The following is a 63,120-nucleotide window of genomic DNA, read 5'->3' on the forward strand; positions in this document are numbered from 1 at the left end:
GCCCCCACAGCCACCATGTGCCTTTCCACCTCCGGAGGCTTCAGTCTCCGATTGAAAGGCTTCCTCTTGGGATGGTGTGTCTGTGTTACCTTGAAGAAGTTGGCAGCAGCTCATGAGTAGAGAGGCCAATCCCTCGCTTCAAAGTCGCCAGAAACGGGAGGGGGGGAGGAACGTCTGCTGAGCACTTCATTATTCCCTATGTGGAGATCAATTCTCATAGGGTATAATGGGGAATTGATCTGGAGGTTTCGGAGGCTCTGGGGGAGCTGTTTTTTTTATGTAGAGGCACCAAATTTTCTGTATAGTATCTAGTGCCTCTCCCCAAAGTTGGGCCAGGGGGTCCAATTCTATGAGCCCCAAAAGAAGGTGCCCCTATCCTTCATAATTTCCTATGGAAGGAAGACATTTAAAAAGGTGTGCTGTCTCCTTAAATGTGATGGCCAGAACTCCCTTGGAGTTCAATTATGCTTGTCACACCCTTGCTCTGCCCCCAATGTCTCCTGGCTCCACCCCCAAAGTCCCCAGATATTTCTTGAATTGGACTTGGCAACCCTAGCTGCCTCTGGTGCACAGAACTCATCTGATTGCTCTTGCAACCATTCCGGAGTCACAGCTAACCCAGCTGTCTGTTGGTCACCTGACATTCTTTTTGAGTGCGGTGTACAATTCTGGTCACCGCACCTCAAAAAGGATATTATAGCATTGGAAAAAGTGCAGAAAAGGGCAACTAGAATGATTACAGGCTTGGAACACTTTCCCTATGAAGAAAGGTCAAAACGCTTGGGGCTCTTTAGCTTGGAGAAACGTCGGCTGCGGGGTGACATGATAGAGGTTTACAAGATTATGCATGGGATGGAGAAGGCAGAGAAAGAAGTACTTTTCTCGCGGGCATTCAATGAAATTGCTGAGCAGTTGGATTAGAACTGATAAAAGGAAATACTTCTTCATGCAAAGGATGATTAACAAGTGGAATTCACTGCCACAGGAGGTGGTGATGGCTGCCAGCATAGCCAGCTTCAAGAGGGGATTGGATAAGCATCTGGAGCAGAGGCCCATCAGTGGTTATTAGCCACAGCCTATTGTTGGAACTCTCTGCCTGGGGCAGTGATGCTCTGTATTCTTGGTGCTTGGGGCGGGCACAGTGGGAGGACTTCTAGCCCCACTGGTGGACCTCTTGATGGCACTTGGGTTTTTTGGCCAGTGTGTGACACAGAGTGTTGGACTGGATGGGCCATTGGCCTGATCCACCATGGCTTCTCTTATGTTCTTATGTGACACAGAGTGTTGGACTGGATGGGCCACTGGCCTGATCCAACAGGGCTTCTCTTATGTTCTTATGTGGCACAGAGTGTTGGACTGGAGGGGCCACTGGCCTGATCCACCATGGCTTCTCTTATGGTCTTATGTGACACAGAGTGTTGGACTGGAGGGGCCACTGGCCTGATCCAACATGGCTTCTCTTATGTTCTTATGTGACACAGAGAGTTGGACTGGATGGGCCATTGGCCTGATCCAACATGGTTCTCTTATGTTCTTACGTCTTTTATTCCCTCTAGTTCCATAAGTGTTAGTCAGCGTTCTCCTGCTGGTTTCAAGGAACTGTCCCTCTGAGCAGGCTGTTTTCAGATGGAGGTGGTGGGTGGGGGTGGTGGGGATTGGAAATGAACAAAAGTTGGGGGCCACAGTGGTCCCCTCCCCACGAAGGAGGCCAGTGGCTGCTCCTAGGCCCCTCCCATGGGTTTTAAACAGCCCTCCCTCCTCCTCCTCTTCCCCCTCCTCCTGAGGGGTTGCAAAAGCTAAGAGGCCGCCCATCCCTCCCAGGCAATTTCAATCATGGGTGGGAGGGCACTCAGGAGCAGCCGCTGCCCTTCCTGCGCCAGGGAAAGGTCTCACCGATCAGCTGATGGGCGGGTCCTTTAAATCAGTGGCCTGTTAGCATTCGGGCCATGAGGCTGAGGCGCTACACTGCCACTTTTGCCCACCCGGGACCCAGGCAGATGAAAGAGGCAGCGCAGCCTCAGAGCAACCCTGCCGCCTCCTTCCACCTGCCCAGGGCCTCAGCAGACGAAAGAGGCAGTGTGAGCTCACTCTCCCTTTGCAGGGGAGTCAGCTTTGGAGTGATGCCCCCCCTTCCCGCCTGGGTCCCACCTACTCCTCATTTATAGACCTCATGGGGGTCTTTAAATGGGGGGGGGGGAGAAACTGGAGCTGCTTCTGTCACCTCCCCGCTAGATAGGGTTGCCAATCCGCAGGTGGGGGCAGGGGATCCCCCAGTTTGGAGGCCCTCCCCCTGCTTCAGGGTCATCAGAAAGCGGGGGGAGGGGAGGGAAATGACTGCTGGGAACTCTGTTATTCCCTATGGAGATTTATTCCCATAGAAAATCATGGAGAATTGATCCGTGGGTATCTGGGGCTCTGGGGGGGCTGTTTTTTTGGGTAGAGGCACCAAACTTTCAGTATAGCATCTAGTGCCTCTCCCCAAAATACCCCCCAAGTTTCAAAAAGATTGGACCAGGGGGCCCAATTCTATGAGCCCCAAAAGAAGGTGCTCCTATCCTTCATTATTTCCTATGGAAGGAAGGCATTGAAAAGGTGTGCCGTCCCTTTCAATGTGATAGCCGGAACTCCCTTTGGAGTTCAATTATGCTTGTCACAGCCTTGATCTTGGCTCCACCCCTAACGTCTCTTGGCTCCACCCCCAAAGTCTCCTGGCTCCACCCCCAAAGTCCCCAGACATTTCTTGAATTGGACTTGGCAACCCTACCGCTAGACAACCAGGTGGCAGAAGCAGCCATGCCTGCCCCTCCTATTTCAAGATCTTGCTTCTGCCACCTGGTCGCCTAGTGTAGTGGGGAAGTGGCAGAAGCAGCCCCAGTCTCCCCCCCTTTAAAGACCCCCCCATGGGGGGCGGGGACAGGGCATGGGTGGAGGGGCAGCCCCCCAGCACACACAGCCCCCCACACGCGCACCCACATCAGTCCATGGAAAAATAGTCTTCCACAAAACTGGGCCCTGGTGCCAAAAAGGTTGGGAGACACTGCTTTAAATGGCCTGGGAGGCCGGGCCTGCTCCTGCCCATATGGGAGGGCTGGCAGTAGCAGCCACCGGCCTTCCCCTCCATGCAAAGAGCCTGCCAACCAGCTGGGCAGCAGCGAGGGCTTTCACTTGTGTGGGGAGAAGGCATGCCTTTGCTCCTGCTGCTCTTCCCATGCAAAGGGGCGGGGGGGGGCGGCCTTCAGGTTGCAATGGTGGTGGAGAGCGACGGCTGGAGCCTTGCCACCTTTGCCAGGGCTTGAAGGCTGCCTTGCCACCACACCGGCGAGTAGAGTTACCTGTCCTCAGGTGGGGGCAGAGGATAGGGTTGCCAAGTCCAATTCAAGAAATATCTGGGGACTTTCGGGGTGGAGCCAGGAGACATTAGGGGTGGAGCCAAGATCAAGGCTGTGACAAGCATAATTGAACTCCAAAGGGAGTTCTGGCCATCACATTTAAAGGGACGGCACACCTTTTCAATTCCTTCCTTCCATAGGAAATAATGAAGGATAGGGGCACCTTCCTTTGGGGCTCATAGAATTGGACCCCCTGGTCCAATCGTTTTGAAACTTGGGGGAATATTTTGGGGAGAGGCACTAGATGCTGTACTGAAAATGTGGTACCTCTACCTCAAAAAACAGCCCCCCCCCAGAGCCCCAAATATCCGTGGATCAATTCTCCATTATTTTCTATGGCAATAAATCTCCAAAGGGATAACAGAGTTCCCAGCAGACATTTCCCTCCCCTCCCCCCACTTTCTGACGACCCTGAAGTGGGGGGAGGGCCTCCAAACCGGGGGATCCCCTGCCCCCACCTGGGGATCGGCAACCCTAGCATGGGATCCCCCCCCCGGTTTGGAGGCCCTCCCCCTGCTTCAGTGTCATCGGAAAGTGTGTGGGGGGGATATGTCTGCCGAGCACTCCATGATTCCCTATGGAGACTGATCTCCATAGGGTACAATAGAGAACTGATCTGTGGGTATCTGGTGCTCTGGGGGGCCCTGTTTTTTTGAGGTAGAGGCACTAAATTTTCAGTATAGCATCCAGTGCCTCTTCCCAAAACTCCCTCCAAGTTTCAAAAAGATTGGACTGGGGGGGGTCCAATTCTATTAGCCCCCAAAGAAGGTGCCCCTATCCCTTATTTCCAGTGGAGGGAAGGCATTGAAAAAGTGTGCAGTACCTTTAAATGTGATGGCCGCAACTCCCTTTGGAGTTCAATGATGCTTGTCACACTATTGCTCCTGGCTCCACCCCCAATGTCTCCTGGCTCCACCCCCAAAGTCCCCAGATATCTCTTGAATTGGACCTGGCAGCTCTAGGTGGGAAGCAAAGGCTGCTAGTTGGGGGCCTAGAGTCAGCCCTTCTCCTGAAGTTGGGGCCAGAAACCCTACAGGCCCTCTCATAGCTACAGGACTGAGTGAGCTCTGCTGGTCAGGACAGGCCTTTCCTGTGAGGAAACACACATAGGGCATTGAGTTACTTTGGAGCAAGCGTAGCTGCCGTGGGGCTCTTCCCAACACACTGACCACTGCAGCTGGGAAGGGTTAATTTGGGAAGAGCTCCTTCCAGATGGACAAGCACTTTCCAGGCCCCGCCTTAAGGAGGGGGGGGTGGGTCAGTATAAAAGGTGGCTGGGTGGGGCTGTGCCTGTGAGCTTATTAAGAAACAGGTGTTCTGGGTGGGCTTCTTATTGTAGTTCAAGGGGCAGTCTTTGGTTTTTCCTTTTGCTCAGGGCAGTTATATGCTATGGGGAAGATAGGTTTGTGTATTCTCTTAATACTGGCACCAGTGGGAGGTGCTTTTGAGGGGGTGGAAGGGGGGGTCTCTGTTGCCCAGCCCACAGAGATCTGCCCAGACACAGCTCGCATACCTGACCATCCGGTGACAGTGGCAGCCTCCGACTGGGCAGCCACACCAGAGAGCAAGGTGACTGCGCCCACCTATGGAGGCTCAACCGTGCCTGCTGGGACCACAGCAGCTCCTGGTAAGCCAAGTAAGAGGCCCTGTCAGTTTCTGGTCAGCTCTGAGTGGGTGACAGTGAGGGAAACTAGTCTGTACCAGAAACGGACCTCTCCTCTATTCTTGTGCCTTTGCCACCCACCCCGCCCCCTTTTTTTTCTTCTTCCGTACTTTTCTCTCCCAAATCTTCCTGTCTCCTAGACAAGCGCCTGGGCTGATTTTACCAAGGTGTTTGGATTACCAGTTCCTGGTTAGGAAATTTTGGGTTGGAGCCTGAGAAGGGTGGTGAGAGAGGAGGGGAGGGATCTCCGCAGGGTATAATCTCAGGGAGGAGGCCATTTTCCAAATCAGTCATTTCTTCCAGGGAAAGCGATCTCCGTTAACTGGAGATAGTTGTAATAGCAGATTTCCTGGCACCACCTGGAATTTAGGACAACCACAGACGCAAAAGGCACTGCGACCCAAAGTAACTATGAATACTGTACCAATATAACATTTTAAAGAGAAACAGGTATATTTTGAAGTCCAATGTACAAAATCCTTTCATTAACTTTCACATTTCAGCAATTGCCTGATAGAAAACAATTACGGAGACATTTCTGTCTCTTAGGAATTTGGTAAATTTACGTCTATCTCTCTGTCCATCTTCCCTCCCTCCGACCTTTGATGTTCATGACATGCAGCTCTCAACATTTAACGTTTATTCTATGTTGCTGTTACATTAAGCAAGTTTGGTTGCCCCGTGCTAGACCTGTCCGTGTGATGCTGAGAAGAATCCAGAACTGGCAGTCCCAATTCTCGGGCTGTGTGTGTGTGTGTCTCCATTCTGTCTTTAAATTGGAGTTGCCAACTTTCAGATGGGGACTGGAAAACTTTCAAAACTATAATTGCTCCCCAGATGACAGAGATCAGCTCCCCTGGAGAAAATGATTGAGATGGAAGGTGGACCTTGGAGTATTATTAAATCTCCAGGAATCTCCCAACCTGGAGTTGGCAGCTCAGCTCTGGGCCCTCTGCAGCATTTGTGGATGCAGGGGAATACCCCCCCATCACAGCACTGTCCACCATTTGGCTGCTAGAAGCTGCACTTGAGGGTCTTTGCCATCCAAATCTCCCACTCTGCTTTCTGCCCTCCTTCAAAAGACCTGACCTGGCCAGAGAACTGAGCAGAGTTCTCTCTTCAGAAGCTCCCAGGGACTTCTGCCCTAATGGGGCTCATCTGAGGGCAAGATCCAGAGACCTTGCTGAAGCCGAGCACATCAGGAGCTGGTCAGGGCCTGCATGGGAGATGCTGCCCTCTGGTGCTTTGAGAGGAAAAGGCCTCTCCTTGCTTCACCTCGTCCTACCATGGTGGGATTTCATTCTCAGTGAGAAGGTGCCATTTTTTTCTGCACAGGAAGAATTATGTCCTTGGAGGGGAGGAACTGGGTTGTGGGGGAGACTAAGGGGTTCAACAGGTGACAGTGGGGTGGTGAGAACACAAGGAGAGGTCTTGGGACAGCTCGTGATGCTGACTCTTTCTGTTCCAGGTGGCTATCGTTCTATTAAACCTTTCGTTACTTTCTTGGTATTTTTTGGGCTTAGCACTATCTTCTGGTTCTGCTACAACCTGCTTGGCCCAATGATGAGACACCATCCAGTGAGGTTAGTTCAGGCTCCCCTGCCTGCTGACGTCTCCGCAGGATCCCCTGAAGATGATGAGGGCGAGGACATTGAGGGCGTTCCTTCCCTCAGTAGTGCCCAAGCAGAGGCTCCAGAAGATGTTTCTTCCCTCATTGGTGACCAAGAAGATGCCCTGAGTGTTGAGGGCTTATCCTCAACCAATTGGAGCGAACCTGTGGTGATGTTCCATCGTGTGAGATCCGGAAAGCTAAACGATTCAGAGGACTCATCTCCTCCAGGAGGAGATGTTCTGGAGTTGTAATGCCAAGCTCTACCTTGAACAACCAATAACAACTTTGAGCAATTTTGAACAACTACCTGGAGACCCACCTGTAGTACCTAGGTATGCCTCTGTGGTACACAGCTGTACCTAGATTTCTAGGTTAAGGGAATAAAGGAATAGTCCTGATGGGATTATTCTAAGGAAGCTGACCCTGTGGTTATGCTTTTTAAGATGATGTATTAACTAGATTTTTATTCATGTGTGAATTTTAGGGTTTTCCTTGCCCAGAGTTGCCTGCAGCTGCCATGGGGTGATGTGCTCCTTGGAATATTGACATCTTCAGCTTGGGCATTTTGTGAACTTTTCTGTGTATTAATCCTGACAAGGCAACATAGGTTGCCATCAGCCTTTGTCCCTTGAACGAAATGTTTCTGACATGATGTTCCATGACGTGTTTATAAACCTTCATTTTATGCTTGTAATTGTATGAATCAACGATCAATAATATTAAAAAAACCCGTGTGGTGCATTTGCTGCTTTAAAAGGCTGGTGACTTTGGGCTCTCTGCTGGAAACACTTCGCTTTGGTTCAGCATTTCATAGGATACTTAATTAGCAGTGCTTTTTGAAGGGGAGGGGAGGGACGGGGGCTCAGTGGTAGAGCATCTGCTTGGTAAACAGAAGGTCTTAGCTTCAATCCCTGGAATCTCCAGCTAAAAAGGGCCCAGGCAAAAAGGTGTGAAAAACCTCAGCTGGAGACCCTGGAGAGCCGCTGCCAGTCTGAGTAGACAAGACTGACTTTGATGGACCAAGGGTCTGATTCAGTATGAGGCAGCTTCATATGTTCATATGTTTGTTCTGGTGTTAGATTGCATTGATTCCCACCAATTCCTCCCTTATAATTTGGGAGAGCCCCCTCCCCCTTAAACCATGTGATGGTGTTGCCACAAAAAGCCCTGTCTGCCAGGAAATCGAACTCGTCCTGCGTTCAAATCTGTGTCCCGGGAGATCAAGCCCCCTCATATAGACTGTCTGCTGCTCCAGGGCACGGGGTGGGTGGGTGGGTGGGCAGTGCTGGTGGGCAAGATGGAGATGTTGAGCACATTTCCCTCCCTGGCAGGCTGCTTTACCACCCCAAGGCAGTGCTGGCACCAAATGAGAGGAGGGCAGAAATAGGGGAAGAATTATTAATTGGGGAAAAAAGAATTATTTTATTTACTTAAATTCCTTCAATATAACAAGAAGAAACGAATCTTTTTTCTTCACTAAGCCCCTGCTGGCTCTGGCTAATTTTTGCACTCATGTGCAAGGCTGCAATTCAGGGTCATAAACTTGTTACCAGGCGGGCAGGATGCACTCTTCACTTCCAACCCTTTCAAAAGACCAGATCTTGCACAGGTGGCCTGCGTCATGCATTGGAGTTGATACAATCCGGGAGAATCCCAGTGTTGCCATGGCAGCCATGAAATCTGAGGCCGTACTAAGTAAGGACATTTTCCCATTGGGTTTCAGGTGTGGTTTTGGGACATAGACAGCACTGGTTTACTACAAAAAAACCCCCTATGCAGAACAATAGTTGCTTTGGTTGACAATCTCTGTTTACATCTGGATGAAGGCATGCCACCCCTGTTGATCCTTCTGGATCAATTAGCAGCCTTCAAGACAGTTGATCATTTGGTCCTGATTGACTGCCTGGCCTCCCCGGGGGGTTAGGGACACTGCTGCCCTTAGTTGGTTCTCCTCATTCTCCAGGGTCACTCTCGGAGAGTTGCTACCGGGGCGGAGGGGTCTCCCCTATGAGGCCTGAATTGTGGGGTCCCACAGGACTCAAACCTCTCTCCAATGCATTGTGTTGAAACTTTAATGGCATAAATTAATGAAACAAAGGCATAATGAGCCAAAATGGGCAAAACCGAGTAAGAAATTACACTGGCCAGAAAGGCAGTCAAGACAACACCACAGGTATTCATTGCACTTACCCGACATTATGACAGCCCGTAGGCAATACAACCTCCCCAAACCTGGCCACCAGCCCTCCCCTCCCCTCCCCTTCATGAAACTATTATTCGTAGAGCTTTCTCCACACCCTTGTATTCAATTTTTTGTATTTAATTTTAAAGTCTCTGCAATGTTATTTAGCATATATGTGTTCCCTCTTACTGAGATCATCAGGAGTTCTGGAGCTGGGTGCCTTTTTTTTTTGTAGCAGGGACTCCTTTGCATATTAGGCCACACCCCCTGATGTAGCCAATCCTCCAAGAGCTTACAGGGCTCCTAGTACAGAGCCTACTGTAAAGTTTCGGGAGGATTGGCTACATCAAAGGTGTGGTCTAAAATGCAAAGGAGTTCCTGCTACAAAAAAAAAAGCCCTGATCATATGCTGATGACACTCCGCTCTTCCTCCTGCTAGATAAGCAGCCAGCAGCAGGAGTCTCCACACTATCCCAGGGCCTGGATGCCGTAGTCCAGTGGCTAAGGCTGAAGCTGAATCCATCCAGGATGGAAGTCCTGTGGCTGGGAAAGGCTGAAAGCTGGAGGGTCACTGTCAAGCATGCTATTTCTAAGTGCTGGTTTATCCATACCTTTCTTCTCCTCCCCTTCCCCCTCTCACTCCTCTCTTCTCCTTCCCCCCTGTGGGTGCATAATAAAACCTTCTCTTCTCAGGATGTGTAGCGTAACCTTGTATTAAACAGTGTAAAGTGCCTCTCCCCCAGATTCACACAGCCATGCCTTATCAGCTAGCAGGGAATGTGTGAGAAATGGAGATGTGACCATTCCTTAGTCTTAAAGAGATAGTACCTTCATCCCCATTTGCATCTTTATGTTATTCTTTTGGAGTTATCTGTAACCCTGCCTTTTGAACTAGCCTATAAGACACTATGCAACTTTGTATTCAGTTTTACTTCCAATGAATCTGTCCTCGGAGCAAGTCATAGAGTTTCAATAAAACAAGTCTTTGATTTAAAACAAAAGCTTGATTATTTTGAAATATTGATGCTTGACAGTCACTTCCAAGACTGTAAGAGACCTTGAGAGGTGTGGCTGGATTCTGTGCTAATACTGGATAAACAAGTGCCCATAGTAGCAGTCAGTGTTTTTTCACCTGCACCAGGCCCACCATCTGCCTCTTTATTTGTCTGGGTCAGACCTTCCCACATTGATCCATGCAACAGTCACCTCCAAATTGGACTGCTGCAATTCACTCTATTTAGGGCTACCCTGGAATATGCTTCAGAGACTGCAAGTGGTCCAGAATGCAGCTGCCAGGCTGCTGACTGAAACGTCATCGTCAGCTCATAGGACTCCAGTTCTGTGGCTGCTGCACTGGCATTAGTCTCCAAATCCAGTTCAAGGTGTTAAAGTCCTTAATGGCCTGGGGCTCTCATACCTATGGGACTGCCTCTCCCATCACACACACACACACACAGCACTCTCTTCAGTCATCGTCTAGTGGCCTCTTACAGGTGCCTGGCCCTAGAATGGCTTGGCTGGGGAAGGGTCTTTTCAGTTGTGGCCCCTACCATGTGGAATGCACTCTTGAATGACACCGGTGCCCTGCCAGACTTGTTAGTTTCTGTAGGGCATGCAATGCTGAATTGCTTAGGTTGGCCTTTGGAGGGTAACCACGTTTGGCCTCTTTTAATAGCAGTAGGGTGATAGCCAGGTATTTTAATATTTTAATGTTAATATTTTATACTTACTACTTGTTTTTTGCCGTCGTGGTACCAAAACCCTCCTTCCCCTTTAATCAGTCCTTCAGGTCTCCCTTCGCCTTCGCGCCAGTTTGGTGTAGTGGTTAAGTGTGCAGACTCTTATCTGGGAGAACCGGGTTTGATTCCCCACTCCTCCACTTGCACCTGCTGGAATGGCTTTGGGTCAGCCATAGCTCTGGCAGAGGTTGTCCTTGAAAGGGCAGCTGCTGTGAGAGCCCTCTCCAGCCCCACCCACCTCACAGGGTGTTTGTTGTGGGGGAGGAAGGTAAAGGAGATTGTGAGCTGCTCTGAGACTCTTCGGAGAGGAGGGTGGGATATAAATCCAATATCATCTTCTTCTCTGTCTCTTCGATCAGTCTATTGCCCCCCCCCATGGTTCTGGCACTCCCCGTTTCTTTCCCAACTGGGTCACTGCGCCCGCTACGGCGCTGGGGGGAATGATGGAGTCCACCACCTCTTCCCTCTGACTCTCGGGTTGGGGCAGTCTAGATAGCGCGTCGGCTAAGAAGTTTTTTGACCCGGGTATGTGCCTCAGGGTGAAGTCGAACTTTGCAAAGAATCCCGCCCACCGAATTGGCTTTTCAGTTAATTTCCTGTGCCTGGTTAGAGCCTCTAGGTTCTTATGATCAGTTCCAAAATGTCAAGCATAAGATTTCGAAATAACCAGTCCTTGGAGTTTGAAACAAAGTTTGGTTTATTGATAATCCATGTGGCTCAGTTGAGCTAGGTATTGGAACTGATACTTAGTAACAACAGAATACAAGCTTTAAAATGGCACACCAAAGGTTCTATAAACAATTCTACATTCACGTGTGAAATTCACACTCTAACTTCCTTATCTCTATTGCGGTTGGCCGCATCCTGGGTCCAGGCCTCGCTGGGCCTGGGAATGAGTCCCAGGAGGTCTTATCTTCAAAGAGGACATTCCTGCATTTGTTAGTAAAAGTGAAAGAAGCAATGGAGGGGGTTTGCTACTTTGAGGTGCCTGAATCTATTTCATGGTTAGTAGCAATTCTATAATCTGCCTATTATAACGACTAGAAAATTCACAATGCTTGACACCTGTCTGGTTTTTACCTTACTGGTTTTAATGTTGTAAGTTGCCATGACACCCTTTGGGTAAGTGATGACTTTAAAAAATTGAATAAATGAATAAATACTTTTTAAGGATAACTGCCACAGGGTGGAAGTGGGGAAGTGAAATTTGTCAGGTTGTGAAGGCCAATAACATCCTATCAAGCCCCTGTTACAGGGACAGGGCAAATTTCCTCCAGGCTGTTGGCAACCCTAATTGCAAAGCCTTAACTTACACTGGGGTGATAGGAAAGGGGTAGGGTTGCCAGCCCTGGGATGGGGACTCCATGGAGATCTGGTGGGGGGTGGGTTGGGGAGGGCGGGACCTCAGCAGAGTACAATGCCATTAAGGCCACCCTCCAAAGTAGCCATTTTCTCCAGGGGAGCTGATTTCTGTAACCTGGAGACCAAGAAATGTGCATGCACAAAAAGAGCCAGCACGGTGTAGTGGTTAAGAGTGTTGGACTCTAATCGGGAGAACTGGGTTTGATTCCCTAATGCATCCTTCATATGAAGCCTGCTGGGTGACCTTGGGCTAGTCACAGTTCTCACAGAGCTCTCTCAGCTCCACCCGCCTCACAGGGTGCCTGTTGTGGGGAGAGGAAGGGAAAGAGATTGGAAGCCACTCCGAGACTCCTTCAGCAGTGAAAAGTGGGGTATAAAACCTAACTCCTCTTCTTCTTATGCCCACAATAAAACTTTATTGGTCCTAAAGTTGCTACAGAACTCAGACTTTGGTCTGGAGGCCAGTATAATTCCAGGAGATCTTCAGCCGCCACCTGGAGACTGGCAACCTGAGAAACAGGTGTCACATTTGTGGGAGTTCAGAGATGGCCATGCTTACATGACAATGCTCATTTGATGGGTCTGTGGTTGCCAACAGACTAGAAGGAGTCCCGGCCTGCTCCTCTGCCTTTGGCTACTGAATCTGCAGAGGGTGGCAGCCACTAAATCTCGCCACTGCTTGAAGAGAAGCTGCACTGCCTGCAACAGCCTGTGAGTCTGTGGCCTTAAAGTCACAAGAACCAAGGCCAGCCGAGGAGATGGCTGTTTCCTGTCCACTCTCTCTGTTTTCTGAATGGGATCAAGATAGGGACGGTGGCTCAGTGGTAGAGCATCTGCTTGGGAAGCAGAAGGTCCCAGGTTCAATCCCCGGCATCTCCAACTAAAAGGGTCCAGGCAAATAAGTGTGAAAAACCTCAGCTGGAGACCCTGGAGAGCCATGAATGGGGCTGTGGCTCAGTGGTAGAGCATCTGCTTGGTGAGCAGAAGGTCCCAGGTTCAATCCACAGCATCTCCAACTAAAAAGGGTCCAGGCAAATAGGTGTGAAAAACCTCAGCGTGAGACCATGGAGAGCCGCTGCCAGTCTAAGTAGACAATACTGACTTTGATGGGCCGAGGGTCTGATTCAGTATAAGGCAGCTTCATATGTTCATAGGTAGATGGTTTAATCTGAGTCCAGTAGCACCTTAAAGACTAACAAAATTTGTGGGTTTTGTGATTTACAGCTCCCTTCTTCACATAGAGCCTTTTGCAAGAGCACAGTAGCAACTTATCAGATAAGATAAAACCCTTCAGATGCTTTCACTTGTTGTTACCACTAGATCGTGTCTGGGCAATGCTGGGAAGAAGTCCAGAACTGGCAGGCCCAATGATTTAAGGGTGGTGGTCTCCTGCCTAAAATTGGTGTTGCCAGCTCAGCTTTAAGATAGGGGCTGGAGAACTTTCAAAACTAAAACTGATCTCCAGATGACAGATCAGCTCCCTTGGAAAAAAAATGGTTGAGATGGAAGGTGGCCTCCAAAGCATTGTTACCCTACTGAAGGCCCCTCTCCAGGCTCCACCTACAAATCTCCAGGAATCTCCCAATCTGGAGTTGGCAGCCCAATTCTGAACCCTCTGCAGCACTTGTGGCTGCAGGAGAATTTGCCCCTCCAACACTGTTGAAAGTCCTCACCCCAGCTCCACCTAAGATCAGATCCTGTTTTGCTGCTGGAACTTGCCCTCGAGGATCTTTGCTGTCCAAAACACCTCCTCTCTCCACCCTCATGAAAGCTCTCCTTCAGAAGTTCTGACTGGGAAATCGACTGTTCAGCTGCTCCCTCTCCCAGTGACTTCAGCCCTAATGAGGACATGATCCAGATCCTCTAAAAGAGGATCCAAAAGAGGACTCCAGAGCTTCTAAAACTGATTGCTCGTTCACTGAATAGTGACCAGGCGGAGGCCTTCACCTGCCCCTGACACTTAGAGGGGGGAAGGCCCCTCTCTGCTCTGCTCTTCTCCCACCACACTGTGACCTCATTCTCAGTGTGAAGATGCCATTCTTATGAACAGGCACTTGGAGGGGAGGAAGCAGGACTGGGGTGAGTCTAACAAGGTTCAAAGGGTGGAGATGGGGTGCTGAGAAAGTACGGGGAGGTCTTGGGGTGCTTGGGACAGCTTGTGATGCTGACTCTTTCTGTTCCAGCTGACGAGGATCCTATTAGAATAATTGTTGTGGCCGTCGCAGTTTCTTTGTTCATCGCTGTACTGCTTCTATGCTGCTGCTGCCCAGCGCAGCCACATTTGGGTGCCGTGCATGTTGACAGGTATTCATCGTCCTCTGACTATGATGGTGGTGGCGCTGGTCTAGTTCCTTCCCTCTCAAGTGACCAAGCAGGGTTTTTAGAATATGCTATTGATTATTGATTCCCCACTCCTCCACTTGCAGCTGATGGAATGACCTTGGGATATCCACAGCTGTTGCAGGAGTTGTCCTTGAAAGGGCAGCTGCTGTGAGAGCCCTCTCAGCCCCACCCACCTCACAGGGAGTCTGTTGTGGGGATAGAAGATATAGGAGATTGTAAGCCGCTCTGAGTCCCTGATTCAGAGAGAACGGCGGGGTATAAATCTGCCCCCACTTCACAGGGTGTCTGTTGTGAGGGGAGAAGATATAGGATATTGTAAGCCGCTCTGAGTCCCTGATTCAGAGAGAAGGGCAGGGTATAAATCTTCAGTCTTCTTCTTATTTCCCTCAGAAGTGTCCAAGCAGAGGCTCCAGCGGTTGTTTCTTCACTCAATAGTGACCAAGTAGAGGCTCCAGAAGTTATTCCTTCTCTCAGTAGTGACCAGGCAGAGGCTCCAGCGGTTGTTTCTTCACTCAATAGTGACCAAGTAGAGGCTCCAGAAGTTATTCCTTCTCTCAGTAGTGACCAGGCAGAGGCTGTAGAAGATACTGTGAGCATCCACGGATTTCCCTCAACAAATCGGAGACATCATGTGGTGATCTTCCGTCGTGGGGGACCTAGACGGTCCAATGATCTGGCGGTCTCATCTCCATCAGCAGATGTTCTGGATTTGAGCTGAGATTTACCTTGAACAATCAGTAAGCCAGTGAACTACCTGAATATGCCTACATGCTACACAGCTGTAGCTGGGTTTCAAGGTCAAGGAAACAGAAGAATAAACTTGATGGCATTATACTTTTCAGACTAAAGTTGACCCTTTTGAGGCTTTTTATGCTTTTAAAGGCTTTTAATGCTTTTTAAGACAATGTATTAACTAAACTTTTATCCATACTTGAATTTTAGCATTTAACTTGCCCCAAATTGTCCACCTTCTTGCAAATGACTTGTGAAAAGGATGAAGACAGGCGTATATGATCACCTCCACTCCCAACAACGTTGCAGTTGAGCTCAGAGAGGAACTGATGTTTTGGACAGGAACTCCAGTCCCACTTAGGCAGCTTAAACTAAGCTCCTATAATAAACGGGAACAGAGCAGAAACTGGGGTGCTTCATGTCAGCTCCTTCCCTGTTGTCCTGGCATGGAAATAAGCTCATTTTTGTAGCCATCAGATGGTTGTTTGTCTTGTGAATCTGTGCAAATATGTAATGCACGACCCTAAAGTTTAAATGCTCAATTCATATTTCTCTTTCTTGAAAACTAAGACTGTACTGAGGTCTCTGCCTTTAAAGGAAAACCGTTTCTCTGGGATTACTTATTCCGAACATAGGTGGTGGGGAGAAAAGATGAAGCACAACGTTGGTTTTTTTACTGTTATTCACACTCATTACCTTTCTAGGCAGAGTTGCCTTCCGCACAGCTTCATGGAGTCCCTTTTGAGCTGGGAGCAGGCAAAAGTCCCTGCACTCTTAAAATTACTGCCTAAGACAAAAAGGTGTTTTGGAAAGGTGGGGTGGTGGTGGTCAAGCCTTTCCTGGATGCATCCCCTTCTAGGGTAACTTGCTTCCCCGCAGCTTCTGTGGGAAGAATTCTCCTTGTGACTGGCTGTACCTGAGGCTGAGTGAATTCCTCTCTCTGTGAGCCGGCGGCTGTTTTCCCACAGCTGCTGTGGGGCCATGTGCCACAAGACATATTATCGAGTTGGGCAGTTTGTGATTTTTCCCGTGTATTAATCTGGATGAGACGACGTGAGCTGCTGGAAGTATTTGTTGCCTGAATGAAATGTTTCTGATGCAGTGTTCCATGGGGTGTTTTTAAAACTTCATTGTATGCCTTTAATGGTATGAACCAACTATCAATAAAAAAACACGTGGTGTGATTTCCTTCTTTAAAATTGCTGGTGACTTTGGTCTCTGGGAACACCATTATTATGTCTCACTATTTCATGGCCTTAGGATACTTTACTGGCTTGTGCTTTCCTGTGTTGGTGTCGCTACTTCCATGGCCAGTGCCAAGTGGGCAGCCACCTGGTACCATCTGGCGGCACCCCCTCTCCCCATGTGCAGCAGGTGTTCTCTTGGGAAGCCTGCCTTCCCCAATGGAAAGCAAGCTCCATGAAGCGCATATGAACATATGAAGCTGCCTTATACTGAATCAGACCCTCGGTCCATCAAAGTCAGTATTGTCTACTCAGACTGGCAGCGGCTCTCCAGGGTCTCAAGCTGAGGTTTTTCACGCCTATTTGCCTGGACCCTTTTTTAGTGGAAATGCCAGGGATTGAACCTAGGACCTTCTGCTTACCAAGCAGATGCTCTACCACTGAGCCACCGTCCCTCCCCAAGATGCTGCCCGGCTGGTTTTTTGTTTCCCCGAGTCTGTTACAGACCCAGGAAACGTGAAAGTGGACAGCGCCTGCTGCGCAGTGTGCTCTTCGGAGCCCTGCAGGGATAAATGAACCAATTGTAAATGCTGAAGAAGAGCCAATTACAGTTTCTAAAAAATGGCTCCTGTTGAAGCTGTATGCTGCCGCTCGTCCTTCCTGCTCTGCTTTAACAGAGCCATGGGGAGGGAGCCATAGCTCAGTGGTAGAGAATCTTTCTCTCATGCACAAGGTCTTGTCACTGGCACCTCCAACTAAAAGCATCAATCAAGTAGAAATGGTCATGTGACGATCTTAGAATCATAGAGTTGGAAGGGACCTCCAGGGTCATCCAGTCCAACGCCCTGCACAATGTAGGAAATTCACAAATACCTCCCCCTAAATTCAGAGGATCTTCATTGCTGTCAGATGGCCATCTAGCCTCTGTTTAAAAGCCTCCAAGGAAGGAGAGCCCACCACCTCCAGAGGAAGCCTGTTCCAATGAGGAACCGCTCTAACGGTCAGGAAGTTTTTCCTACTGTTGAGCCAGAAACTCTTTTGATTTAATTTCAACCCATTGGTTCTGGTCCTACCTCCAGGGCCACAGAAAACAATTCCACACCATCCTCTATATGACAGCCCTTCAAGTCCTTGAAGATGGTGATCATATCACCTCTCAGCCGCCTCCTCTCCAAGCTAAACATGCCCAGCTCCGTCAACCTTTCCTCATAGGACTTGGTCTCCAGATCCCTCACCATCTTCATCGCCCTTCTCTGGACTCGTTCTAGCTTGTCTATATCCTTCTTAAAATGTGGTGCCCAAAACTGAACACAAGACTCCGGGTGAGGTCTTACCAGAGCAGAGCAAAGCAATACCTGGCACCTCAAGTTAAAAGGATCAAGTAGTATTCTCACAATTTTTATTGCTTAATCTCACTTTTAAGTAAGTAAATAAATAAATAAAATTTAAAATAAAAAAGTGTAAATTAAAAATGTAAATAGTTTCAAGTTTCTTCATTTCTCCTGCAATTCTCCATTTTTTAATTTTTTTTTTTTTGGGGGGGGGTTTGCTAGTGGGCACTTTGCCTTGGGCACCAAAAACCCTACTGCTGCCCTGGCTACTCCTATGTAAGTTTGCACTGATTCCCTCCAATTCACCCTCAGGATTTCAAGGACACCCCCCCTCCAGCCCATGGTTCTGCCACAGAAAGCTGAAGCTGGCTGTCTCCCAGGATTCGAATTCATGCCCCAGAAGACTGTCTGATGCTGCAAGGCAGGGTGTGTGTTGATGTGGACGGTACTGGGGGAGGGGGAGATATCTAGGGTATGGGGAGGACAGCCCACTTCCATCCGTGGCAAGCTGCTTTTGTCCCCGAGGGTGGGAGACGAGGGACTGAAGGCCCCCTCCTACCAGGGAAGCTGGCCGGGTGGCTTTGAGCCTGTCACATTCTCTCAGCCTAACCCGCCTCATAGGGTTGTTCTGAGGATACAAAGGAGGAGGAGAAGAGAACAATGGCGGCTGCTTTGTATTCCCCATGGGGAAGAAAGAAGGGGTACGACTGAGTTAAATAACTATAACTGAATAAAAGAAATCTTTATTCCTCTCTAAATCACAGGGGGTTTTGTTGTTGTTGTTCTTCTGCTCCATCTTTGGTGCAGCCTTCTCTCTTTTGCAACAAACAGGAGGCCGCCATGGGAGCAGGTGGCAATCAGTGCCCCCCTCTTCGCTGTGGAGTCTTGTGAGCAAAAATTCTACTTCGTGAGCTCTTGGCATTAAAGTTGTGAAAGAGGGATTCGGACACTGCATCAATTAGTCAGCTCTGGGGCCCTCCTTCCCGAGCGAAAGATTTGTTAAGATCTGTAATGTTATCGATTTTATTGCACATTACTGTTTTAATGTTTTACGTTTTGTCCTTTTTATTGGTTATTCGCCACCCTGAGCCCATAATGGAAGGGCAGGATATAAATCTAAAAAAATAAAATTAATGTGTGAGCCAGAGGCTAAAAAAACTGTGAGCTAGCTCACACTAACTCAGAGGGAACACTGGCGTCAAAAGAAAAAGAAAATCACATCCATAGGAATTTTCTTGGATGCATTTTATCTATCCTCTGCTTCTGCGGTATTTCAATCCATCAAACGTAGACTACTAGATCTCCAGTTGCAACGTCTGACTGAGGCAGCTCGGAAAACTTGCTCCCCAAGCTATCTGGGTTTATCCCAGACTCCTGGGCTTTTAGCTCCCTATTTCCTCTTTTTAACTGATCCTCACCAAAGAAGAGCATTCATGCTGGCTAGATTTAATACATTACCATCGGCCATCCACTTTGGAAGATACCACAGAAGCCCCCGCAATCTTAGACAATGCCCTTGTAGCCAAGGAGTTATCGAAACGGTCCCTCATGTTCTTCTGGACTGCCCTTTCTATAGCAGTCCACGAGCAAGATACCTAGGAGAGCCAGTTTGGTGTAGGAGAGCCAGTTTGGTGTAGTGGTTAAGTGTGCGGACTCTTATCTGGGAGAACCGGGTTTGATTCCCCACTCCTCCATTTGCACCTGCTGGCATGGCCTTGGGTCAGCCATAGCTCTGGCAGAAGTTGTCCTTGAAAGGGCAGCTGCTGTGAGAGCCCTCTCCAGCCCCACCCACCTCACAGGGTGTCTGTTGTGGGGGAGGAAGGTAAAGGAGATTGTGAGCCGCTCTGAGACTCTTCGGAGTGGAGGGCGGGATATAAATCCAATATCATCTTCTTCTTCTAGATGCTCTGCTCTCTGACCATCAAGGCCTTTCTGACAATGCCAAGGTTCGCTTTTTACTGCACGGGAAACACAACTTTGTCACTACTCACGTTGCTTGCTTTTTACAGGTTGCGATCCAAATCAGAGAGGCTTTCACTCATGCATAGCCCACAGCTATTTTATGTCATTCAACTTCTGCTGGTTTTTTAAGGTTTGATTATATTCTATAGTGTTACTGTTGGTTTTAAACTATACTGTATTCTTATATTAATGCCAATAAAGGTCTATGGTCTACTCACTGGTGCCAATTCATTTTGGTCAGCCCCCTGGTAGTCTTAACATTGTGCCAAATCCTGCAGAACTTAGACAGAACTGCTGAGCTTATGGACAACGGTAATTCGGCCTGCTGTAGAGGATTTGGAGCGGTCTGTGTTTGTGCTTCAAGAGGATGAAAGCAACAAAAGCAGAATCCCTGGAGTTTTCCCTCCCAACACGCCTGTTCAGTAGGTCATCTGAGTGACTGCTTTGAGGTCAGCTCCTTGACTGAGTGGGAACTAGGACCTGCTCCAAGCTGGACTCGCTGACCACGACATGCCCCCCCCCCTCTTGCTTTTGGCTTGTGTTTGCATTCTGTGTGCACAGCTGCTGTTAAGGGTCACAAACTGGCTATCAGGCTGGCAGGATGCTCATTCTCCCGCAATGTAAGCTCTGGCTATAATCCTCATGATGGGTATCCCAACCATCCCACTCTCTCAAATGAGAAAAGGCAGGAAAAACTGACTTTGGTCTCCATGATAAAAAGTTTAAGCTACCAATCAGAATGAGTTATAACATCAGAACATCCTGCATAGATGGACATTTTTCAGAAAGACATGAAAAGTTCTTCCCCCTCAGCTAATTCTGACCCCTGGTCAGCCAACTGGGCTTAGAGGTCCATCAGCTTAGGGACCTGCAGGCTTTGGGCTAGGAAATGACTGGAGATTTGGGGAGATGGAACCAGGAGGAGGGAAGGATCTCAGCAAGGTACACGCCAGAGGGCCCACCCTCCAAACAAGCCACTTGCTCCATGGGAACTGGAAATCTGGAAATCAGTTGTAATGGCAAGAGATCTCCAGGTACCACCTGGCAGTTGGCAACCAGACTGTGAAATGATGCTCAGTCAAGCATCCTACAGCACAGCCACGCTGGTGTGAGGCAGAACAACTAGATCCAAGCTCAGAAGCCCCTTCAAGACCAACAAAATGTTTGGCTTGTAAGATTTTGAGGGTCAGGGCTCCCTCCCCCAGATAGGAGTTGGAAGGGTGATCTCCCAAATCCTTACAACTAGTCTGAAGGTGGTGGTGGGTTGCTTCAAAGGAAGGAGTCAAAATGCAGAGCAATACTGCAAAATGCACTCAGTCAGCTTGACAAGAGCAAAGGAACAACACTTTGGGGCAGAAAATTTGCATCTGCCATGAGGACCTCCCATCCCACTGTACCTCTGCATCCACCCACTCCTAACTTCCAAGTGGAGCAGAAGGCCCCATGGATCCCCATTCCTCCTTATGTCTGATGAAGGCAGCTTTGCCTCTCAAAAGCTCACATCCCTCCCATCCCATTCGTCTTTACAGTGCTACTCGACTCGATCACCATGATGGTCTGAAGCAGCTGAACAAGGCTGAGTCCTGTGGCATCTTTAAGACGGGCAACATTTTCTGAAGTTTTTTCCTTGCCTATAGAACTGTCCAAGACAGAACAGACAGCCTCTTCACAAAAGACTATCACAAAACTTTGTAGGTCTTAAAGGTGCCACTGGACTCACACTTTGTTGTGAATAAATCAGTTATTTTATCCACTGAACCACTGGTCTCTTCCCATCCCCCCCATTTTTGCCCCCCTCCTGTTTGGGGCCATCACCAGCAGACTGCCTTGGGTGGCAAAACCAGACTGCGAGGGACAGAACTGGGCTTGTCCCCCCCCTCCGCCATACCCTAGATATCTCCTCTATCTGCCCCCTACCAGCAGTGTCCACATCCTTGAAGGAGCAAACACTCTACATGGGAGAGCTGATTATCTGGGGCATGAATTCGAATCCTGTGAGACAGCCAGCTGCAGCCTCCTGGTAGGCAGGGCTGTTTTGTGGCACTACATCCTTGGGGGGGGGAGGGGGCTCTAAGTCCTGAAGGGGGAATTTGTGGAAAACCAGCGCAACCTTATATAGGAATACCAGCACAAATGGAGGAAAGCACTAAGACCATGAAACACTGAGCCGATATAAAGAGTATTCTGACGAGGGACAAAAGGCACCCGCCATTTAGGGAACCAAAACATTATTTATGTTGCAGCTACAGAGGTTCCTAGATGACGCTTCCGTTCTTGACCCGTGCCAGTCTGGGTTCCGACCGGGCCATGGGACGGAGACAGTGCTGGTCGCCTTGGTAGATGACCTCCAGCGGCATCTGGATCGGGGCGGCGCTGCGGTACTGATGTTATTAGACCTGTCGGCGGCATTTGATACAGTCGACCACCAGTTGCTAAAGCGCCGCCTCGCCGACATAGGGGTTGGGGGGTTGGCCCTACAATGGCTTTCCTCCTTCCTCTCTGATCGGGGACAAAGGGTGGCCATTGGGGGTGAGCGATCCCAGAGGCGCACACTTGATTGTGGGGTGCCTCAGGGAGCAGTTCTCTCCCCAATGTTGTTCAACATCTACATGCGCCCCCTTGCCCAGATTGTCCGGAGGTTTGGGCTGGGTTGCCATCAATATGCGGATGACACCCAGCTCTCTCTGCTAATGGATGGCCGGCCTGGCTCCGCCCCGGGGAACCTGGATCGGGCCTTACAGGCTGTGGCGACGTGGCTCAGATTGAGTGGGTTGAAGTTGAATCCAGCGAAGACAGAGGTCCTTTGTGTGGGTCGTGGCGCTCGGGGAGGGGAAATAGCTCTCCCAACTTTCGATGGCGCACCATTGGAACCAGCGCGCCAGGTAAAAAGTCTGGGTGTTTTACTGGAGCCTTCATTATCAATGGAGGCCCAGATAGCAGCCACTGCCAAGTCAGCATTCTTCCATCTGAAGCGGGCAAGGCAGTTGGCCCCCTTCCTGGAGCGCCGGGACCTCGCAACAGTGATCCATGCAACGGTCACCTCAAGATTGGACTACTGTAATGCCCTCTACTTGGGGCTACCTCTGTGCCGGACTCGGAAGTTACAGCTGGTGCAGAACGCGTCGGCCAGGCTATTGTTAGGGCTCTCGAAATGGGAGCACATACGGCCGGGGCTGCGCGGACTGCACTGGCTACCAATTATCTACCGAGTCCAGTACAAAGTGTTGGTTATCACCTTTAAAGCCCTATATGGCCGAGGACCAGCCTACCTAAGGGACCGTCTCTCCCCATATGAACCCCAGAGGGCACTGAGGTCAGTGGGTAAAAACAAAATGACCATCCCTGGGCCGAGAGAGGTCAAACTCCAACATACTAGAGTACGGGCCTTTTCAGCGGCTGCACCGGCATTGTGGAACCAGCTTCTGGAGGAGGTGCGGGCCCTGCGGGACCTCGGCCAGTTCCGCAGGGCCTGCAAGACCGCCCTTTTTAGGCAAGCCTATAATGACACTGACTGCTGAGTTGCTTGGTGTAAAAACCGCCATCCATAAGACTACCTAAACTGGCAGAACCAGCGCCATAACAGCTCTATCGCTGCCAGATATACTCATATATATTTAGTCTAATGAAAATCATGTATTTTAATTTAACTGACTGGTTTTTATGTTTAATTTTAATTGTTAAATTTAAAGTTTTATTATTTATGTTAATGTGTAAGTTGTTGTTAGCCGCCCTGAGCCGCCTAGGCGGGGAGGGCGGGATAGAAATAAAAGTTATTATTATTATTATTATTATTATTATTATTATTATTATTATTATTATTATTGATAGTTCACTCACACAATTACAAGCATAAAATGCAGGTTTAAAAACACACCATGGCAATTTGTATCAGAAGCATTCCATTCAGGGGACACATGTTTCCAGAGGCCCATGTTGTCTCATCAAGATTATTGCCCCCAAAGTTCACAAAATGCCCAAGCCGGAGATGCCAATAATCTGCCGTGTCGCACCATCACCCCATTGCTGGTGGGGGCAAGAAGCCCCCAGGAAACAGAGAGAGGAATTCATTCATCCCCCAGCTACAGCCAAACACCAGAAGAATTCTTCCCAGGGAAGCTGGCGTGAAGCACATGACCCTGGGACGGAAGGCATCCGGGCAAGGCTGACCCCCAAGGATCCAAAATACGTTGCCTTCTGCAGTCGTTTCAAGAGAGCTGCTTGCAGGGACTTTTGCCTGCTCCCATGAAGCTGTGCAGAAGGCAGCTCTGCGTCTAAAGGAAATGAGTGGGAAAAACACCCTATGAGCAATGGTCCCTCTAAGCCGCAGAGTCTTGTGAGCAAAAATTCTACTTTGTGAGCTCCTGGCATTACAGCTGTGAGCTATTGCATAAATTATTGCGCTCTGGGGGTCATCCTTCCTGAGCTAAGACAAAGATGTGAGCTGGAGGCTAAAAATCTGTGAGCTAGCTCATACTAACAGCTTAGAGGGAACACTGACTATGAGCCTGATCCTTTCTTGCCATGACCCTTGTTTTGGACAGAACCCCATAGAAACGGTTCTCCTCCTTTAAAGGCAGAGGCCTCAGTACAGGCCTCACTTTCAAGAGAGAGGAGCATTAATTGGGCACATGGACTTCAGGGACAAGCACTGTATATTCTCACAGTCTCACAGGACAAAGAAGGGTCATCTGCTGGCTACTAAGGCTGGCTTGTTTCCATGCCAGGACAAGAGGGAAGAAGCGGACACCCCTGGTTTCTGCTCCATGAAAAGATCCTAGCACCCGGAACTCCCCTGGCACACAGAACTTACTCCGGAGTCACAGAAGCTCAGCTTTCGGCCACCTCATATCCTTCTTTCCCTCCAGCTCCATAGGAGTTAGTCAATGTTCTTTGGCTAGTTCCAAGGAACCGTCCCTCTGAGCTGATGGTTATCAAGCAGCCAGCTCCACTGGTCAGGACAGGCCTTTCCTGTGAGGAAACACACACAGGGCATTGAGTTACTTTGGAGTAAGGAGAGCTGCCGTGGGGCTCTTCCCAGCACTCTGGTCACTGCAGTTGGAAAGGGTTAATTTAGGAAGAATTACTTTCAGAGTAGAAACTAAAGTTTGCAGGCCTCATTAAGAATAGAGATGGGGGCGGGGTCAGTAGAAAAGGTGGCTGGGTGGGGCTGTGCCTGTGAGTTTTCCTTTGTCTTTTTCTTGGGTGTTATCGTGGGTGAGCTTCTTATTGCTCTTCAAGTTAGTAGCCTTTCACTTTTCTTCTTGTTCCAGGTAACTTACTCTATGGGAAAGATAGGTTTGTGTATTCTCTTAATACTGGCACCAGTGGGAGGTGCTTTTGAGGGGACGGAAGGGGGGGTCTCTGTTGCCCAGCCCACAGAGATCTGCCCAGACACAGCTCGTATATCTGACCATCCGGTGACAGTGGCAACCTCCGACTGGGCAGCCACACCAGAGAACAAGGTGACTGCGCCCACCTATGGAGGCTCAACCGTGCCTGCTGGGACCACAGCAGCTCCTGGTAAGCCAAGTAAGAGGCCCTGTCACTTTCTGGTCTGGTCTGCTTTGAGTGGGTGGCAGTGAAGGAAACTAGGCTTTTCCAAAAATGGGACCTTTCCTTTAGTGACTGCTCCTCTGTTCCCGTGTCTGTGCTATCCCACCCCCCTTCCAGTTTGGTGTAGTGGTGAAGTGCGCGGACTCTTATCTGGGGCAACTGGGTTTGATTCCCCACCCCTCCGCTTGCACCTGCTAGCATGGCCTTGGGTCAGCCATAGCCCTGGTAGAGGTTGTCCTTGAAAGGGCAGCTGCTGTGAGAGCCCTCTCCAGCCCCACCCACCTCACAGGGTGTCTGTTGTGGGGGAGAAAGGTAAAGGAGATTGTAGGCCGCTCTGAGACTCTGTCCTTGAAAGGGCAGCTTCTGGGAGAGTCCTCTCAGCCCCACCCACCTCACAGGGTGTCTGTTGTGGGGGAGGAAGGGAAAAGAGATTGTGAGCCGCTCTGAGACTCTTCGGAGTGGAAGGCAGGATATAAATTAAATATCTTCTTCTCCTCCTCCTCTCCCAAATCCCTCGGTCCCCTCATGGAGGGGGGCCTCCTGGGCTGCTTTTCCCGAGGTGTTCACATTGCCAGCTCCTGGTTGGGAAATTGTGGGTTGGAGCCTGGGGTGGGGAGGGACCTCAGTGGGGCATGATGTCACAGAGGCCATTCTCCAAATCGGCTATTTTCTCTAGACAGACTGAAGGTCAGCTGTAATTCCAGGAGATCCAGGCCCACCTGGGGGCTGGCAACCCTCTTTGGCCATTTTCTGGCCTGGGGCTCTGTCTCAGCGGCAGGCAGTGTTGTGCAGAGCTTGTTCCTCAGCTGTGCTTCAAGCTCTGTTGTGACCTGAACAGACATCTGTGGACTCATTCCGAGCGTGGCTGAAGCTCCACTCCTGCCCCCTTTTTGGTCCAGGGGCCAGATCCTCCCCGGATAAGACCAAAGTCATGACCACTGCAGGGGCCTCTAAGAGCTCCCCAGCTTGGCCTCCCCTTCCTCCCGTGCACTCTTAGAGCTGCCTCTGAACATAGAGGCTCCTTTGTTCCCTAGAATCATAGAGTTGGAAGGGAGGGACCTCCAGGGTCATCTAGTCCAACCCCCTGCACAATGTAGGAAACCCACAAATACTGCCCCCTCCCTAAATTCACAGGATCTGCATTGCTGTCAGATAGCCATCCAGCCTTTGTTTAAAAACCTCCAAGGAAGGAGAGCCCACCACCTCCCGAGGAAGCCTGTTCCACTGAGGAATCGCTCTAGTGGTCAAGAAGTTCTTCCTAATGTTGAGCCGAAAACTCTTCTGATGTAATTTCAACCCATTGGTTCTGGTCCTACCTTCTGGAGTCACAGAAAACATTTCCACACCATTTTCTACATGACAGCCCTTGAAGATGGTGAACATATCACCTCTCAGTTGTCTCCTCTCCAGGCTAAACATGCCCAGCTCCTTCAACCTTTCTTCATAGGACTTGGTCTCCAGACCCCTCACCATCTTAGTTGCCCTTCTCTGGACATATTCCAGCTTTTCTATATCCTTCTCAAAATGTGGTGCCGAAAACTGAACACAATACTCCAGGTGAGGTCTTACCAGAGCAGAGTAAAGCGATACCATCACTTCATGTGATCTGGACACTATACTTCTGTTAATACAGCCCAAAATTGCATTTGCCTTTTTAGCCACCGCATCACACTGTTGACTCATGTTCACTGTACAGTCCACTAAGACCCCTAGATCCTTTCTGCACATACTACTGCCCAGACAAGTCTCTCCTATCCTATAACCATGCTTAGGATTTTACCTACCTCAATGCAGAACTTTACATTTATTCCTGTTAAAATTCATTTTATTGGTTTCAGCCCAGTTTTCCAGCCTATCAAGATCATCCTGGATCCTATTCCTGTCTTCTACTGTATTTGCAACCCATTCCGATTTAGTATCATCTGCAAATTTAATAAGCATTCCCTCTATTCCTTCATCCAAATCATTTATAAAGATGTTGAACAAAACAGGTCCCAGGACAGATCCTTGAGGCACTCCACTTGTCACTCCTCTCCAAGAGAATGAGGAACCATTCGTAAACACTCTTTGGGTGTGATCTGACAACCAGTTACAGATCCGCCTAATGGTAACAGGATCCAAACAACATTTAACCAACTTGTCAACAAGGATAGTATGTGGAACCTTATCAAAAGCCTTAGTGAAATCAGATAAACGAAGTCTACAGCATTCCCCTGATCCAGCAAGGTAGTCACTTTCTCAGAAAAACAGATCAAGTTAGTCTGACATGTTCTTGAGAAAATCATGCTGGCTCTTAGTAATCACGGTCATCCTTTCTAAATGTTCCAGTACTGACTGATGATTTGTTAAGTATAGTGTCAAGCTGATGGGTTGGTAGTTACCCAGATCCTCCTTTTTCCCCTTCTTGAAGATGAGGACAACATTTGTCCGCCTCCAGTCTTCTGGCAGCTCACCTGTTCTCCAAGAATTCTCAAAAATAATGGCCAGAGGCTCAGAAACTACATCTGCAAGCTTTTTTAGTACTCTGGCCCTGAGGACTTTGTTTCATTTAAAGAAACTAGGTGCTTGTGTACTACCATTCTGTTGATCCTAGTTTGAAACTCCATACCCTGATTATATGTTCTGTTTTTGCCATGTTGAGTACTGTTTCCCTCAGAGGAAAAGTAGGAATTGAGCAATTCTGCCCTCCCGGTCTTGTGGCTGATAACGAGCTGGTTCTTCCATGCAAGGTATCTTGTTGCTGTTTCCGGTACATTCTCTCTGTTTTCTGAATGAGAACGAGATAGGTAGCTGGTTAAAACTGAGCCCAGTAGTGCCTAACAAAGTTTGTGGCAGGGCAGGAGCTTTTGTGAGTCAAGGCTCCCTTCTTCACATAGAGCCCTTTGCAAGAGCCCAGAAGCACCTTATCAGCTGAGATAAAAAACCCTCAAATGCTTTCACTTGTCACAGTCAGCTAGATCTTGTCTGGGCAATGCTGGGAAGAAGTCCAGAACTGGCAGGCCCAATGATTTAGGGGTGGTGGTCCTGCCTAAAATTGAGGTTGCCAGCTCAGCTTTAAGACAGGGGCTGGAGACCTTTCAAAACTAAAATTGATCTCCGGATGACAGATCAGCTCCCTTGGAGAAAATGGTTGAGATGGAAGGTGGCCTCCAAAGCATTGTTGCTACTGAGGGCCCCTCTCCAGACTCCACCTACAAATCTCCAGGAATCTCCCAATCTGGAGTTGGCAGCCCAATTCTGAACCCTCTGCAGCATTTGTGGGTGAAGGAGAATGCGCCCCCCCCCAACATTGTTGAAAGTTCTCACCCAAGCTCCACCAATCAGATCCTGTTTTGCTGCTAGAACTTGCACTCGAGGATCTTTTCTGTCCAAAACTCCTGCTCTTTCCGCCCTCATGAAAACTCTCCTTCAGATGGTCTGACTGGGAAATTGACTGTTCAGCTGCTCCCTCTCCCAGTGACTTCAGCCCTAATGAGGACATGATCCAGATCTTCTAAAAGAGGATCCAAAAGTTGTTCCAGAGGTTCTAAAAGTTGTTCATTCACCCAATAGTGACCAAGCAGAAGCACTAGAAATTGATCCTTCACTCACTAGTGAAGTTGAGCATGTCAGGGGCTGGCCAGTGCCTGAACGAGAGACCCTGCCCCTGACACTTAGAAGAGGGAAGGCCATTCTTATGAACAGGCACAATTGTGCCCTTGGAGGGGAGGAATCAGGACTGGGGAGAGTCTAACAGGGTTCAAAGGGTGGAGATGGGGTGCTGAGAAAGTAAGGGGAGGTCTTGGGACGTTTGGGATAGCTTGTGATGCTGACTCTTTCTGTTCCAGCTGATGATGCTACTAGAACAATTTTTGTGGTCATCGTAACTTCTTGGTTCATCATTAGTTTGTACTGTTTCTGCCCAGTGTCACCACAAATGGGTGCCATGCATGTTTACTCATCGTCCTCTAACTATGATGGTGGTGGTGCTGGGCTAGTTCCTTCCCTCACAAGTGACCAAGCAGAGGTTCTAGAAGATGTTATTTCCCTCAGCAGTGACCAAGCAGAGGCTCTAGAAGTTGTTCCTTTACTCAATAGTGGCCAAACAGAGGCTCCAGAAGTTGTTCCTTCCCTCAGTAGTGTCCAAGCAGAGGTTCCAGAAGTTGTTCCTTCCCTCAGTAGTGTCCAAGCAGAGGTTCCAGAAGTTGTTCCTTCCCTCAGTAGTGACCAAGCAAAGGCTCCAGAAGTTGTTCCCTCACTCAATAGTGTCCACGCAGAGGCTCCAGAAGTTGTTCCTTCACTCAATAGTGTTCAAGCGGAGGCTCCAGAAGTTGTTATTTCACTCAGTGACCAAGCAGAGACTCCAGAAGTTGTTCGTTCCCTCAGAAGTGTCCAAGCAGAGCCTCCAAGAGTTGTTCATTCCCTCAGTAGTGACCAAACAGAGGCTCCAGAAGTTGTTCCTTCACTCAATAGTGTCCACGCAGAGACTCCAGAAGTTGTTCCTTCCCTCAGAAATGTCAAAGCAGAACCTCCAATAATTGTTCCTTCCCTCAGTAGTGACCAAACAGAGGCTCCAGAAGTTGTTCCTTCACTCAATAGTGTCCATGCAGAGACTCCAGAAGTTGTTCCTTCCCTCAGTAGTGACCAAGCAAAGGCTCCAGAAGTTGTTCCCTCACTCAATAGTGTCCACGCAGAGGCTCCAGAAGTTGTTCCTTCACTCAATAGTGTTCAAGCGGAGGCTCCAGAAGTTGTTACTTCACTCAGTGACCAAGCAGAGACTCCAGAAGTTGTTCGTTCCCTCAGAAGCGTCCAAGCAGAGCCTCCAAGAGTTGTTCATTCCCTCAGTAGTGACCAAACAGAGGCTTTAGAAGTTGTTCCTTCACTCAATAGTGTCCACGCAGAGACTCCAGAAGTTGTTCCTTCCCTCAGAAATGTCAAAGCAGAACCTCCAATAATTGTTCATTCCCTCAGTAGGGTCCAAGCAGAGGCTCCAGAAGTTGTTCCTTCACTCAATAGTGTCCATGCAGAGGCTCCAGAAGTTGTTCCTTCACTCAATAGTGTCCAAGCAGAGGCTCCAGAAGTTGTTCCTTCCCTCAGTAGTGACCGAGCAGAGGCTCCAGTTGTTGTTCCTTCTCTCAGTAGTGACCAGGCAGAGACTGTAGAAGATACTGTGAGCATCCATGGCTTTCCATCAAGAAATCGGAGACAACCTGTGGTGATATTCCATCGTGGGCGACCTAGAAGGCCAAATGATCTGGTGGTCTCATCTCCATCAGGAGATGTTCTGGACTTGTGCTGAGATTTACCTTGAGCAATCAGTAAGCCAGTGAACTACTTGGACATGCCTACATGCTACACAGCTGTAGCTGGGTTTCAGGGTCAAGGAAACAGAGGAATAAACTTGATGGAATTATACTTTTCCAATTAAAGAAGTTGACCCTTTTAAAGCTTTTAATGCTTTTAAAGGCTTTTAATGCTTTTTAAGACAATGTATTAACTAAATTTTTATCAATACTTGAATTTTAACATTTAACTTGCTCCAGATTGTCCATTTTCTTGCAAATGACTTGTAAAAAGGGTGAAGACAGGCGTATATGATCACTCCCACCCCCAACAACATTGCAGCTGAGTTCAGAGGAACTGATATTGTGGCCAGGAACTCCAGTCCCACTTAGGCAGCTTAAACTAAGCTCCTATAATAAACGGGAACAGAGCAGAAACTGAGGTGCTTCATGTCAGCTCCTTCCCTGTTGTCCTGGCATGGAAATAAACTCATTTTTGCAGCCATCAGATGGTTGTTTGTCTTGTGAATCTGTGCAAATATGCAATGCATGACCCTAAAGTTTAAATGCTTAATTCATATTTCTCTTTCTTGAAAACTAAGACTGTACTGAGGTCTCTGCCTTTAAATAATAAATAAATAAATAAAGGAAAACAGTTTCTCTGGGATTACTTATTCTGAACATAGGTGGTGGGAAGAAAAATGAAGCACAAAGTTGGGGTTTTTTACTGTTATTCACACTCATTTCCTTTCTAGGCAGAGTTGCCTTCCGCACAGCTTCATGGAGTCCCTTTTGAGCTGGGAGCAGGCAAAAGTCCCTGCAAGCAGCTCTCTTAAAATTACTGCCTAAGACAAAAAGGTGTTTTGGCTACAGAGTGGGGGGGGGGGTCAGCCTTTCCTGAATGCATCCCCTCCCAGGGTAACTTGCTTCCCCGCAGCTTCTGTGGGAAGAATTCTCCTTGTGACTGGCTGTACCTGAGGCTGAGTGAATTCCTCTCTCTGTGAGCCGGCGGCTGTTTTCCCACAGCTGCTATGGGGCCATGTGCCACAAGACATATTATCGAGTTGCGCAGTTTGTGATTTTTCCTGTGTGTTCCTGTGTGTTAACGAGACAACGTGAGCTGCTGGAAGTATTTGTTGCCTGAATGAAATGTTTCTGATGCAGTGTTCCATCGGGTGTTCTTAAAACTTCATTTTATGCTTTTAATGGTATGAACCAACTATCAATAAAAAAAACACGTGGTGTGATTTCCTTCTTTAAAATTGCTGGTGACTTTGGTCTCTGGGAACACCGTTATTATGTCTCAGTATTTCATGGTCTTAGGATACTTTACCGCCTTCTTTTCTTTGTTGGCATTGCTACTCCTATGTAAGTTTGCTCTGATCCCCTCCAATTTGCCCTCAGGATTTCGAGGACACCCTCCCCGCCCCCCATGGTACTGCCACAAAAAGCCCTGCCTCACAGGAAGCTGAAGCTGGCTGTCTCCCAGGATTCGAATTCATGCCCCAGAAGACTGTCTGATGCTGCAAGGCAGGGCGTGTGTGGATGTGGACAATGGGGGTGGTGGTCAGGTGGGGGAGATATCTAGGGTATGGGGAGGACAGCCCAGTTCCATCCCTGGCAAGTTGCTTTTGTCCCCGAGGGTGGGAGACGAGGGACTGAATGGCCACTCCATTCAGGGAAGCTGGCTGGGTGACCTTGCCTCACCTGCCTCATAGGGTTGTTCTGAGGATAAAAAGGAGGAGGAATACAGCTGTGTTGTATTCCCGTTGGGGAGAAAGATGGGGCACAAAGGAGTTAAATAATTATAACTAAATAAAACAAACCTTTTATCCCTCTCTAAATCATAGTGGGGGGGGGGGGTTTTGTTCCCTTGCTCCATCTCTGGGGCAGCCTTCTCCTGTATTTTGCAACAAACAGGAGGCAGCCCTTGGAGAGAGCATGGGAGCAGGTGCCAATCAATGCTCCCTCTAGGCCAGGGGTGTCAGACTGGAGGCTGAATCAAGCCCTCACAGGGCTCCTATCAGGCCCTCGAGCAACTGGCTGTCATCTGCTTCCTTCTCCCTCTCCCTTGCTTCCTTCTGCATCACAGCTTGCTTTGCCAGGCTTGCTCAGTTGCACAGGACTTACAGAGCAAAGTCTCTGGAGAGCCAGTTTGGTGTAGTGGTTAAGTGTGCGGACTCTTATCCGGGAGAACCGGGTTTGATTCTCCACTCCTCCACTTGCACCTGCTAGCATGGCCTTGGGTCAGCCATAGCTCTGGCAGAGGTTGTCCTTGAAAGGGCAGCTGCTGTGAGAGCTCTCTCAGCCCCACCCACCTCATAAGGTGTCTGTTGTGGGGGAGGAAGGGAAAGGAGATTGTGAGCCGCTCTGAGACTCTTTGGACTGGAGGGCGGGATATAAATCCAATATCTTCATCTACCTCACAGGGTGTCTGTTGTGGGGGAGGAAGGGAAAGGAGATTGTGAGCCGCTCTGAGACTCTTCGGAGTGGAGGGCAGGATATAAATCCAATATCTTTATCTACCTCACAGGGTGTCTGTTGTGGGGGAGGAAGGGAAAGGAGATTGTGAGCCGCTCTGAGACTCTTCGGAGTGGAGGGCGGGATATAAATCCAATATCTTCTTCTTCTTCTCTATTTTCTCCGTTGGCTGAGGCTCCTTTCTTGGGGAGGAAGGGGGGAGGGATAGCTTGCTTTGCCAGGCTCTTTCGATTGCACAGCAGAGCTACTGAGCCAAGCCTCTCTTCCTTCTATTGGCTGAGGCTTCTCCCCCTCTTGGTCCCCTGGGGAAGGAAGGAAAGAGCCAGAGCTTCCTTTGCCCAGTCCCCTGGATTGCATGGGAGAGATACAAAGAAAGCACCTTTTATGACCAAGTCCTAATGTTTTAATCAAGTTTTATTTTTTTTTAAATCCTTTAATTGTGTTTGTGTCCTTTATAAAGTTTATGTCTCTGCTACCTCATCTTAAATGGGCACACATACAGCCTGGCCCAACATGGCATGGCCCAAGGTCTCATTTATGTCAGATCCAGCCCTTATAACAAATCAGTTTGAAACCCCTACTCTAGGCTGTGGGGTCTTGTGAGCCAAAATTCTACTTTGTGAGCTACTGGCATGAAAGTTGAGAGCTGCTGCATAAATTAGTTTGCTCTGGGGCCATCCTTCCTGAGCCAAGACAAAAATGTGTGAGCCGGAGGCTAAAAAACTGTGAGCTAGTTCACACTAACTCAGAGGGAACACTGGTGCCAATTCATTTTGGTCAGCCGCCTGGTAGTCTTAACATTGTGCCAAATCCTGCAGAACTTAGACAGAACTGCTGAGCTTATGGACAACGGTAATTCGGCCTGCTGTTGAGGATTTGGAGCGGTCTGTGTTTGTGCTTCAAGAGGATGAAAGCAACAAAAGCAGAATCCCTGGAGTTTTCCCTCCCAACACGCCTGTTCGGTAGGTCATCTGAGTGACTGCTTGGAGGTCAGCTCCTTGACTGAGTGGGAACTAGGACCCTGCTCCAAGCTGGACTCGCTGACCACGACACCACCCCCCCTCTTGCTTTTGGCTTGCGTTTGCATTCTGTGTGCACAGCTGCTGTTAAGGGTCACAAAATGATTATCAGGCTGGCAGGATGCTCATTCTCCCGCAATGTAACCTCTGGCTCTAATCCTCATGATGGGTATCCCAACCATGCAGCTTCCACCTTCCTTGTGCATGAGCACAAGTGCCATGACCCCAGCCACACCTAGGGACCTGAAATGCTAAGGGGGGGGGGGGGGGGAGATTGTTTTATTCAAGTATTTGGGAGTCATGTAACTGAATAAATCAAGGTGGGTCACCGTGATGGTCTGAAGCAGCTGAACAAGTGTGAGTCCAGTAGCATCTTTTAGACTAACAATGTCTTGTGAAGCTTTTTCCTTGCCTATAGAACAGAACAGGCAGCATCTTCACAACAGACAATCACAAAACTTTGTTGGTCTTAAAGGTGCCACTGGACTCACACTTTGTTCTGAATAAATCAGTTATTTTATCCACTGAACCACTGGTTCCCCCCCCCCCTCCTCTTTGGGGCCATCACCAGCAGACTGCCTTGGTGGCAAAACCAGGCTGCGAAGGACAGAACGGGGCTTGTTCCTCTCCCCCCCACATACCCTAGATATCTCCTCCATCTGCCCCCCTCCCAGCAGTGTCCACATCCTTGAAGCAGCGAACACTCTACATGGGAGAGTGCGCATGAATTCAAATCCTGTGAGACAGCCAGCTGTTTTGCGGCACTACTTGTTGGGCTGGATTCGAATCCTGTCGCACCTTAGAGACCAACAGGATTTTGGAGGGCCTGAACTTTTCGGAGTCAAGCCTCCCTGTGTCAGATTCAAGAAGGCATGAGAACCCATGAGTCCTTCTGCCCCAGTCTGAAGGAGGGAGGGGCGTTGTGAAGAAGCAAGGAATCAGGATGCAGAGCTACAATGCAAAGGTCACCAGCTCTTGATTAAAGCAGAGGAGAAAAGCTTAGAAAATTAGTGTTTGCAGTGAGATAAGAATCCCTCTGCAGCAGGAGTGAGGGGAGTTTTCCATTGTTCTGATTTTGTGAATGAACTCAGGTTAAGGAATTAACCCTCTGAGCATCTCTGCTTGAGGTGGCCCCTCTTCGATCAGCAGTGGGGTGTCCTCTCTACAGATCTCTACTTTCCCATGGACCTCACAGTGGCACATCCACATGGAGTTCTTCCTACTCTGGCTTGTTGGAAAGCTACAACAGTCTAGTGCATTTCAGGAGATAATCTGATAATTCAGGTGATAAAAGTGCTTTATACTGTAAATCTTATAAAAATGAGGGAAATATTGACTTCTTTGATTTATGCCTTATATCTCAAAAACAGTAAGGGACAGAGGCATCATTGGTATCCATTATTTGCAGAAGAATGGATTTGCTTTCCAACGGTGCTTTAAAATTTGAAACTGGTCACTCTCTCAAATGAGAAAAGGCAGGAAAAACTGACTTTGGTCTCCATGATAAAAAGTTTAAGCTACCGATCAGAACGAGTTATAACTTCAGAACATCCTACACAGATGGGCACTTTTCAGAAAGACATGAAGAAGTTTTGCCCCCTCAGCTGATTCTTAGGTCTTCTGATTCTTAGGTCACCTGGCCTAAGAGGCCCATCAGCTCAGGGACTTGCAGGCTTTGGGCAAGGAGATGACTGGAGATTTGGGGAGATGGAGCCGGGAGTGGGATCTCAGCAAGGTACAGTGCTGGAGGGCCCACCCTCCAAACAAGCCACTTGCTCCAGGGAAACTGATCCTGGCCATCTGGAGATCAGTTGTAATGGCAAGAGATCTCCAGGCGCCACCTGACAGTTGGCAACCGGAATGTGAAGTAATGCTCAGTCAAGCATCCTACAGCAGTCATCCTTGAATGGGCAGCTGCTGTGAAAGCCCTCTCAGCCCCACCCACCTCACAGAGTGTCTGTTGTAGAGGTAGAAGATATAGGCGATTGTGAGCTACTCTGAGTCTCTGATTCAGAGAGAAGGGCAGGGTATAAATCTGCAGTCTTCTTTGTCTCTCCTCAAGCGCTACCTCACATTTAGTGCCAAATACAGGAGAAGAGGCCCACACAAGAGATGGAGCAAAAGAACAGGAAAAACCCTATGGTGCAGAGGGGAAAAAAGATTTTTATTCAGGTATTTGGGATAACTGAATAAATCAAGGTGGGTCACCGTGACGGTCTGAAGCAGCTGAACAAGTGTGAGTCCCGTGGCACCTTTAAGACCAACAACGTTTTGTGAAGTTCTTTCCTTGCCTATAGAACAGAACAGGCAGCATCTTCACAACAGACAATCACAAAACTTTGTTGGTCATAAAGGTGCCCCTGGACTCACACTTTGTTCTGAATAAATCAGTTATTTTATCCACTGAACCACTGATTTCTCTCCCCCCGCCCCCATTTTTGCATCCCTCCTGTTAGGGCCACCGCCAGCAGACTGCCTTGAGTGGCAAAACCAGACTGCGAGGGACAGAACTGGGCTTGTCCCCACCCCCCGCCATACCCTAGATATCTCCTCTATCTGCCCCCTCCCAGCAGTGTCCACATCCTTGAAGGAGCAAACACTCTACATGAGAGCTGATTATCTGGGGCATGAATTCGAATCCTCTGAGACAGCCAGCTGCAGCCTCCTGGTAGGCAGGGCTGTTTTGTGGCACTACATCCTTTGTTGGAGGGGGGGGGGAGGCTCTAAGTCCTGAAGGGGGGATTGGTGGAAACCAGCGCAACCTTATATAGGAATACCAGCACAAATGGAGAAAAGCACTGCTGGTGGGTACTTAGGGTCTCTCTCGGCTTGGCTTCGCGAACGAAGATTTAAGAAAGGTGCAGTAGTCCACGTCTGCTGCAGGCTCGCTGGTGGCTGACAAGACCAATGCGGGTCAGGCGGGTCCGGCCACAGTGGCTGCAGGGAAAAGTCTGATTTGGGGTTGGTGCTGTAGCAGTGCGATTCTTCCTCAATCTCCTTTTGTCCTCAAGACCAGCTTAGGGTACTAAGACCATGAAACACTGAGCCAAAGTAAAGAGTATTCTGACGAGGGACAAAAGTCACCTGCCATTTAGGGAACCAAAACATAATTTATATCGTTTTTATTGATAGTTCACTCACACAATTACAAGCATAAAATGTAGGTTTAAAAACACACCATGGAAATTTGTATCAGAAGCATTCCATTCAGGGGACACATGTTTCCAGAGGCCCATGTTGTCTCATCAAGATTATTGCCCCCAAAGTTCACAAAATGCCCAAGCCGGAGATGTCAATAATCTGTCGTGTGGCACCATCACCCCATTGCTGGTGGGGGGCAAGAAGCCCCCAGGAAACAGAGAGAGGAATTCATTCAGCCCCAGCTACAGCCAAACACCAGAAGAATTCTTGCCAGGGAAGCTGGCGTGAAGCACATGACCCTGGGACGGAAGGCATCCGGGCAAGGCTGACCCCCAAGGATCCAAAATACGTTGCCTTCTGCAGTCGTTTCAAGAGAGCTGCTTGCAGGGACTTTTGCCTGCTCCCATGAAGCTGTGGGAATGAGTGAAGCTAAAGGAAATGAGTGCGGCTAAAGGATACAGTGGAATAAACACACTATGAGCCTGATCCTTTCTCCCCATGCCCTTGGTTTGGACAGAACCCCATAGAGACGGTTCTCCTCCTTTAAAGGCAGAGGCTTCAGTACAGGCTTTGTTTTCAAGAAAGAGGAGCATTCATTGGCCATTTAAACTTCAGGGACAAGCCCTGTATATTCTCCTGGTAGGGTGTTTTCGCACTTACCTTTTACTGGCGCGACCATCCTCCTGACGCCGGCGAATCTGCATGGATTTCGCACCAGAAGCGCCGGCGCACCCAGAAGCGCCGGCTACTTCCGTCGCTAAGCCAGCGCAAACGGAAATCGCAAAGATGCAGGAAAACGTTTGCGCTGGCTTAGCGACGGAAGTAGCCGGCGCAATGGGCTGCGCCGGCGCTTCTAGTGCGAAATCACTGCAGATCCGCCGGCGTGAGGAGGGTCGTGGCGCCAGTAAAACGTGAGTGCGAAAACACCCATGGTCTCACAGGACAAAGAAGGGTCATCTGCTGGCTACCAAGGCCAGGACAAGAGGGAAGAAGTGGACATGAAGCTCCCCTGGTTTCTGCTCTGTTCCCATTAAGGAAGGACAGGAGCATAATTTAAGTTGTCTAGGTAGGACTGGAATTCCTGTTTCTCTGAGATACAGCATTGATTGTGGGGCGGGGGGGATCATATACCCTTCTCTTCACCCTTATCACAACAAGTCATTTGCAAGAAGGTGCACAACTCTGGGCAAGGAAAACACTAACATTCTAATGGATAAAAACTAGTTAATACGTCCTTTGAAAGGGCATAATCACAGAGTCAGCTTCCTTAGTCTGAAAAGCATATTCCCCAAAAGTTTATTCCTCTATTTCCTTGACTCAGAAATCCAACTACAGCTGTGCAACAAGTAGGCATACCTAGCCATTACAGGTGACTCTCCAGGTAGTTCCCTGGCTTCCTGATGGTTCAAGCTTGATCTTGGGACTACAAGTCCAGAACATCTCCTGGAAGAGAGGAGACCACCGGATCATTTGGCTTTCCAGGTTTTGCCCGACGGAACTTCACCACAGGATCTGCCGAGGACAAGCCCTTGATGCTCAGAGCCTCTTCTGACCCCTCTTCTGACCCCTCTGCTTGGAAGCTACTGAGAGAAAAGTCGTCGTCGCCGTCTTGAGAGGAGGTGGAAGACCAGTCAACAGCCATATGCTTTTTGGCCAGCCGCTGTCGCAATTTAGACGACCACGAGCACATGCAAGCAGCGATGCTCATTATGAGGAACAGACCGGTGGTGCCATAAAAAAACCGTTTAACTGGAATAGAAAGAGCCAGTGTGACAAGCTGTCCCAGACAATCCAACACCTCCCCTGGTGTCCACACCAGCCCATCTCCACCCTTGGAACCCCCTGGCCTTCCCCACAAACTGATCCTTCCCCTCCAAGGACAGAATTATTCCTGTGCAGAAAAATGGCACCTCACACTGAAGGAGGTCATATGGACATATGAAGCTGCCTTCTACTGAATCAGACCCCCCTCGGTCCATCAAAGTCAGTATTGGCTACTCAGGCTGGCAGCGGCTCTCCAAGGTCTCCAACAGCTGAGGTTTTGCATGCCTACTTGCCTGGACCCTTTTTTTGGTTGGGGATTGAATCTGGGACCTTCTGCTTACCAAACAGATGCTCTACCACTGAGCCACCGTCCCTCCCCCAGTGTAATGAGAAGACAGCAGAGCAGAGAGAGGCCTTTCCCCCTGTAAGCATTGGACTGGCTTCAGTAAGGGATCTGGATCATGCCTATAGAGGTGCCCTGTTAGGGCTCAAGTCCCTGAGAGAGGGAGCAGCTGGACAGAAAACACTGGTGAATTCCCCAGTCAGACCATCCGAAGGAGAGATTTGAGGAGGGCAGAAAGCAGAGCAGGTGTTTCGGAGGGCAAAGATTCTCAAGTGCAAGTTCTAGCAGCAAAAGAGGATCTGGTCTTTGGTGGAGCTTGGGTGAGGATTTTGGACAGTGCTGGGGGGGCATTCTTCTGCAGGGTTCAGAATCAGGCTGCCAACTCCAGGTTGAGAGATTCCTGGAGATTTGCAGGTGGAGTCTGGAGAGGGACCTCAGTAGAGTAATAACGTCCTAGAGGCCACCTTCCTTCCATGACACCTGTTTTCTCCAGAGGAGCTGATTTGTCATCTAGAGACCAGGTATAGTTCTGGGAGATCTCCACCCCCACCTGGAGGGCTGGCAGCACTAATTCAGCATAGAACAGAGACCACCACACCTAAATCACTGGGACTGGCAGTTGTGTAGCTCTTTGCAGCAATGTATGGAAAAGGTGTAGGGGTAAGAACAGGCTTATTGTCTCAAATAACCAAGTGGGTTAGGAGGCATTTCCCCACACAGCTGTATAAAAATGGAAGGAAGCCCTAGCCTAGGCTATGACCATCAGGGAGGGACGGTGGCTCAGTGGTAGAGCATCTGCTTGGGAAGCAGAAGGTCCCAGGTTCAATCCCTGGCATCTCCAACTAGAAAGGGTCCAGGCAAATAGGTGTGAGAAACCTCAGCTTGTGACCCTGGAGAGCCGTTGCCAGTCTGAGAAGACAAGACTGACTTTGATGGACCAAAGGTCTGATTCAGTATAAGGCAGCTTCATATGTTCATTTAAAACCTTGGGGAGGGACGGTGGCTCAGTGGCAGAGCATCTGCTTGGGAAGCAGAAGGTCCCAGGTTCAATCCTTGGCATCTCCAAAAAAAAAAAGGGTCCAGGCAAATAGGTGTGAAAAACCTCAGCTTGAGACCCTGGAGAGCCGCTGCCAGTCTGAGAAGACAATACTGACTTTGATGGACCAAAGGTCTGATTCAGTATAAGGCAGCTTCATATATGTTCATACATTCAGGACTGCCAAGGAGAAAAAGACACGCAATATCCCATTCAGAAAACAGAGAGAGCTGGAGGCGGGTGTGTGTGGAGGAGACACAGCAACTAATCACTTGGCATGGAAGAACCAGCCCCTTATCAGCCCCAAACCAAGAGATAACAAAGGAACCTCCATGTTCAGAGGCAGCTATATGAGCGGCCAGGAAGAGGGGAAGCCCAGCTGGGGAGCTGTTTATGGGTCCCCGCAGCAGACAGGGCTTTGGTCTTACGCAGCAGGGGCTTCAAAGAGACAGGAATGGAGCTTCAGCCACACTTAAGCTGAGTGGTCTGCTCATATCACAACCCAACTGGAAGCATGACTGAGCAGCAGAGGGGCCAGCTTGCAACTAGGGCAGAACCCACAACCAGAACTAGGGCAGATGGGTCGCAAAGGGTTGCCAACCTCCAGGGAGGGCCCAGAGAGCTCCTGGAATTACAACTAATCTTCCAAACTGCCAGGTCAGTTCTCTAGAGAAAAATGGCTGATTTAGAGAACAGCAGCTGTGAGATTACGCCCACCAAGGTTCCCCCCTTTCCCCTCCCCCCAGGTTCCGCTCCCAAAGCACCAAGAATTTCCTCTCCGTCTTTAAACTGCCCCAAGTGCTGGCCTGGGAAACAACAGCAGCAAGGGAAAAGTTTAGGGAGAAAAGGACAAAGAAAGAAAAAAAGGGGGGTGGGGCTAACAAAAACATAAAAACAATGCAGTTGTCAAGGGAAGCCCCCATGCCGGGCAGAGAAAAGGTCCCCTTCACTGTTGCCCCAAAAGTGCCAAGAGCCCCCTTACGTGATCTGGTCGGAAGAGCTGTGGTCGCATCTCCAGGCAAAAATGCCGACAGGGTGGTTGTCTGGTTCAAACTAGTCACCATTGCTGGACCATCAGGAATCCTTGTTGCATCTGGGGAAGACTCTGTGGGTTGTGCCTCAGAGACCACCCCTTGGGTCCCCTCAAAAGCACCCACCGTACGTACCAACAGCATAAAAATACACAAAGTTATCTTTCCCATAGTGTATTACTGACCTGAACAATAGCAAAAAGGAAAACACAACCCCCTGACAACAATAAAAACCCCTTGCAAAAAGTCTTTAAAAAACAATCACGAGAACAGCCCAGCCAACCACCTTTTATACCACCTCCACCCCCTCCATGAGGCCTGGAAACTTGGCTACTTTCCCCACTAACCACTTCCACCTGCCTTGCATAAGTTGCTCCCCCCCCCCTCAACGAACAGCTCTCAAAGTCAATGATGAGGGGGGTGGGAACAACATGGAGCACTGCATTTACTCCAAAGTCAGTCAAACCTCTGTTTCCCCAGAAGAAAGACCTGCGATCAGGGTTGGCCCTGCCTCTAAGCAAACTAGGTGATAGCCTAGGGCGCTGGTCTTCTAGGGGCACAGAATTGGGCACCCTCATGTGACTCGGTGATGTAGGGTTGCCAATCCCCAGGTGGGGGCAGGGGATCCCCTGGTTTGGAGACACTCCCCCCCGCTTCAGGGTCGTCAGAAAGCGGGGGGAGGGGAGGGAAATGTCTGCTGGGAACTCTGTTATTCCCTATGGAGATTTATTCCCATAGAAAATCATGGAGAATTGATCCGCGAGTATCTGGGGCTCTGGGGGGGCTGTTTTTTGAGGTAGTAGCGCCAAATTTTCAGTATAGCATCTAGTGCCTCTCCCCAAAATACCCCCCAAGTTTCAAAAAGATTGTACCAGGGGGTCCAATTCTATGAGCCCCAAAAGAAGATGCCTCTATCCTTCATTAATTCCTATGGAAGGAAGGAATTGAAAAGGTGTGCCGTCCCTTTCAATGTGATGGCCAGAACTCCCTTTGGAGTTCAATTATGCTTGTCACAGCCTTAATCTTGGTTCCACCCCAATGTCTCTTGGCTTCACCCCCAAAGTCTCCTGGCTCCACCCTCAAAGTCCCCAGATATTTCTTGAATTGGACTTGGCAACCCTATGGTGATGTTATCAGTGAAGGGGGGGGGGGGGGGTGCCAGATGGTCTAAGGACAACCCTGCCTGTAATTTGCTGCTCATGGGTAGCCTCACTTGGAAGGAACACTTCCCAAAACGAACCCTTCCCAAATCCAGTGATCTGTGTGTTGGGAAGAGCCCACCAGCTTTATTTGCTCCAAAGTAACTCAGTCTTGTGTGTGTGCTGACTCAGAAGATGGTGGCTAGGGAGCTTGCGATGGATAGCCATGGGCTCAGGGGTAGCGTTGCTAGAGAGCAAGCCTTCTGGAGTTTCATGGGCCTTGCCTCCAAGGAGGTCTACCCATGCGACTGAGCGGCACCCCCTCCCTTTCCTTAGGAGCCAGCAGCCATTGGGGAAGCTCTTTCCAAGAAGACCTGCCTTGGAGCCAAGGCAGGGCTCCTCACAAGTCAGCCGATGCCAGACACTGGACTGGGAGAAGCGGAAGGTGTCTCCTTCTCCAGCATCCTGCAGGAGATATGCCAGCCACCCAGCCGATCCCCCCACTCCTTAAGCTGGGAATGGAGCCAACTGCTTGCTGGGTCTCTCTGGCTGGGGAGGGTGGCCAAGTGGGTGGGGACCATGGGTCTCCTCGGGAGGAAAGGGAGCTGGAAGACCTGGCCACCTCTTCGGCTAGGCAGGGCGGCAGCACCCCCCCGCCCACAGCGCTCCCCCAAAGTCTCATCTGCACGTCTGGAGCTGGGGAAGTATCTAAGTCAAGGTCCTTTGAATTCCACTGGGCCTCCTTGGGTGTAAGGCTCACTGACTTCTCTAACAGCACAATTCTGTGCTCTCGGGAGACCTGGAAATGATAGGAGTTGCTTCTGAAGGAACTGGCCCCTGCGCCGGCTACTCAGAAGCCCAGTCTGGAACTGGGTTGTTGTTCCGTTTCCCCTCCTCCTCCGGGCCCCAGCAGAAAGAGTGGCTTTCCCCTAGTGGGGGAAGGGGGCAGCTCAGTCAGGATCCCAGCTGGGGCACTGCTGGAAGTCAAGTGGGATGTCCCCCTCCCGTCTTCACTTAACCCAGCTTTAATTCCAGCTGAATGCAGAGCCCCTCCTGTTTTGCACGGCCTGCCCATCATCTGTGTCTGTCTTATTGCTTCATCTCTGTCTATTTTTCTATGTTGGTCTATCTTGGCTATCAATGCTGGACTAGCTCTCCTGGTTTCTAACACTGAACTTTTCCATTTTTATGTTATTTTATTGCATTTCTATCAGTAGGATTCACTCTACGCCAAACCAGCCCAGACGTGGCAGTCTCTCTCGTGTTTGAGAGATCTCGTTTGCCTTCCATTCTGTCTCTGGGAAGGTGGGGCCCTCAGCTTCTGCCACACAGCCGTCCTGCGAGGTAGTCTAGGCTGAGTGAAAGTAACTTTATTCTTATCACTCCTTTATTAATTTATTTTATTAATTTTTTGTGTGGCATCGGAAGCAATGTCTTGCCCCACCGGTGCCCCCCCCCCCATTTCCTGACTGCCGCCCACTCTGGCCCACTTATGGAGGGACGAGCATTTCAACCGGCCTCCAAGTGCTGACATTTTAAGCATGAAACTTCTAGGATAGGTCGACTGCCTTCTCAGCAAAAATTCAACAGGCAGAGTTTTCTCCTGAGACTGACTCCTCATGCACCTGTTGAACATGGGGTCCACCTGTGCAGGTTGCCACCCTGGCCAACTTCCCACTGAGCAGGGGCCATTTGAACACAGAGGGGCTTGCCTCTGAGTAGGTACACTCAGCATGATGCTCCAGGACAGAGGTCTGTACGTGAACCAGCTGCCAGCGTACAAGAGCTAAGTGTAAAGACGTCACCGCCTGTACCTGCAGAGGTGAACAAGCTCTTGGCCTCTCTGCATTCTGCAGAGTCCCTAGGCTGTTGTCCGCCACTTTTCCTGCCAGGCTTCTGACGCAACAGGGCTCCCACTTGTCTGCTTCTCCCCCCCTAACTCCACAGGGGTTGTGCTCTGGCTAGTCTTAGCTTCATAGTGACTTTGTTGAGGCTTCCCCTGCCCTATAGAGATAGTCTGGCTAAGACTGGTGTGACAGGCAATCATTCAATGGGCACATTTGGCGGACAGGCTTGGGGTAAAACTCTTCCTGTTGGATTTCTGTCTTTCTCAGAAAGCTGTTTGGAAAGTCAGTATATTGACTCAAAGGCAAGCCCTTTTGGGCTTTATGGGTGGGACTCATACACAAGAAGGCTTGGGTCTCAGTTTTTTGAGCCAGATCCCATACACGTTTGCCTGGAAGCAGCTCCCACTGCTGCCGATGGGACTTAGCCCGAAGTAAACGTAAGATGTGTGGCTTGTTCACATATGCTAAATATTGGAAACAGAGATGAGTTCCCAAATAACTCTCCCGATGAGCACGTGGTTAACAAGCAGGGAGCTCCATTGACCATCCCAGGGCTTTCTTCCGAGAAAACTCACACGCTGCTTTGAGTTACTTTAGTGCACACGTAGCTGGTGTGGAGCTCTCCCTAGTGAATGGATGACTGAAGCTGGAAAGGGCTAGTTGTCCTGGCGGGCCCATCACAGGTGGAGCAGATGAGGGTGGTTGGTGGAGATCTTGGGGATGGTCCAGAGGCCAATTAGGAACATCTGTTGGGGCTGCATAAAACCTGGCTGGCTGGAGCCACCGCTTGGATGTTTTGTTGAACTTTTCTTTTAGGGGGAGGGGGGGTGTCTTTGTGAGTTATGGGGGGTGGGGGTCTGTATGTTCTTGTCCTCTTGGGTCTCTTTGTGGTTGCAACTGAAAGGAACAAGGCTGTTGGGGCTGGCTGCTGGGTAAAGAGCAACAATAGAACCATCCACCCTCAACAATGCCCAGCAGAGTTTCCGGATGCAGACCCCAGGTTTTGCTGCCGCCTTTGCTATGGTGCCAACTGCTGCATGCCCAGAAGGCCCCGGGTGAACCAAGACAAGTGTCCCCCTATGGCCCGGCTGTATTGGCCTATCCGAGATCGCAGAGCAGCCCCTAATCCGGAGATTACACCTATCCAGCGCTGGGACTGGGACAGTAAGATGGCTTCCGTGTTCTTGTAATTGTTGAAGTTGTTTAAGCTAGGAAACTCTGGTTTTATTTGGGTGCTTCATTTATCTTCTGTTCCCACCACTGCAAAAAAAAAAAAAAGAAGCAGACTATAAATGGGCTTATATTGTCCTCCTCTGTTTTCTCCTCACAATGACCCTGGGAGGTGGGTTGGGCAGAGAGTTTGTGAGTGGCTCAAGGTCACCCAGCAAGCTTCTGTGGCAGAGGGGGGAGGTGAGCCCAGATCTCCCAGACTCCAGTCGGACCTTCTAATCACAGCACTGCTCTTGTTTTCTTCCCAAAGGGTCAAGAGTCCTTCCCGCCTCCCTTCCCTTTGTAGCCTTACCAGCCCTTCCCTTCAAAGGTTGCCAGCTCCAGGCAGGGAGATACTTGGAGACTGTGAGGGTGGAGCCTGGGGCACAGGGCCCACGAGTCCATCCGCCAAAGCGGCCTTGTCTTCCAGGGGAACTGAGCTCTGCTGCCCAGAGATCAATGGGAATAGTGTGGGGGAGATCTCCAGGCCCCACTTGGAGTTGGAGGCTGACAACGCTTCTTTGCCCTTCCTTTCCCCTTTGGTGTGGGATGTGACTGACGGGGTGCGTGTGTTGCTCTTCCTCAGTCATGGGACTCTTGGGGGTTGGGCTGGGTGCCTCTGTCTGCGCCACAGAGAGCTCCTCGGTCATATTGACAGGCTTGTCTGTGCTGCAGCTTGAATGGGCCTTGCTGGGGAAGTAGGGTTGCCAATCCCCAGGTGGGGGCAGGGGATCCTCCGGTTTGGAGGCCCTCCCCCCGCTTCAGGGTCATCAGAAAGCGGGGGAAGGAGAGGGAAATGTCTGCTGGGAACTCTATTATTCCCTAGGGAGATTTATTCCCATAGAAAATAATGGTGAATTGATCCACGGGTATCTGGGGCTCTGGGGGGGCTATTTTTTGAGGTAAAGGCACCAAATTCCCAGTATAGCATCTAGTGCCTCTCCCCAACATACCCCCCAAATTTCAAAAAGATTGGACCAGGGGGTCCAATTCTATGAGCCCCAAAAGAAGGTGCCCGTATCCTTCATTATTTCCTATGGAAGGAAGGAATTGAAAAGGTGTGCCGTCCCTTTAAATGTGATGGCCAGAACTCCCTTTGGAGTTCAATGATGCTTGTCACAGCCTTGATCTTGGCTCCACCCCTAATGTCTCCTGGCTCCACCCCCAATGTCTCCTGGCTCCCCCCCCAAAGTCCCCAGATATTTCTTAAATTGGACTTGGCAACCCTATGGGGAAGACCGAAGCCTGTTTATGGCAGGGCCTATGAGGCAGTCTCCCTAGGGGGACTGAAGGCTTCCCTTTGCGATGCCAACCTCCAGGTAGGGCCTGGGAATTCCAGCTGCTCTCCAGACCACAGAGATCACTCCCCCTGGAGATAATGGATGTTTTGGAGGGTGGGTTCTAGGGCACAGTACCCTGCTGAGATGCCTGGCTTCCCCAGGCTCCATCCCCAGATCTCCAGGTGTTCCCCCACCTGGATGTGGCACCTGTGTTCCTCCCCCATCCCCAGCCAGGAGCCAACCGGGACCTGCCCCCCTCCCTGCCCTGCCCAGCCCTGCGGTTGCTTCCCAGCCCCTGGGACGCTGGCTCTCGCTCTTGGCTGCGGCTAGTGGGGGGCTGGCTGTGGCATCCAACCTGGTGAACCCGAATGGGGAGGTCTTGCAGGAAAGGGCCTGTGGGGTCTCTCGCTTTTACGATTGTCAACAATATATCACTTTTGAGCCCTCCTCCCATTCTTAAATGCAGGGGCGAACCAGACGCCTTTGTCTCTGTTGCTGGACCCTCCCTGTAAGGACTGCCAGCTCCGTGGTGGGGAATAAGTGGAGACTGGGAGGGGAGGGGCTCAATGGGGGTCGAAGGCCATGGGGTTCCTCCCCCAAAGCATCTCTTTTCTCCCAGGGAACTGATCTCTCTGGTCTGCAGATCAGCTGTTATTCTGGGAGATCTCTAGTTGTTGCCCTGAGCCGTTCTGAGCAAATGGCAGTTTGAAGCTTGCGGTGGAGACCTTGTGTGTCTTCGCTAGATGCGTCTTAAGAATTTGTCTGAATGTTTTTGGCAGTTTTGGAGTCCTGAACAAGTGTTGAGAATAAGTTCAATGACGTTCTTAATATGGAAATATAAACGGTGGAGTGTCCTTTGCTGGAAGAATATTCGAAGGAGGAGCACAAAGTCGACTTCCTGTCCACTGGAACTCTACGACTCATGACTTTTTTATCCTGTCTACTTGGGGGAATTGTAATAGTTCTTACTGTCAGTAGCAATTACTGTCTTTACCTTTAGAATCGATTGTAAAAAAAAGGTAAAGGCAGTTCCCTGTGCAAGCACCAGTCGTTTCCAACTCTGGGGTGACGTCTCATCACGACATTTTAACGGCAGACGTTTTACGGGGTGGTTTGCCATTGCCTTCCCCAGTCATCTACACTTTCCCCGCAGCAAGCTGGGGACTCATTTTACCGACCTCGGAAGGATGGAAGGCTGAGTCGACCTCGAGCCGGCTACCTGAACCCAGCTTCCGTTGGGATTGAGCTAGAATTGTGAGCAGAGTTTAGGACTGCAGTGCTGCAGCTTTACCACTCCGCGCCACGGGGCTCTTAGAATCGATTGTAGCTTTTTGCGATGTATAGTAATGTTGGTCACTATAACTTTGTGGTTGTTTTTGTATATATGCCACCTGGAGGTTGGCAACCCTACACAGAGCCGGGAAAAGGAGCAGAACAAACAGCCCAACACCAAAGGCTTGCTGTATACAGTATATATGGTTGTTTGTCCTCCCCCCCCCCTCAGTGGCCTTTGATTTTTGGCCTCTGAAAAACAGGACTGAAATGTAGTATTTGAGGCCACTCTCCCCTTAGGGTTGCCAATGTCCTGGTGGGACCTGGAGATCTTCTGCAATTGCAACAGGTCACAAGGCTGCAGATATCAACCCCCCCCCCTGGTGAAAATGGCCCCTTGGAGTGGGGAGCTCTATGGTGGGACACTCCACTGAGGTCCCTCCCCTCCCCAGAGTCCACCCACAAAACCTCCAGGAATTGCCCACCTGGAGCAGGCAACCCCGGGGCGCAAGAGATCTCCCCATGCTAAGTTTGACGCACTAGCCATGGTTCAGTGGCAGAGCCTCTGCTTGGCATGCAAAAGCCCCCTCCCCCCGCCCCCACACAGTGCCTGGCCTCTGGAGTAGGAAGGATCAGGCCCAAGACCTCGTTTCTGTCTGCAGGGGAGACAGTGCAGGTCTTTTGCACAGGAAGGATTCTGCCCTTGGATCCGGGAGGGCTGCCAGCTCTGGGATGGTTTGGAGGCGGAGACTGGAGATGGGGGAGGGTTGGAGGGAGGGACTTCCACAGGATAGAATGCCCCTGAGCCCACCCCCCAAAGCAGCCATTTCCTCCTGCCAGGTGCGCCTGCCAGCTAAGCAGCTCCGTGGTGCAGAGTGGTAAAGCTGCAGTAGTGCAGTCTGAACTCTCTGCTCACGACCTGAGTTCGATCCCGGCGGAAGCTGGGTTCAGGTAGCCGTCTCAAGGTTGATTCAGCCTTAAATCCTTCCGAGGTCAGTCAAAGGAGTCCCCATCTTGCTGGGGGGGGGAAGGTAGATGACTGGGGAAGGCAATGCCAAACCACCCCATAAAAAAGTCTGCCGTGAAAATGTCGTAATGCAACATCACCCCAGAGTTGGAAATGACTGGTGCTTGCACAGGGGACTCCCTTTACTGTTTACCTTTAAGCCTGCCAGGTCTCCCGGCCACTGATGGGGGTAGAGCGGATGGATTCAGGTTGGAGAACTCCTGGAGATCTGTGGGTGGAGCCTGGGAGGACAGAACCTCAGTGGGGTAGAATGTTACACAGCCCCCCCCACCCCATCCCAGCAGGCATTTCCTTCCCTTGGGAACTGGTCTCTTGGTCTGGAGGTGAGCTGTATCTCCAGGAGATCCCCAGGTCTCACCTGGAGGCTGGCATCCCTGTCATCTGGAGATTGATCATACTAGGGGGACCACTCTCAGGGCCACCTGGAGGCTGGCAATGGCTGTTTGTGCTGACACAGCAAGACCGAGGGGGGGAGGCAGTTTCAAAGGGAGGTGAAAAATGCAAGGGGTTGGGTTGGGGTGTCTGCAAGGATGACTCACATGGGCTTTCTTTCTGTTTTCAGTTTTCTGTTACGTTGCCATCCTCACTGGACTTTCAGTTATAGTTGTCGTCTTGGTAACCGTCAGGTGCTACCTACATTGCAAAAGGTGTTGGAAATTCTGCCGGAAATTCTGCCACAGAGAGGAACAGATCCGAGGCAGCGGCGATGTCCGGTCTTCCAGCATCATTTTTCGGCGCGCTCAAAGGTTCAGCAATCTCCCTGACCTCCTCCTTCGACCCTACGTTCCACTTTGGGAAGCCCAACCACCATACTCTCTGGAAGACCCCCGAAGGACCCACAACTCGCCACCCCCATATCCTGGACAATCTGCAGAAGACCCTCAAGGAATCCGTAACTTGCCACTGCCATATTCTAAAGGACCTGTGGTGGCATTCCACCATTCAAGATCTCAAGCACAAGATGATACGGTGGTCCTCTTCCCTGTGCTGGTGGCCCCACCAGAGGCAGCTGCATCTGGTGGTGTCCCAAAGGAGGTGTCCGCGACTGGCGGTGCCCCAGACAAGGTGGACAAGCTGGAGGCGGCTGCAACTGGCACTGCCCGGAAGGAGGTGGACTGGCCAGAGGCGGCTGCAACTGGCACTGTCTGGGAGAAGGTGGACTGGCCAGAGGCAGCTGCAACTGGCACTGTCCGGGAGAAGGTGGACTGGCCAGGGGCGGCTGCAACTGGCACTGTCCGGGAGAAGGTGGACTGGCCAGGGGCGGCTGCAACTGGCACTGTCCGGGAGAAGGTGGACTGGCCAGAGGCGGCTGCAACTGGCACTGTCCGGGAGAAGGTGGACTGGCCAGAAGCGGCTGCAACTGGCACTGTCCGGGAGAAGGTGGACTGGCCAGAGGCGGCTGCAACTGGCACTGTCCGGGAGAAGGTGGACTGGCCAGGGGTGGCTGCAACTGGCACTGTCCGGGAGAAGGTGGACTGGCCAGGGGCAGCTGCAACTGGCACTGTCTGGGAGAAGGTGGACTGGCCAGAGGCGGCTGCAACTGGCACTGCCCGGGAGAAGGTGGACTGGCCAGAGGCGGCTGCAACTGGCACTGCCCGGGAGAAGGTGGACTGGCCAGAGGCGGCTGCAACTGGCACTGTCCGGGAGAAGGTGGACTGGCCAGAGGCGGCTGCAACTGGCACTGTCCGGGAGAAGGTGGACTGGCCAGGGGCGGCTGCTTCTGGCGGTGCCCCGGATGCAGACCTCCTGGAGGTGGCTGTTTCTGGTGGTGCCCCCAAACCTCCTGAATGATCAGGATGCCAGTAGCCAATTTGCAGACCTGCTATTAATAGAGAGGCTGGGAATCCTGCCCGCTGCATAACTGTGGCTTGCTTTTAGGGTCAAGAAAATAGAGTCATCACTGATGCTTCTTTTAGGGTTTAAGGCTTTTTTCCATGATTCTGCTTTTAGGCTTAAGGGTCTTTGTTTTTTTCCCATGATCATGCTTTTTAAAACTTTGTATTAATTAGGCTTTTATCCACACTTGTGTTTTAGTACTTTGCTTGCCCAGTGTTGTTTTTCTCCTTGCAAATCGTTTACTGTGACAAGGGTGAATGAAGAGGTGTCTTAACGTTCCCATCAATGTCACAGCTCTGAGGAGCTGATCTTGGAGACGGAAGCTCCATTCCACCTGGGCATCACTGCAGCTGCCTGTATCTTAAGGGTGCAGAATTCAAATGGTGTGTGTGTGTTGGGGTGGGGGTCCATGTCAGCTCTGCCCTCTTGCGTTTTGTGTTTCCTTTGCAAGGAAACAAGCTGGCTTGGGTGACCCTGAGCCAGCCAGGTTGCGTCTGGTGACGTCACAGAATGTTCAGGATTGCTTTGCCCAAAGGTCACATGCTCAGTGAATGCTTCTGTGTCTCCGAAAGGAAATTTGGTGCAAGGGCTCTGCCTCTAAAGGGGAACCACGTCTACATGGAACTATTTTGTGTTCAGTACACGGGGGTGGTGGTGGGAATGGAACAAATAAGAGGGTGGTTTTGTTTTCTTCAGAGTGTTGTTGGGTCCTAATCCTTCCTCTTTATGGGCAGAGCTGCTTCTGTGCACAGTTCAAGTGGCATCACTGGGGAGTCTTGTGTCATCCAAAGGCTGATGGACCTGCAATTTTAAAAAGATATCCTGGGCAAGAAAAGGTATTGTTGGACTACCCTATGGGTCAAGCCCTGATGTGCTACCTCTCAAGGGATCGGGCTTTTGGGGTGGCTTGCCTGGGAAGAATTATTTTTGTGAACACGAACATGAGCATGAACATCTCTCCCGCCCCATGAGCTGGGGATGCTTGCAGAGCTGCCGCTGGGCAGTCAGCCCCTTGGCACGCTGAGAAGGATTTCTCCAACTTGGGCATTATAGGAACCTGCCGGTGTATTAATGTTGACAAGATCAAGTGGACACTCCACAATGTCTGTCCCTTGAATGGAATGTTTTTTGAATTGTCTGTTCTCAAATTGTCTTGTTTGTTCTGTAACTGTCTGAACCAAATTATCAATAAAAATCTTGTGGTTTGTCGTCTTCTTTACGTGGCTGGTGGCCCTGATCTTCCTTGTGTCTTCACTTTGCTCCAGCTGGAAGCAGCCAGCGGCACTGCCCAGGGATACAACTTTGCACCCAGGAGGGGCACCCTGCCCCTTCTTCCCACCTTTGGGCTTTCCTGTTTGTTGCTTCAAGGTTTGGGGGCTCAAAGGCAAGAGAAGAGTGGCCGGAGGATTTAAAGGTAGCTCCAGGCTGGGGATCTCCGTTTGCCTGTTGTGCCAACTGTTCACCGGGGAAGCAGTAGTTGGGTGCACTTGGGGAAAGCAAAACTGATTTCCTTTACACCATCACATTTGTTCCTCAACAGGAACCCAGCTTAGCTTCTTCCTATCCTATGAGCCTATGGGATAGAATAGACTCCCATTCTATCCTGTGAACCCATAGGATAGAAATGAGGGATTGGTCCACTTCTGCGGCGCAGCACTACAGAAGGTATTTTAAAGAGGTGGTGTGGGGGGAGAGATTCCCTCCCTGGTTTTGCCCCCCTGGGGTGCAAAAGGAGGGAGAAAGCCCCACTGCCCATGTCTCTTGGGGTCTCCAATAAGTGAGGGGAGAATCTTTCCCTGCTTTTGCATCCCAGGGGTGCAAAAAGCCCCACTGGAGAAAGCCCCAGTGCTCATGCCCCTTGGAAGATTCCCAGACCCCCGCATGGGGAAACCCAGAGATGGCCGTGGTAGTGGTGTGTATGTGTGGGGGTGCATTTTGGCACCCCCAGAAGGCCAATGTGCCAGACAATCGCCTAGTGGCAGGGCCTCCCCTGGCCTTGTCATTGCTGGCAGTCAAGTGGGATATCTCACTCCCTCATTCAGCTGACCAAACTTTAATTCCAGCCGAAGGGAAAGGGAATCCAGTGCCCCTCCTGTTTTGCACGGCCTGCCTGTCATCTACCTATCTGTGTCTGTGTCTCTGGGTTGGTTTTAGGGTTGCCAAGTCCAATTCAAGAAATATCTGGAGCCTTTGGGGGTGGAGCCAAGAGGAAGATTGCGACAAACATAACTGAACTCCAAAGGGAGTTCTGGCCGTCACATTTAAAGGGACCACACCTTCTAAATGCCTTCCTTCCATAGGAAATATTGAAGGATAGGGGCACCTTCTTTTGGGGCTCATAGAACTGGATCCCCAAGTCTAATATCTTTGAAACTTGGAGGGTGTTTTGAGGAGAGGCACCGGCTGCTATGCTGAAAATTTGGTGCCTCTACCTCAAAAAACAGCCTGCCCAGATACCCATGGATCAATTCTCCATTATACTCTATGGGAATTGGTCTCCATAGGGAATAATGGAGTCCCCAGCAGACATTTCCCTCCCCCCCCCCTCTTTCTGATGTCCCTGAAGCGGGGGGGGGGGAGGGCCTCCAAACAGAGGGATCCCCTTCCTGCACCTGGGGATTGGCAACCCTAGTTGGTCTCTCTACCTGCCTCTCAGTGGTCTTTCTTTCTGTGTTGGTCTAGTTAGGATCTATCCTGGTTTCTAACACTGAACTTTAAAATTTTTATTTGTTATTTTTTCGATTTATACATAAAGCCAAGCCAGCCCAATCATGGCTGTGCTTCTCTCTCTCTCTCTCTTTTCCAAGAGATCTCATTTGCCTTCCATTCCGTCTCTGGGAAAGCGGGGCCCTCTGCTTGTTCCACACAACAGTCCTGCAAGGTAGTCTAGGCTGAGAGAAGGTAACTTTATTCTTATCACTCTTTTATTTTGTTGATTTTTGGTGTGGCATTGGAAGCAATGGCATGCCCCAACAGTGCCCCCCACCCCAAATTTTCTGGCTGCCGCCCACTCTGGCCCGCTTAAGAACATAAGAGAAGCCATGTTGGATCAGGCCAATGGCCCATCCAGTCCAACACTCTGTGTCACATAAGAACATAAGAGAAGCCATGTTGGATCAGGCCAATGGCCCCTCCAGTCCCACACTCTGTGTCACATAAGAACATAAGAGAAGCCTTGTTGGATCAGGCCAATGGCCCCTCCAGTCCAACACTCTGTGTCACAGAAGAACATAAGAGAAGCCATGTTGGATCAGGCCAATGGCCCATCCAGTCCAACACTCTGTGTCACATAAGAACATAAGAGAAGCCATGTTGGATCAGGCCAGTGGCCCATGTAGTCCAACACTCTGTGTCACATAAGAACATAAGAGAAGCCATGTTGGATCAGGCCAGTGGCTCCTCCAGTCCAACACTCTGTGTCACATAAGAACATAAGAGAAGCCATGTTGGATCAGGCCAATGGCCCATCCAGTCCAACACTCTGTGTCACACAGTGGCAAAAAAAAAAAAAAAATTATGTATACACACACACTGTGGCTAATAGCCACTGATGGACCTCTGCTCCATATTTTTATCTAAACCCCTCTTGAAGGCGGCTATGCTTGTGGCCGCCACCACCTCCTGTGGCAGTGAATTCCACATGTTAATCACCCTTTGCTTACGGAGGAGCAGAACTCATTTCAACACGGAGGGACTTGCCTCCAACTTCTAACGTTCTGTCTTCTCAGTTTTTATGGAAAAGGCAGAATTTCAACAGGCAGAGTTTTATCCCTGGACTGACTCTCCCTCCAAATGCACCTGTTGAACGTGGGATCCACCTGTATAGATTGCCCCCCTGGCCAACTTCCCGCTGAGCAGGGGCCGTTTGAACACAGAGGGGTTTGCCTCTGAGTAGATACGCTCAGCTTGATGCTCCAGGACAGAGGTTTCTATGTGAACCAGCTTCCAATGTACAAGAAAGAAATCACCCAGGGGTCATTTTGTAGAAAAAGAGATGCTGGAGCTCCATAGCATAACTCGTGTGCATCTGCCACACACCCCGGACATTACCAGAAGGTGTACTGGATTATATCAGCTCAGCAACTACCTTAAAATGCTTCTTGAATTATAATTGTCAAAACAAAACCTTACTCCTATCATACTTTTAAAAACTACTTTCTCCTACATGGCCACAGTGGCGTGATGAAGATTTCCATTTGTCTGTTTTATGTTTTGGTTATTTCCCCATTGTATGTGGGGGAAAATATTAGAAAGAAATCCAGTCTTAGACTTCAGCAAAGTTCTCACAGAGGGGTTGAACAGTGGAGCCCGGAAGCAATTTTTTTTTTTGGGGGGGGGGGCGGGGTTTAAGAAAGCACAATAAAATTTGGAGGTTCCAGAGCTTGGCCCCTGTGAGCTCCTGCCCACAATGAGGCTTGCCTGCTGCAGAGGTGATCCAGCTCTTGGCCTCTCTGCATTTTGAGCTGTTGTCCACCACTTTTCCTGCCAGGCTTCTGACCCAGCAGGGCTCCCAGCTGTCTGCTTCTCCCCAGGAGTTGATCTTTTGCTAATCTTAGCTCCGTAGTGAGTTTGTTGGGGCTTCCCCTGCCCTATAGAGATAGTCTGGCTAAGACTGGTGTGACAGGCAATCATTCAATGGGCACATTTGGGGGACAGGCTTGGGGTAAAACTGAATGTTGGATTTCTGCCTTTCTCAGGAAAACTATTTGAAAACGCAGTAGATCGACTCAAAAGCAAGCCCTTCTGGGCTCAATGGGTGGGACTCATACACAAGAAGGCTTGGAGCTCAGCCTTTACAGCCAGATCCCCCACGTGTTTGCCTGGAAGGAGTTTCCACTGCTGCCAATGGGACTTACTCCCAAGTAAATGCAAAATGTGTGGCTTGGTCACATATGCTACATTTTCAGCACAGAGATAAGTTTCCAAGTAACTCTCCCTATGAGCAGATGGTTATCAAGAATTGACCCCATGACCATCCTAGGGCTTTCTTCCAACTGAGTTACTTTAGTGCACACATAGCTGTGTGGGGCTTCCCCAGCCAATGGATCAGTGAAGCTGGAAAGGGCTAGTTGTCCTGGTGGGCCCATCACAGGTGGAGCAGGTGAGGGTGGTTGGTGGAGATCTTGGGGATGGTCCAGAGGCCAATTAGGAACATCTGTTGGGGCTGCATAAAACCTGGCTGGCTGGAGCCACCTCTTGGATGTTTTGTTGAACCTTTCTTTTAGGGGGAGGGGGGGTGTCTCTCTGAGTTATGGGGTGTGGGGGTCTGTATGTTCTTGTCCTCTTGGGTCTGTTGGTGGTTGCCACTGAAAGGAACAAGGCTGCTGGGGCTGGCTGCTGGGTAAAGGGCAACAATACAACGATCCACCCTCAACAATGCCCAGCAGAGTATCAGGGTGCAAATGCCAACTTTTGCTGCCGCCTTTGTTATGGTCCCAACTGCTGCGTACCCGGGAGGCCCCCTAAGGACACATGTCTACCTAAGGCCTGGATGTATCGGGCTGTCCGAGATCGTAGAAGAGCCCCTGATGTGAAGATTAAAGATACCCAGAGAGAGGAAGGTAAGATGGCGTCCGTGTTTTTGTAAATAATGAAGCTGCTTAAGTGAGGAAACTCAGGTTTTATTTGTGTCTTCATTTATTTTCTGTTCCCCGCCCCCGCAAAAAAGAAGAAGCATAGTCTAAGTGGGCTTATATTGTCCTTCTCGGCTTTGTCCTCGCACCAACCCTGGGAGGTGGGTTGGGCAGAGAGTTTGTGATGGGCTGAAGGTCACCCAGCAAGCTGTGGTAGAAGGGGGAGGTGAGCCCGGATCTCCCAGACTCCAGTCAGACCTTCTAATCACAGCGCTGCTCTTGTTTTCTTCCCAAAGGGCCGAGACTCCTTCCTGCCTGCCTTCCTTCCTTTGTAGCCTTACCGACTCTTGTTTGTCTGGTTGGCTCTTTCCTTCAAAGCCTTTCTGCAAAGGTTGCCAGCTCCAGGCAGGGAGATAGTTGGAGACTGTGAGGGTGGAGCCTGGGGCACAGGGCCTGTGAGTCCATCCGCCGAAGCGGCCTTGTCTTCCAGGGGAACTGAGCTCTGTTGCCTGGAGATCGATGGGAATAGTGTGGGGGAGATCTCCAGGCCCCACTTGGAGTTGGAGGCTGACAACCCTTCTTTGCCCTTCCTTTCCCCTTTGGTGTGGGATGTGACTGACGGGGTGTGTGTGTTGCTCTTCCTCAGTCATGGGACTCTTGGGGTGCCTCTGTCTGCTCCACATGGGCTGGGTGCCTCTGTCTGCTCCACAGAGAGCTCCTCGGTCATATTGACAGGCTTGTCTGTGCTGCAGGTTGAATAGGCCTTGCTGGGGAAGACCAAGGCCTGTTTATGGCAGGGCCGATGAGGCAGTCTCCCTAGGGGGAATGAAGGCTTCCCTTTGGGATGTCAACCTCCAGGTGGGACCTGGGGATCACCCAGGATTACAACTCCTCTCCAGATCACAGAGATCAGTTCTCCTGAAGGGAGGGATTCTGCCCTTGGATCCGGGAGGGCTGCCAGTTCTGGGATGGGAAATACCTGGAAGGTTTGGAGGGCGGAGCCTGGAGATGGGGGAGGGTTTGCGCAAGGGAAGGGGGGACATCCGCAGGATAGAATGCCCCTAAGCCCATCCTCCAAAGCAGCCATTTCCCCCAGGTGAGGCTGCCAGGTCCCCCGGCCACTGATGGGGTAGAGCAGGTGGATCCAGGTTGGGGAGATCCTGGAGATCTGTGGGTGGAGCCTGGGAGGACAGGGACCTCAGTGGGGTAGAATGTTACGCAGCCCCCACCCCCCACCCCCAGCGGGCATTTCCTTCCCTTGGGAACTGGTCTCTTGGTCTGGAGCTCCCCAGGTCCCACCTGCAGGCTGGCATTCCTGTCTCCTGGGGAGCTGATCTTGGCCATCTGGAGATCGATTTTATTAAGGGGGCATCTCTCAGGGCCACCTGGAGGCTGGCAATGGCTGTTTGAGCTGACACACAGTTTAAAGGGGAGTTGAAAAAATGTAAAGTTGGGGTGTCCGTGAATGTAACTGACATGGACTTTCTTTCTGTTTTCAGTAGATCTTTTGCTCCTTGCATTTATTATAGTGGCTGTCTTCTTGATAGCCACTGTCTGTTTCTACCCGGATTGCATAAGGTGCTTGAAATTCTGCTGGAACCCCTCTGACAGAGAGGAACAGGCCCAACCCAGAGTCAACATCCCATCTTCCAGGGTCCTTTTTCACAACCCTCCAAGGTCCAACGATCTCTCTGACTTCCTTCCTCGACCCTACACTATACCTAGGGGAGACCCACCACCATACTCTCTGGTAGACCCTCAAAGACCCCGTGACTTGCCACCCCCATATCCTGGACAATCTGCAGAAGACCCTCAAGAAATCCGTAGCTTGCCACTGCCATATTCTGAAGGACCTGTGGTGGCATTCCACCATTCAAGATCTCAAGCACAAGATGACACAGTGGTCCTCTTCCCTGTGCTGGTGGCCCCACCTGAGGCAGCTGCAACTGGCAGTATCCCAGAGGAGGCGTCTGCAACTGGCGGTGCCCGGGAGGAGGTGGACTGGCCAGGGGTGGCTGCAACTGGCAGTACTCAGGAGGAGGTGGCTGCAACTGGCACTGCCCAGGAGGAAGTGGACTGGCCAGGGGTGGCTGCAACTGGCACTGCCCAGGAGGAAGTGGACTGGCCAGGGGTGGCTGCAACTGGCACTGCCCGGAAGGAGATAGACTGGCCAGGGGTGGCTGCAACTGGCACTGCCCAGGAGGGGGTGGATTGGCCAGAGGCGGCTGCAACTGGCAGTACCCAGGAGGAGGTGGACAAGCCAGAGGCGGCTGCAACTGGCACTGTCCAGGAGGAGGTGGACTGGCCAGAGGTGGCTGCAACTGGCAGTACCCAGGAGGAGGTGGCTGCAACTGGCACTGCCCAGGAGGAAGTGGACTGGCCAGGGGTGGCTGCAACTGGCACTGCCCAGGAGGAGGTAGACTGGCCAGGGGTGGCTGCAACTGGCACTGCCCGGAAGGAGGTGGACTGGGCAGAGGCAGCTGCTTCTGACGGTGCCCCGGATGCAGACCTCCTGGAGGCAGCTGTTTCTGGTGGTGCCCCCAAACTTCCTGAATAATCAGGATGCCAGTAGCCAATTTGCAGACCCGCTATTAATAGAGAGGCTGGGAATCCTGCCCGCTGCATAACTGTGGCTTGCTTTTAGGGTCAAGAAAATAGAGTCGTCACTGATGCTTCTTTTAGGGTTTAAGGCTTTTTTCCATGATTCTGCTTTTAGGCTTAAGGGTCTTTGTTTTTTTCCCATGATCATGCTTTTTAAAACTTTGTATTAATTAGGCTTTTATCCACACTTGTGTTTTAGTACTTTGCTTGCCCAGTGTTGTTTTTCTCCTTGCAAATCGTTTACTGTGACAAGGGCGAATGAAGAGGTGTTTGAATGTTCCCATCAGTGCCACAGCTCTGAGGTGCTGATCTTGGAGACGGAAGCTCCATTCCACCCGGGCATCACTGCAGCTGCCTGTATCTTAAGGGTGCAGAGTTCAAATGGTGTGTGTGTGTTGGGGTGGGGGTCCATGTCAGCTCTGTCCCTCTTGCATTTCCATTGCAAGGAAACAAGCTGGCTTGGGTGACCCTGAGCCACCCGGGTTGCGTCTGGTGACGTCACAGAATGTTCAGCAATGCTTTGCCCAAAGGTCACATGCTCAGTGAATGCTTCTGTGTCTCCGAAAGGAAATCCGGAGCGAGGGCTCTGCCTCTAAAGGGGGGAACCACGTCTACATGGAGCTATTTTGTGTTCAGTACACGGGGGGGGGGGGGGGGAATGGAACAAATAAGAGGGTGATTTTGTTTTTTTCAGAGTGTTGTTGGGTCCTAATTCTTCCTCTTTATGGGCAGAGCTGCTTCTGTGCACAGTTCAAGGCTGATGGACCTGCACTTTTTAAAAGATATCCTGGGCAAGAAAAGGTATTGTTGGACTACCCTATGGGTCAAGCCCTGATGTGCTACCTCTCAAGGGATCGGGCATTTGGGGTGGCTTGCCTGGGAAGAATTATTTTTGTGAACACGAACATGAGCATGAACATCTCTCCCGCCCCATGAGCTGGGGATGCTTGCAGAGCTGCTGCAGGGCAGTCAGCCCCTTGGCACACTGAGAATTTCTCCAACTTGGGCATTATAGGAACCTGCCGGTGTATTAATGTTGACAAGATCAAGTGGATCCTCCACAATGTCTGTCCCTTGAATGAAATGTTTTTTGAATTGTCTGTTCTCAAATTGTCTTGTTTGTTCTGTAACTGTCTGAACCAAATTACCAATAAAAGTCTCGTGGTCTGTCTTCTTCTTTACGTGGCTGGTGGCCCTGATCTTCCTTGTGTCTGCACTTTGCTCCAGCTGGAAGCAGCCAGCAGCCATCCGGGGATTGCTGGATTGCTGGCGGGAGTCTGGCCATGGCACTGCCCAAGGATACAACTTTGCGCCGAAGAGGGTTCCCCTCTCTCCCTCCCTCCCTGGGCCCTCCTGGCACTAGGTGGGCGCACTTCAAGAAAGCAAAACTGATTTCCTTTACATCATCACATTTGTTCCTCAGCAGGAACCCAGGTTAGCTCCTTCCAACGTTCTCCCAAGGTGCTGCAGATCAGGCGCTGTCAGTGGACTGGTTGCGAATAAAATCATTCTTGCAAAGGCATTCCTATCCTGTTAGCTCACAGGATAGAATAGACTCCATTCTCCCCTCCCGCCTTGTTGGTTTACCTCTTTCAATCCCTGTTTATATTTGAATCCCATTTTTTCATTGTTATTTCTCTTCTGTTTCATGCAGTCAATGGAGTACAGTGAATCATAACCCCCCCCCCCCCCTCTATTCTATCTCATGGTCCATAGCACAGAATATAGGGAGTTGGCCACCTCTGCGGGGTGATGCTACAGAAGGTGTTTTAAAGAGGCGTGGGTGGGATTATCTCCCTGGTTTTGTCCTTCTGGTGTGCAAAAGCAGGGAGAAAGCCCCATTGTCCATGCCTCTTGGGGTCTCCAATAGGTGAAGGAGGAACCTTTCCTTACATAAGAACATAAGAGAAGCCATGTTAGATCAGGCCAATGGCCCATCCAGTCCAACACTCTGTATCACACAGTGGCAAAAATTTTTTATATATACACACACACTGTGGCTAATAGCCACTGATGGACCTCTACTCCATATTTTTATCTAAACCCCTCTTGAAGCTGGCTATGCTTGTGGCCGCCACCACCTCCTGTGGCAGTGAATTCCGCATGTTAATCACCCTTTGGGTGAAGAAGTACTTCCTTTTATCCATTTTAACCTGTCTGATCAGCAATTTCATCGAATGCCCACGAGTTCTTGTATTGTGAGAAAGGGAGAAAAGTACTTCTTTCTCTACTTTCTCCATCCCATGCATTATCTTGTAAACCTCTATCATGTCACCCCGCAGTCGACGTTTCTCCAAGCTAAAGAGTCTCAAGTGTTTCGACCTTTCTTCATAGGGAAAGTGTTCCAGCCCTTTAATCATTCTAGTTGCCCTTTTCTGGACTTTCTCCAATGCCATAATATCCTTTTTGAGGTGCGGCGACCAGAACTGCACACAGTACTCCTTGCTTTGAGGTTGTTTTGAGGAGAGGCACCGGATGCTATGATGAAAACATGGTGCCTCTACCAGCTTGCCCAGAACCCCAGATACCCACGGATCAATTCTCCATGATACCCTGTGGGAATCAATCTCTATAGGGAATAATGGAGTGCCCAGCAGACATTCCTCCCCCCTCTCTGCTTTCAGATGACCCTGAAGCGGGGGGAGGGCCTCCAAACTGAGGGATCCCCTGCCCCCACCTGGGGATTGGCAACCCTCTCTCTGCCTATCTATCTGTGTCTATCTATCTGAGTTGGTCTAGCTAGGATCTATCGATCCTGGTTTCTAACACTGAATTTTTATTTTTATTTTTTAAATTCATGTCATTTTGCTCCATTTATATATAAAACCAAGCCAGCCCAATCCTGGCTGTGCTTCTCGCTCTCTCTTTTCCAAGAGATCTCATTTGCCTTCCATTCCATCTCTGGGAAAGTGGGGCCCTCCGCTTCGTCCTCACAACAGTCTTGCGAGGTAGTCACAAGTACCCGCGACTGGGTGAAAGTAACTTTATTCTTATCACTTTTTTATTTGTTTTATTTTTGATTTTTGTGTGTGACATCAGAAGCAATGGCATGCCCCACCGGGGACACCCCCCCCCCCCCCCATTTTCTGGTTGCAGGCCACTCTGGCCCACTTATGGAAGGATGAGCATTTCAACACAGAGGGAATGGCCCCTGAGTTCTAACATTCTAAGCATTAAAGCTCCAGGACGGGTCGACTGCCTTCTCAGCAGTTTTTCTGGAAAGGGCCAAGATTCAACAGACAGTTTTAACCCTAGGCTGACACACACACACACACACACACCTGCACCTGCACCTGTTGAACATGGGATCCACCTGTATAGATTGCCACCCTGGCCAACTTCCCGCGGAGCAGGGGCCGTTTGAACACAGAGGGGTTTGCCTCTGAGTAGGTACGCTCAGCTTGATGCTCCAGGACAGAGGTCTGTCTGTGAACCAGCTGCCAGCGTACAAGAGCTAAGTGTAAAGAAGTCACCGCCTGTACCTGCAACAGAGGTGAACAAGCTCTTGGCCTCTCTGCATTCTGCAGAGTCCCTGGGCTGTTGTCTACCACTTTTCCTGCCAGGCTTCTGACTTAACAGGGCTCCCACTTGTCTGCTTCTCCCCCCCCCCCCAACTCCACAGGGGTTGTCCTCTGGCTAGTCTTAGCTTCATAGGCAGTTTGTTGGGGCTTCCCCTGCCCTAGAATCATCGAGTTGGAAGGGACCTCCAGGGTCATCTAGCACAATGCAGGAAACCCACAAATACCTCCCCCTAAATTCACAGGATCCTCATCGCTGTCAGATGGCCATCTAGCCTCTGTTCAAAAATCTCCAAGGAAGGAGAGCCCACCACCTCCCGAGGAAGCCTGTTCCACTGAGGAACCGCTCTAATGGTCAGGAAGTTCTTCCTCATGTTGAGCAGGAAACTCTTCTTATTTAATTTCAACCCACTGGTTTTGGTCCTACCTTCCGGGGCCACAGAAAACAATTCCACACCATCCTCTATATCGGGTGGCCAACGGTAGCTCTTCAGATGTTTTTTGCCTACAACTCCCATCAGCCCCAGCCAGCATGGCCAATAGCTGGGGCTGATGGGAGTTGTAGGCAAAAAACATCTGGAGAACTATCGTTGGCCACCCCTGGTCTATATGACAGCTCTTCAAGTACTTGAAGATGGTGATCCTATCACCTCTCAGCCGCCTCCTCTGTCCTTTAGAGATAGTCTGACT

The 63,120-nt window shown here is 50.2% G+C and overlaps 3 protein-coding genes and 1 long non-coding RNA gene across 10 annotated transcripts; 3 read left to right on the top strand and 1 right to left on the bottom strand.

Moving 5' to 3' along the window:
• The first annotated feature begins 4,353 nt into the window (after positions 1-4,353).
• LOC132579679 (uncharacterized) lies at positions 4,354-16,221 on the top strand. Of its 5 annotated transcripts, none has more exons than XM_060250201.1 (3): positions 4,354-5,016; positions 14,131-14,251; positions 14,681-16,221. In XM_060250201.1, exons 1-3 carry the CDS (start codon positions 4,779-4,781, stop codon positions 15,006-15,008), a joined length of 687 nt encoding a protein of 228 aa, XP_060106184.1. In that variant the 5' UTR covers positions 4,354-4,778; the 3' UTR covers positions 15,009-16,221. The 5 variants fall into 5 exon arrangements, 4 of the variants coding, with proteins under 4 accessions (XP_060106184.1, XP_060106186.1, XP_060106185.1 ...); XM_060250200.1 differs by having other exon boundaries at positions 4,682-5,025; XM_060250203.1 differs by lacking the exons at positions 14,131-14,251; positions 14,681-16,221 and adding an exon at positions 6,521-7,420.
• A 20,699-nt stretch (positions 16,222-36,920) lies between these two features.
• Positions 36,921-41,580, bottom strand: LOC132579680 (uncharacterized). The gene is made up of 3 exons (XR_009555984.1): positions 41,080-41,580; positions 37,882-38,703; positions 36,921-37,590 (listed from the first exon to the last, which is right to left on the bottom strand). It is a non-coding gene; the product is annotated as an uncharacterized LOC132579680 (long non-coding RNA).
• Positions 41,581-44,901: 3,321 nt separating this feature from the next.
• Positions 44,902-51,957, top strand: LOC132579681 (uncharacterized). Its single transcript, XM_060250205.1, has 2 exons — positions 44,902-45,278; positions 49,465-51,957. The coding sequence occupies exons 1-2, from the start codon at positions 44,957-44,959 to the stop codon at positions 50,691-50,693; spliced, it is 1,551 nt and encodes a 516-aa protein (XP_060106188.1). The 5' UTR covers positions 44,902-44,956; the 3' UTR covers positions 50,694-51,957.
• A 3,992-nt stretch (positions 51,958-55,949) lies between these two features.
• Positions 55,950-60,093, top strand: LOC132579683 (uncharacterized). 3 transcript variants are annotated; one of them, XM_060250210.1, is made up of 3 exons: positions 55,950-56,299; positions 57,811-58,214; positions 58,647-60,093. In XM_060250210.1, exons 1-3 carry the CDS (start codon positions 55,990-55,992, stop codon positions 58,866-58,868), a joined length of 936 nt encoding a protein of 311 aa, XP_060106193.1. In that variant the 5' UTR covers positions 55,950-55,989; the 3' UTR covers positions 58,869-60,093. The 3 variants fall into 3 exon arrangements, with proteins under 3 accessions (XP_060106193.1, XP_060106192.1, XP_060106191.1); XM_060250209.1 differs by having other exon boundaries at positions 57,811-58,211; positions 58,608-60,093; XM_060250208.1 differs by having other exon boundaries at positions 55,997-56,299; positions 57,811-58,322; positions 58,578-60,093.
• The last annotated feature ends 3,027 nt before the right edge of the window (positions 60,094-63,120 follow it).

The sequence above is a fragment of the Heteronotia binoei genome, chromosome 11, assembly GCF_032191835.1.
Source record: "Heteronotia binoei isolate CCM8104 ecotype False Entrance Well chromosome 11, APGP_CSIRO_Hbin_v1, whole genome shotgun sequence".
Taxonomy (NCBI): Eukaryota; Metazoa; Chordata; class Lepidosauria; order Squamata; family Gekkonidae; genus Heteronotia; species Heteronotia binoei.

Bases quoted from the DNA above. Each gene is read 5' to 3' on its own strand.
- LOC132579679 (XM_060250200.1), top strand. From the start codon at position 4,779: ATGGGGAAGATAGGTTTGTGTATTCTCTTAATACTGGCACCAGTGGGA. The intron at 5,026-14,130 runs GTAAGAGGCCCT...TTTCTGTTCCAG, and splicing joins AGCAGCTCCTGGTAAGCCAA to CTGACGAGGATCCTATTAGA. The intron at 14,252-14,680 runs GTATTCATCGTC...TATTTCCCTCAG, and splicing joins GGTGCCGTGCATGTTGACAG to AAGTGTCCAAGCAGAGGCTC.
- LOC132579681 (XM_060250205.1), top strand. From the start codon at position 44,957: ATGGGGGGTGGGGGTCTGTATGTTCTTGTCCTCTTGGGTCTCTTTGTG. The intron at 45,279-49,464 runs GTAAGATGGCTT...TTCTGTTTTCAG, and splicing joins CCAGCGCTGGGACTGGGACA to TTTTCTGTTACGTTGCCATC.
- LOC132579683 (XM_060250209.1), top strand. From the start codon at position 55,990: ATGGGGTGTGGGGGTCTGTATGTTCTTGTCCTCTTGGGTCTGTTGGTG. The intron at 56,300-57,810 runs GTAAGATGGCGT...TTCTGTTTTCAG, and splicing joins AGATACCCAGAGAGAGGAAG to TAGATCTTTTGCTCCTTGCA. The intron at 58,212-58,607 runs GTGGTCCTCTTC...GTCCAGGAGGAG, and splicing joins CTCAAGCACAAGATGACACA to GTGGACTGGCCAGAGGTGGC.